This window comes from Hyperolius riggenbachi, chromosome 2, assembly GCF_040937935.1.
Source record: "Hyperolius riggenbachi isolate aHypRig1 chromosome 2, aHypRig1.pri, whole genome shotgun sequence".
NCBI lineage: Eukaryota > Metazoa > Chordata > Amphibia > Anura > Hyperoliidae > Hyperolius > Hyperolius riggenbachi.
In genome coordinates, this window is record NC_090647.1 from 38,074,762 (window position 1) to 38,146,850 (window position 72,089).

The following is a 72,089-nucleotide window of genomic DNA, read 5'->3' on the forward strand; positions in this document are numbered from 1 at the left end:
CCTGTCACATGTCAGTCCGGGTATCCTTTAAACCGGCATGCAATTATTCATGTTCCACTGACCATCTCTACTGATAACTTTAAGTTAAAGACTGATAGTGTATTAATATCATACTTTTTATGTGTATGAGATGATAAGCTCTCCCGGTGAGGGTCCAGTGGGAACGGTTGAGGAGCTGTGGAATGCCACAATCAAAGAGACACAGGAGAGCCCCCGACGCTGCAGGATTGATGGAGCCTTTTTAGATCAAATGCTTCCTCGGATGGTGGTTGTGTAACCAAATCATGAAAAGGGAATAATATTTATATTCGCAATAACCAGCCCGGAATGGATTGGAATGTTTATCCGCACTGAACTGTAACATCTGCTCCACAGTTTGTCTCTAATGGTCCTCCCTGAACTCAATCATGGTCCCTACTTATTCAATTCCTCCTGAGTCGGAGCCCAGTATGGCTTTCATTTCTCCACTTGTTTTCACAAAAGACAATTATTAGCCGCATTTATTTTATGAAAGGCGTGCTGGCAGCGTGGTCGGCCTTCGGCGTACGCGGGGGAGCGCTGTGACGCTGGAGGGGTGATGTACAGGCCCTTTCACGGAATTATTGTCCAAATTTACCGCAGGTTATGTCAGCAAACCACGGGCATACGGGAAACATCTGGGCGCCAAACACATCAACGCTGCCTACGCCGCTAAACCCTCTGAATTTCGGCTTCTTAAAGGAGTTCTGTTGACCTTTTAAAAAACAAAAACTGCCACTTACCTAGGGCTTCCATCGGCCCCCTGCAGCTGGAATGTCCCACGCCGTCCTCTTCCAATGTGCCGTTCCCCGCCGCTGGTCCCGGTGTAATTATTCGTAATTCTAACTAGACTAATAGTGCATGCGTGTTCGCTCCTGCGCGTCAGCGGGAGCTTGCTGCAGTACGTAGTTTTCCTGTACTGCGCAGTAAACTCCCGGTGACGCGCGTGGGAGCGAGCATGCACATGGCCGCGCAGCTGCACTTCTATTCATCCAGTTAGATGTATAATTACACCGGTGCCGGCGGCAGGGAATGGCACATCGGAAGAGGATGGCGCGGGACATTCCAGCTGCAGGGGGCCGATAGAAGCCCCAGGTAAGTGACAGTTTTTGTTTTTTAAAAGGTCAGCAAAACTCCTTTAAAGAGGCTCCATAATAACATATAATACAATGTAATACATTATTCAGGATGCCCAATTTTACATTAAAGAAGCACTGTACTGTAGATGCAGTACATTTTTCAGGATACTCACTTAAGGTAAATTTCCTGGTTTCAGTATCAGAAACACTTTCTAATGCTATATATTACTGAGTAGCCCCTCCCTCCCAGTGATGCTTAGAATAGGCTGATTAGCTATGCGGGATTCTCAAGGCCAGAGAACTCTCAGAGACTAGGTATATTTGTACTGGCTTTGGAACTCTCAGTAAATGAGCATCCTGAAGAGATGCACCTGACAGCAATTGTATTCATTAATACATAACTGTGTTAATGAATTGTGTTAAAAAAAGCAGTCCACTTGACATGTGCCATGATGACAGAAACATAGATTCATACGTATAGAATAGTTCCTATTTTGAACTGTGTTTTGTTTTGCTTTTTCATTGCAAGTGTTAAAAACCCTCACAGCTCTATGTATGTAAATGAGGCAGCTGAATTGCAGTAGGGTGCAGCCCTGGCTTACCTGAAAAGTAAACGAACAAAACACTTTTATCTGGCTGCACAGACACTCCTGATAGCAACAGAGCTCTCTCAAACACTGAAGCGTATCATTTATTTGTGTTGGGAGCTGAATGAACCAGATTTTATGTCACACTGACATGGCTCCTGTGCACATTCCACAGTCAAAATTTTGCATCCGCATTACGGAGTCGCCTGAGGCCTTTCAAGGGCATATGTATTGTGAGTTGGGCGCCAGGAGAGCTGAATGATAGCTCTCCCTGCTGCCGCAAAGCTCCCTGACGGTGCTAAATACTGTTCCCCCTCCGAGTTGTCGCAACTCGGAGGGAGGTGTAATTTGGGGTCTGGCAGCGGCCAGAGACCCGAATTACCCTTACACGACCCACGCAACATAACACTGCTAATATGGGTTGCCTAGCGATGAGTTTCGGCGCCCGGCAATGAGCTCTGTGCGCCCAAACCACCTGCTTTGTTTCGAGGACTCCTGGAGGTGGCAAATTTGAACAGTGGACAGCTGGAGAATGAGGAGACTGAGAGCGGATCAGGGAATCTCTATGGCACAGGTCTTGAACTCCAGGCCTGGAGGGCCAGATCCATGCCAGTGCTTAGGATGGACTGAGAAAGAGAGGAATGTGTTCTACCTCATGGACCACACCTTTCCTGATTCACACCCATCAATTCATTTGAGCTGTGTCAAAAATGTGTGAGGACCTCGGCCCTCGCAGGACATCCCTGCTTTATGGAATCCATAGTCTCCCCTCTCAATAGGAGAGTGTGGCCTGGATCCCACTACAAATCACAAATCGTTTTTAAGTAGTATATTGTAAGTGATTTCATGAACGTTTTCCGCCGATTTCGGTAGTGATTTTAAAAAGTGTAAGCTTTTTGCCAGCGATTGTGATAGCGATTTGTGGTTAGCGATTTTAATTCTGATTGGGCCTTTCAAATTATTTTAATTTTTTTTACAGTTTGCAGTAATTTAATATCGCACACAAATCTCTATGTGTAGCGATTCATGAGCGATTTGCCAGCGCATAATACGTTACATTGAAGTGCAAACACTCCCAAAATGCTGCATGTCCTGCGATTGCGATTTTGCTAATTCCAATCGCTGAGCTTTTGGCGTTAGTTACTTATGAGTCACACAGCTGCAACAAGCAATGGCGTAACTGAGGAGCTTGGGGGCCCAGTGCGAGTTTTACAAGCACTCTGATCTGGAGTCCCAAAACTTACTAAGAACACTTGCATTATCAGAGATAATTAGAGTAAGGGAACAGTTTGATAAGGATTGCCACTATGCAGGGCCGGATTTACCATAAGGCAATGTAGGCACGTGCCTATAGGCGCCTGATGATGGAAAGGCAGCTCACTCCCCTCCTTGAGCACCTCCCTCCTTCCCTATGCAGAGTCCTGATGAGAGTGTAACTGAGAGGTTACTCACCCAGCTCTCTGCATTCCACTGATGAGATCTCCCTTCAGTCAGGGTCACCTCTAGCTACTTAATACTGAGGTTCCTCTAGCTACCAAATACTTGGGGACACCTCTAGCTACTTAATACTGAGGTTCCTCTAGCTACCAAATACTTGGGGACACCTCTAGCTACTTAATATTGAGGGTACCTCGGGCTACCTAATACTAAGTGGCACCTTTAGCTACCTATGATGGGCAAGGGAAGTTACAGAGAAGTGACGACTGGGCCAGTGCGGTTCAGTGGGGGTTTTAGGCTCATGGAGGGCAAAGTCTAAGTTGCCAGGACACCTGTGCCTATAGGCTCCTGTAAGGTAAATCTGCCACTATGCAATGCACATACAGAGGCGTTCATTACCAGCACAGTACCAATGAAAAGATAATAAGATGGATAAAGAAAGGCCCTTAGAGGGCCCCTCTGGTCCAGGGGCCCCGATGTGGTCGCAACCTCTGCATCCCTTATTGCAACTCCGCTGGCAACAAGCATGCAGCCAGTGGAGTCACAGCATCTGATCTGTCATTCAGCAGTGATGCTTTGTGGGGACACCTCAGAGCTCACTCCAACTTGAATAATCCCAAACAGTGTTGATCGGATACCTCATTATCCTATTCCAGTTTGGTCAAATTCGGATAGTAAACTATCCGAATTCACTCGAAGTTCGATATTCGAGTTAATCGAATATCTGATTCGACCTCGGATATCCAACGTCACTATCCGAGTCTGTATTCGAGTAAAATATTCGAGCTGTCCTTAAATATCTTGTAAAACTTGTATTGGAGGTCAATGATGCATGAAACCACCTTTTTTATGAAGAAAAACATCAAATGATTATGTGGTGATGTAGTAGTTATAAAAAGGTATCAAAAATAGTAAATTAACTTCATTAAAAGTGTTTGCATGAGAATCTGTGTCCAAAATGGTTGTATGTTGGAAGTCTTCATTTACATCGTCTTCATCTTCTTCTTCTTCTTCTATATCTTCTTCTTTTTCTTCTTCTTCTATATCTTCTTCTACTCGAATCTTCTTCATCTTCTACTTCTTGTATCTTCTTCAATTATCTTTTTCTTCTTCTATATCTTCTTCTTCTGTATTTTCTTCTTCTTCTTCTATATCTTCTTCTTCGTCTTCTTCTTCTATATCTTCTTCTTCTTCTTCTATATCTTCTTCTTCTTCTTTTTCTTCTTCTTCTATTTCTTCTTCTTCTATTTCTTCTTCTATCTGGATGTCTGAGGGAAGGCTTCCTCCAAGCGCTCAACAAGGGACAGCTGCAAATCCCTCATTTGTTGCGCACGGTCTCCTCATGCAGGCAGGAACTGGCTGAGCTTCCCCTTCAGACCTGGGTCCAGCATCATGCAGATCCAGATGTCCTCCCTCTGCTTCATCAGGATGACACTTGGGTCCTTGCACAGGCACCTCAGCATATGCGCTGCCATTGGGAAGAGTCTGGCCACGTCTGCTGGCACATCATCGGCAGCCCCAGAGCCGACAGTGCTGTCCTCCTCATCCTCTGCCTCCTCCACCTCATCCTCTCTCCACCCCCACACCACTCCAGCTGCGCTCTGCTGCTCCCCCTCATCAGCAGCAAGGTCAGGGACCTCCACCAACTCCAAGCCCTCCTCCTCAGAGGTGGCCTGTGAAGCTGCCTGCAGCTCCTGCTGGTCCAAGGCTGCCGCTCCCTCTTCCAGCAGTGCATACAGGGCCCTGCCCAGCACACACACCAAGGGGACCCACTCGCACACCATTGCATGGTCCCTGCTTACCATGTTGGTGGCCTGCAGGAAGGGTGCCAGCACTGAGCACACCTGCTGCATGTGCCCCCAGTCCTTCGTGGAGATGATGGACGGGAGGTTGGTGGTGGCACGCCCAGTTGCAGTGATGGCGGCAACTGTTGCTCATGCAACGTACTGGCTGACAGCCTACCTCTGTTCAACCAGACGCTCCAACATCGCCAGGGTGGAGTTCCAGCGAGTTGGAACATCGATCATGAGCCGGTGCTGTGGCAGGTGCAGCTCCTTCTGCACCTCTTCCAGGCTCGCTACAGCTGCAGGCGAGTGCCGGAAATGACGCGCAACCTTCCTTGCCGCCTCAAGGAGTCGGTCCTTCCCCTGGTAGGTCCGCAGGAACTTTTGGACTACCAGGTTCAGGACGTGCGCCAGGCAGGGGATGTGGGTCAGGTCTCCCCTGCTGATTGCAGCAACCAGGTTGGCCCCATTGTCGGACACCACCTCTCCGACTCTGAGGCCTCTGGGGGTCAGCCAATTCCTCTCCTGCTCTTGAAGTTTGGCCCGGACATGGTTCGCCATCAGTTTGGTCTTCCCCAGGCTGACAAATTCCAGCAGCGCTTGGCAGTGGCGGGGCTTCACGCTGCTGCTGAGGCGGGGGGTTTGGGCTGGTGTGCCGGAGGATGGAAGCAGATCAGAGGAACCTGCTGCAATTCTGCTGACCCTGCATGGTGGCACCACCCACTGCGTTGTTGCTGCTGCTGCTCTGACAGTGTCCGATGCTGCTCCCCCCTCCTCACCCCCTTCCACCAAGCTGACCCAATGCGCGGTGAAGGACAGATAGCGGCCTGTCCCAAACCGGCTGCTTCACGAGTCCATGGTGACGTGGACCCGTTGACCCACCGCGTGATCCAGCCCTCTCTCGACATTGGCCATCACAGAGCGGTGAAGTGCAGGGATGGCCGTGCGTGCAAAATAATGTCGGCTGGGGATTGGCCAATCGGGGGCTGCACACATCAGGAGCGCACGCATGTTGCTCCTCTCCTGCACAAGGAAATAAGGCAGGAGTTGGGAGCACATGGCTCATGCCAGCAAGCCGTTCAGCTGACGCACGCGACGGCTGCTGGGAGGCAGAACCCTGACCACCCCCTGGAAGGTGTCGCTGAGCAGGGTCTGGCGACGCCTTTTGTTGGCACGGGAATCACTGGAGTGAGCAGAGGAGGCCACTGAGGACTGGCTGCCAGAACAGGCCTCAGTGTCGGCGGCAGGAGTTGCAGAGGGAGGAGGAGCAGTGCGCTTCTGACGCACTCCTGCTGGTGCTGCTGGAGGAGGTGGAGGAGGGTGGGTGGCTGCTGCCGACGGCTTCGCAGTGGTGGCGGCTCTGCCACTGCCAGCTTCTTTCAACTTCATGAACTCCTCATGCTCATGGAAGTGTTTCCCTGCCAGATGGTTCACCAGAGAGGTGGTGCCGTACGCAGAGGGCTCCTTCCCTCTGCTGAGCTGCTGGCGGCACTGGTTGCAGGTGGCATACTTGCACTCCACATATGGCAGGGTGAAAAAACTTCAAATTGGGGAGGTGAAGTTGCCCCTTCGGCTGGAAGGTGCTGCTGCCGCTGGTCTCCCTGTGGTGGTTGGGGGGGGGGATTCTTGGTGCGGCTGGTGGCACTGGCAGAACTCTCCGCCTCTGGATCAGCACCCTGTGTGGCCTGCATACCACGCCCACTTCTGATCCTGCCTATGCCTGCGATGCTGATCCTTCTAGCAAGGCCCGCAGACGCATCCTCCTCCTCCTCAGAGCTGATGACATCCCCAGGATCTGCCACCCAGTCTCTGTCCTTCACCCTGTCATCATCATCCTACCCCTCCGCAAACATGTCCTGCTGGGATAACCCCACAAACTCCCCTTCTGCATGCATGGGCTGAGGGACAGTCACCACTGTCTGACTGTCCAAAGCGTCATCTCCCAAAGTGCCCATCAGCATTTCTTCCTCCTCCATTGCCAATTCTGCCGCAACAGCACTCCATAGCCCCGCTTTGCTTGGGGATAAGAAGGTGCTGAGTGACAGGGTGCTGGTGTTGCCCGCTGGGGCTGGAGAACTGCACTCCTCCTCCTCCTCCCCAGGCAGTGCTGGGCGGCTGCTGCTGCTCTTGCGAACAGGAGTGGTGGCGGGGGTGGAGGACTCTGTTCCAGAGCTAATGGTGGCCTGCTCATCCACCATCAGTTCCACCACAGAGTCTGCATCCTTCTCCTCAATAGGACGGCTACGACCTGGCGGTGGGAGGAACATCTGCGCCACACGCTGCTGCTGCTGCTGTGTCTGTGCAGCGTGACTCCCAGCTGTTGGGCGGCCAAGGTGTCCACGGCCAGTGGCTAATGGCGTAATAGCCACTGGTGCAGATGCAGAACTGCGCATGGTGGTGGTGGTGGCGCGGCTGCCACGCCCACGACCTCCTCTCTTGCCGATGCCCTTGCTGCCCTTGCTGCCCCTGCCCAAACCGAGGCTGCCAGTGCCAGACATCGTATATTTCTAATATTATACAAATGAATAAAAAAAGTTATGTATAGGCGGGTGGGACAAGTGGGGTACTTTAATGGGGTCGGACTGGTGGTGGTGGTGGGTGTGTGAGGTGACGGACAGGTGTACTCTACAGCAGAGATCAGTGTAGCGCTAACGAGAGAGTGCATAGTGCGCACACAAAGACCCTAGCTGACGCTGACTGACGGTGTCCCTATACACAGACTACAGTACAGTACAATTCAGTGAATACACAATACAAGTAATATAAACAATAGGACGGGTGTAGCACTAACGAGAGGGTGCGGACAGCGCAGACGTGCACTGCGCACACAAAGACTCTAGGTAACGCGGTGACGGACGGTCCCTATACACAGACTAGAGTACACTACAGTACTAACTAAACAATAGAAGAATCTAGCTAAACAATAGAACAGGTGTGACTATATTACAGAGAGCAGATACAGGACAGGTATAGCAGTAAAGCTGGGCCTTGCTAACTACAAAATAGTACAATAATCTATCTAACACAGAGGTAGTACAGTAGAGTAGGACAGGTGAAAGCACAGGTAACTAGAGACTAGAGCACAGAGCAGGGCAGGCTGCCTTGCCCAGGTACAGGGCCTAGCTGCTGCAGCAGCACCAGTGACAGTCTCCCTCCCTAGTCCCTAATCACACAACCTAAACTGCCTAAAATACGATCTATCTACAATACAAAGCAATACAGTTGAAGATCAAGTGTTGGAGTGTAAAAACGCTTGGTTTAGAACAATAGCAATGCACTTGCACACAGACAAAAAGCACTGGAGCAGTCTCTCAGTACTATCAGTCAGTAAGTCGCAAGCAGGACGAGTGAGGCAACATGGCACCCACTATTTATAGAGGGGGGCTTGGCCAGGCTCCCCCTCTGTGATTGGCTGCAGTCAGAGGGCTGGGAGCCGGAAGCGGGAAAAAAGGGTGCATGCCGCTAGTGGACAAAAAGGGCGCCGCCATTCACTCTCATAATAAATAGCGTTTAATGGGCGCCGAGCAGGAAAAAAGGGCGCAGGACATAAATAACGTTTACAACTGGCGCCAGGAGATTTTTAATGATTTATAAGTGTGCTTGTGGTGATTTACGTTTATAAAATGCACCCGTGCCGAATAACGTTTATGAAAATAATAAACATATTTATCTTATTTAACTAATTAAAACATTATTTAAAGTTTTATCCCATACTGTTTGTAAAACATTATTATTCACAAAATAAAGCGATCAGTACGTAACGTAAATTGTAAAATATTTTTTGCATCCACAATTAGTAAAACATTATTATCCACATATTAAAGGGGGGTCTTAGGTTTAGGCACCACCAGGGGGGTCTTAGGTTTAGGCACCAACAGGGGGGTCTAGGGGTTAGGGGTAGGTACAGGGAGGGTTACTTAGGCACCAACAGGGGGGGTCTTAGGTTTAGGCACCAACAGGGGGGTCTTAGGTTTAGGCACCAACAGGGGGGTCTTAGGTTTAGGCACCAACAGGGGGGTCTTAGGTTTAGGCACCAACAGGGGGGTCTTAGGTTTAGGCACCAACAGGGGGGTCTTAGGTTTAGGCACCAACAGGGGGGTCTAGGGGCTAGGGATAGGTACAGGGAGGGTTCTGTGTAAGAGTAGGCTTAGGTAAAGTTTTCATAAAATTTTAGTAATAATTACTAATGTTTTACAACACTTATTACGAACGTAGTTATATTTATATCATCGTTATAAAGAATATTTTCAGATTTTATTATAAGAACAAACCGTAAATGAAGGTTATTCACAATAATATAGAATTATAACAATTAAACATATATTATTGTTTTTTTCATAAACGTAATTATAAGTTTAACTTTAGAAACAGGGAAGAATAACGTTTTCACAATTTCCGACTTCATAAACATTATTTAATGATTTATAATTTTGTTAAACCTTATTTGTAAACGAAATATAGCACACTATTTTTATAAACCCTATTAATGATTAATTATTATTTAGAGTTTACACCCCGCGCCCTTTTTGTCCGGGCGCCCTTTTTGTACGTACGCCTGGGAGCCCTCTGATTCGCTTGTGAGGACTCGATGTGACGTCTGACGTGACGCTATCCGAGCTCGTGACGCTCTCCGAGCTCGGATAGCTAGGATATCTCCGGATAGCTGCTTGCTATCCGAGTGCGCTCGGATAGCACAGCCCGGATAGCTAATACTATTCTAGCTCGGTATTCGAGCTCGAATAGGGAAAAAAGAGCTAGGATATCCGAGTATCTCGGATATTCTAGCTCGGATGAGCATTACTGATCACAAATACCTTCTGTTTCAAGAAGGCAAACTTTTTTTGGGGAGGGGGGTTTGTTGTTTTTTTTTGTTTTTGTATCTATTCTGCAGCCTCATTCTGGGCCAGTGGATATTAAGCCAGGTTTAGGAACTACAAAGCAAGGATTGTCTGGAAAAGCCGACAGCCTTCCTACAGGAAAACATGCTGACATCACATGCTGAAAATCTGTCAGGGCCAAGTTCACCAAGGGAAAATGTATTCAGATGTTCTAATAGTTATCCAGGCATCTTATGTGTTGTGTCCCAGGTGACGTATAAAGTGAATCCCTATCCTTGCAATGTACCTGTGGATGAACTCTGCCCCTCAGCTGCTCATATCTCAGCATTGACTGCCGCCGACCTTTAACCTGCCAGCAATGGAAACAGTAAGCTCGGCAGGTGAGGGGGGGTGGAGGCACTGACAGCTTCATGGACGATGAAAAGGATGGCGGGAGGGGGGGGGGGGGGTTACAGACCACCTTATAGGAAGGAATGTTCGCTCTCACTTTAGAGCATCATAGATCATAGTTACACTGGCATGGTGTAGAGAGGAGCACAGCGGTACGCCGGCTACTGTAACACGTACGTTACGCCATTAACCAGAGCATAGCCGGCAGGTTATCAGAGGTCCTAACATTCTAGACTGCAAGTATGACATATAGAAGTGTGTTTGTTTCACCGCTTTTACTGTAAGTATAAAGTAGTGCTGTATAGGCAGGCCCAGATTTACATCACAGGAGTCTATAGGCACAGATGTCCTGGCACCCAAACCCCACCGCAAGTGTGCTGGCTGGCCCAGCTTTCACCACCCCCCTACTTCCCCTGGCCAGTGTAGACAGCCACAGGTACCACTTGGCATTAGGTATCAAGAAATACCCTCAATATTAGGTAACTTTAGGTGCCCCCAAGTATTAGGCAGCTAGAGGTGCCCCCAACTGAAGGGAGATCTCGTCAGGAGGGGACTCCAGAGAGCCAAGTGAACAACCTGCCATTTACACTCTACTCGGGGCTCTGTACAGGGAAGGAGGGAGGGAGACACTGGGGAAGGGGAGTGAGACGCCTTTCCATCATCAAGCGCCTGTAGGCACGTGCCTAATGTGCCTTATGGTAAATCCGGCCCTGTGTATAGGTAAAGGTGGTGGACTGGCTGAGCATGTCTACAGGCCTAAACCCCATAGGTGTAACTATAGGGGAGCAGCACTTAAATCACAGAGGGGCCCAGAGCTGGGGGGCCCCGACCTCTAAACTTCCCTTCCTCTTCCTCTGATACAGGGGACTATATTTCATATTAGGTGTTTTTGCAGCTACTCTTATGGGTGTGAATTGAAGATCATGATGGCCACACTTGTTGTCTGACCCTTGTGAGATGGGCCCCCAGGCTGTGAGGGGAGGCAAGGGAAGAGTGTGAATATTGGGAGGGAACCATTAAAGTTTCGCTGGGGAGGGGGGCATGAATTGTAGTTACACCACTGCTAAAACCTATTGAGCATATGTGGGGCATCCTCAAACGGAAGGTTGAGGAACGCAAGTGGCTCGATTCCCTATGAGCTGTTCTGTAAAAATTTCATGTGAGGAAAATTGCCTCACGCCGAAAAACAAAAACATTTTGCAAATGCGCTAGCAGTTTGGTAATGTACCAAAAAACATGGCTTCAGCTCACGCAAGGTGGCCACTAACAGTCCAATTTCTAGTGAAAAATTGTTCGAGCGATCAGAAATTCTGATTGGATTGGTTGTAAATAATTTCCAGTGATGAGCACAAATCATTACGAACGATTATAAGAATAGTTGTCCATTTGGATTTTCGTCAAACCAAAATGTGGAATTTCTTGTCGGTTGTGATAGATAGGAAGCAAAGATTGGTTCGTTGATGGTGTAGTGAACGATTTCACTTCCGATCAGAATTTTCTATTCGCTCGAACAATATTTCGCTACAAATTGGATCATTAGTGGCCACCTTAAGACCTGTTGGGCAATAAGTAGAATCTGTGAAGTAGGTCTGTCAGCAAGCTCTGTTCTGCTACAGTGATGTTCTCCTGCTTCTGTGCTGTGACAGCAATACTTAAAGTGAACCTCCAGACTAAAAATCTAATCAGCAGCCCTGAAAAGGCTTGGTGTTTCTTTAACAGTTTCACAGCATGAAAACTTTATTTTTCTTACATAAGCCTTATTTTTAGCTTTACAAAAGCTAAGCTCCGCCCTATCAAAGAAACTGCCCAGGCTTTTTTCCCGATGCTGTGCAAAGCATGATGGGATTTCTTATGTTGTTGTTCACGTTGCCTAGCAACTGGGAGGGATGATCAGGACACAGGACAGTTGGAACTGTGTCTCATGCTCCCTGTCACCTCCTTTCAACCAAAAAGATGGCTGCCCTCATGAAAACATTTGCCTGTTCTTTTAAAACAGGGTGGGTAAGAGATTATATTACCTATCTATTTTAATGAACATAACTAATGTAACTTAATGACAGTATGTTTGTTTAGGCTGAAGTTCCTCTTTAAGGTGGTCACTAATGGTCCAATTTCTAGTGAAAAGTCATTCGAGCGATCAGAAATTCTGATCGAATTGGTTGAAAATAATTTCAGTTGATGGATTGTGAACAATTATAAAAAAAAATCGTCTGACTGGATTTTTGTCAAACCAAAATTTGGATTTTTTTGATTGGTTGAGACAGATAGGAAGCAAAGATTGGTTTGTTGATGGTGTAGTGAACGATTTTTTCTTCCGATCAGAATTTCTGATTGCTCAAACGATTTTTCTCAAAAAATTGGACCATTAGTGGCCACCTTAAGAGGAACCCTGGCATCTCTTTAGTCCTGCATGTCCTCTTCTAACATTTTTCTTATAGCCCGAGTTACCATTAACTATCAATAAACATAAGACCCATCATGCTTGGATGATTTCTCCAGTTGCTCCTTGGCATTTTGGAGCAGGAATCTGAAGAGTTATGATCTAAAGGGCTGCAAGGGAAACCTCTTCCTCCACTGGAGCTCTCTTCTTTGCTGCCTGAAGGAGAGAAACTTGACCCTCCCAACAGTATATCGGCACCAATGGAGAGAGTAGCAGGACAGAGTGAATCCTCCTATTGGCTGTCTCCTTTGTCTGTAACATTTTATAGATCGCTGAGCGTTGGATAACAGCTGTAGCCTGGAGATAAATACCTTACTTCTCACTTGGTTTTACCGAATGCTTTAATCTTTGTAAATTGACATTCCTTGACATTTATTGTGCGCACAAGTCTATAGCATCCACCAGCTTCGTCATGGAGAAACAAAAAGGGATTCCAGTGACAACCGGTGACACTCTAAGGAACTCCATGCTCAAAAGAGACAAGGCAGTGCTGCAAAATAATGGTGAGCACACACAATATTGGCACTTAGGGAAACATTTTGACATTTTGCTCACTTTTGTTGCCAGCGGTTTAAACTTTAATGACTGTGTGTTAAGATTACACTGTTATACAAGCTGAACACTAAGTACTGTACTTTGTATCAAAGTGTCATATCTTCAGTGTTGTACCATGAAAAGGTATAATTCAATATTTACAAAAAACTTGAGAGGTATATTTACCTTTGTGAGATACTGTGTAAAGTGACCCAGAGATGAAGAAACCCAAAGTTTTTTACTTACCCGGGGCTTCCTCCAGCCCCATACCTTTCGTGTCCCTACCTCTCTCTCTAGATTGTAAGCCCTTGGGCCTCCTCCTTTTGTGTCCTACCTGATCATGCACCTCCATTACTGTGCACCCATGCTATGCATCTGAGTGAACCTAACTTGCCTAATCTCCATGCTCCCCTCCAGTGACTGACTAAGCATTACCTAGTACTCATACTGTGCTGTGTGATCTGGTCTTTCTTGTATTCCTGTATTGTCATATTGCTGTATGTCTCCCCTAAATATTGTCTGTAACCTAAATTAATGTTCAGCGCTGCGTAATATGTTGGCGCTAAATACAATGAATAAATAATAATAATAAGCATGGACGAGTCCCTTGCTGTCCTCCCATTTCCCTCCGTTCAGCGGTAATCAGCCCCGGTAACTGGCTCAGTCGGCTCCAGTCTGAGTCAGCCGGGGTCTTCTGCGCATGCGCGGGCCTTCCGTGCATACGCAGAACACCCTGGCTGACGTCATTGAGCCTGTTACCGGAGCTGATTACCGCTAAACGGAAGACAGTGGGAGGACGGCAAGGGACTCGTCCATGCTTATGGGGCTGGAGGAAGCCCCAGGCAAGTAAAAAAAACTTCCGCCGTCTTTGGTAGACTTTAATTCCATACATAGGGAGCAAATGCTCACTTCAAGACAGCAACTTGCCATTTAAATTGGTCAGCAGACAACCTGTCAGCCAATAAAAAGATGCAAAAACTTGCACCTGTGTCTGCAATACCAAATCTCGCAAGAGCTTAAAAATACGGCCACAGACAGGAGAGAGAGCTCAGTCACACACAATCATGAATTATGTGGCCAGCAGGGGGCGCCGCATGCAGGTATCCGTCTCAAAAGCTCAATTTCTACCACTGACCTGTATACTAGGAGATAAAAAAAATCACAAAAACATTGGTGCACATGACAGGCAGGGCCCCAGGGCTCTGCCACCACCCGGCACTCACACTTTACATGCAGCACAAAGGGCAGTGCAGGTGAACCCCATTGCTCCCACCACCAGGGGACTCACTTACACCTGCCCCCGGTGGTGAGATCACTGGGGTTCACCTGCACTGTCCTTTGTGTTGCATGCAGACTGGGGGTCTCAGGTGGTGGAGTCCAGGGCCCCTGCCTCTCTTAAGTACCTACAAAGATTCACTGAGATTTGGTGGTCTACAGTGATTCACTGAAGCCAAGGTAGAAATATCTGTGACCCTGTTCATACACTTTACATAAGTAATTTTGTATTATAAGACACACTCGGCAAAGGGAGAGAAAGTCTCCATTTAGGGGTAAGGATGGAGTCATAAACCTCAGATACTGAGAGGTTTGTAGGTACTGAAGATACTGTGGGTATACATTTTCAGCAAAGGACAGCAGGACAATCCTTCTGACACTGCCGCTTTCATCTTCAGTAATGCTCTCCATATTAACCCATCTTCCCCAGATTTCTTCCATCTGCCTAGATCAATATTCCAAAGATCATCCCGAAATTTGAGGCCAAGCCTTTGGCTCAGCTCCTTTCACTCAGTAATGACAGGCAGATCCTCCTGGGTCAGAGGTCGTGGATTATTTTCAAAATTTACGAAGCCCTCAATTGGGTGTTTGGGCTGGAGGGCTTTGAAAACCGCCTCTCAGGACGTGCTTGGTAATAGCGCATACCAAAATAATAAAAAGAAGACCTCCGTTCTTCAGATGTCATTATGAACATCGAGGGGAACCGTCCTGTGGACACATATCAAAGCCTTCGGATTTGTCTTGCACAGTTTGAGGCTCGAGTGTCGGTGTCGCTGGCAAGAGGAGCAGAACATACTTTCTACAGATTGGATTTCAAATTTTTTCGGGGCTGCAAGGCTTTGTTGTGAACATAAAAGAAGCAAAGAAGCAATAAAAGTTCCTCCGTAAACAGTTACATGTAGGAAACTGCTGATTTCACCAGAGCTTGGGATGACTCTTCCATTATGGCCATCAGTTAAGAGACGGAAAATTGCTTTATACTGCTCCAGTTCTCTCTCTGAAGAAGGGCAGAGGACCAAAACACATGGTATGATTTTCTATAGCTACATTAGCCCAACACGACACAGAGGAGCAGAACAAACGTCGTGTTTTTAGCATGCTTGGTTTCACGGTCATTAGAAAGGGAAATACACGATCAAATAAAATTGTAATTTCATTACGGGACATCCTCAGGCAATGTTTAATGTGCGAGTCCAGGCCAAGAATTTATTCCATTTTGGACAGAGTGTAGAAGAAATAAAACATTTGCTGGGTCGCTACTGCCGCCTGCATTCCCGTTGAGGAAATTATTTTTCCAATTGAGGATATTATAGTAATTGCTGTAGCTACTTCCTGTGCTGCATAGTACAGGAAGCAGCACTTGCAATTTTCTTCACACACTAGCGGTAGTCCACATCGTTAGAACCACTTCCTAGTATTGCTGTAGCTAGACCACCAAGGGTTCCAGTTGAAATATTGCAGAGTGGGCCCTACACAATTCCATCAATTGTAACAAGTTTATGTGCCTTCTAGAAGTGTTGACATTTTCTCCCCTATATGTACAGACATGTCTTGCCTCCCCTCCTCCCCCCAGAGGTCAGTATAGTGAGCTTAGAGGTCCATGTACCACTCCTGTTCAGGCTTCTTCTCACATCCATCTTCCTTTGGGCATTAAGGGATGTCACATGACATGCAGTGAGGCCTGGAACCCACTGAAAACCGCAAACGCAAAACGCAACCGCTAGCGTTTTGTCTGAGCGGTTTGCAAGCGGATTCATGCGCGTTTTTGGTCGTGTTTTGCAACATTGTATTTTTTTGCCCAGCGGGTGCGTAGCGTTTTGCGTTTTGCGTTTTTATCCTGATTGGTCCTGTGAATTATTTTTCATTTTGTTACAGTGTGCTGAACCGCAAAACGCTAGCAAAACCGCTCAGTTTAGGTTTTGCTGAGCGTTTCCGCTAGCGGTTCAATACTTTACATTGAAGCGCTAACGCTCCCAAAATGCTGCACGTCCTGCGTTTGCGTTTCTGAGAAACGCAAACGCTCCTGTGGAAGTTGCCCCATCCATTAACATCAGCTGAGCGTTTTGGCAAACTGCTAGCGTATCGCAGTGCTGCCAAAACGCTGCCAAAACGCTCCTGTGGGTTCCAGCCCTTAGTGTGGAAAATAGCAACCTTAGAAAACAATAACTATGGCTCATTCTCAAGGTGCCCTGTGATGGCCTCTGTACTGGGAAAAGACAAAAAGGAAAGGTACTGGTGGGTGAAGATATGTCCTAACCACACCTTCTGAAGCTGATGCCAGGCTGCACTGGTGACCTCTTAGACCCCTGGTGCAACACCATTGAAAAGGATGTTTTTACCCATCTCTGCTCCACCGTTAATTCGGATTCCCCCAAACTTCCAGGATGGGTAGACTTCAGTGACGTAGCTAAGGAGCGGGTTTTCCATTGGGCCCCCCCTCCCCAACACTGTATACATAACAATTGATACGGTGCACCAAAACCTGCCAAGGACTGCCACAGTATCAGAGGTGCAAGAAGTGGATGGGGAACAGCTTGTTAATGATTATTTGAAGCATCCATAAAAGTGATTATTACCAGCACAGGACCAATAGAGAGCTAGTACTGCGGTTGAGGGAGGGCCCCTCTGGCAACCTCTGCACCCCCTATTGCTACGCCACTGGTAGACATCCCCAGTTGCAATGCAACTAGCCAGAAAGTGGAGAGGATGGGGGTGTGAGGAAAAAACTGTGCACAAGCTGCTCAACGGCGAACTGTGCAGGCGCGGGCCATACTCTGTGCCGGCGCAGGGTGGCTCAACTCGGCCACAAGCAATCTTCAACTTTAATGTAGAAGATTGTTCAGAGGGTCCCAGCACAGTGCAGGAGGGGTGAAGGGAGACTGGTGAAATCTCTTGACCATCCAGAGGCTTTCACTTATCGAGATACTGGTGTCTAACTCATACATGTCAAACTCTGGCCCACAGAGCCATCAAATTTGACCAGCAAGTGGTTTCCCTACTTTCCATTGTGCTTGGCCCACTCTAGACCACCAGGGATGCTATGTTGAAGGTGAAGCCCTGAATCATTAGGGTAGCCATATAGGGGAGGGAGGGGGAAAGCACTAAACTCCAGGAAACTGTATCGGGGAGGAGAGGGAGGGGCGGGAAAATAGGCACTAAGGAATTGCATAAGGGATGGAGGACCACTAGACACCAGGGAACTGTATAGAGGAGGGATAACCACTAGACACCAGGGGATTGTATAGGGGAGAGAGGGGGCCACTAAATATCAGGGAACTATATGGGGGGGCACTAGACACCAATGAACTTTATAAGGGAGGGAGGTGGCCAGTAGACGTTGAGGTTGGCCCTCAACCAGGTCCCAGTGTTCAATTTCGGTCCACTTTGTATTTGAGTTTGACACCCCTAAAACTTCTTTAAAAAATAATTTAGGAGCCAATTAACACAGGAAGAACATCAAAGTTCCATGCAGTTGCTTTGTTCAGGACTAGATATGAACCTGGCACTCCAGTGCGGCAAGGCGAGAGTGACAACCGCTTGCTGTGCTCATTGAGTCAGGGCGTGTCCAGCTTTCCGCGATGCATATTTTACTGTGATGTTTGAGGAACAGGTGGACTTCCAGGCTTTCGTGCCTCACTGTGAGAACTTACATGTTTGGCTTCTTTCTTTTTTCTTAAGAACTTTGCCAGCTTTGTTTCTTTTATTGTGCGAGCTCTTCTCACTACCCTGATGATACGGTCCAACTGCAATTCTTAAAGCATCCCCAGAGATGGAAGAGAAGCGTTGGTGGGATCTGGGCCAAAACACGCAACTTTCTCCTGAGATGTTTATGACAACGGGACACAACTGAGCAATAGAGACATCATGAAGCATGGAGACATGCGAGACTGTGGGGGAAAACATCCGCATCAACGGATAACACACGACGATTACTGCCTGGATAGGGCGGATCTCCACTATTATAACCGTGAAGGTCGATTTAGCATAGATATTACGCTTTAAAGAGAACCTGAATCTAACAGGAAACATTTACTAGCCTTGAACTGTGGTATTTAAAGGACAACTGAAGTCACAAGAATGTGGAGGCGGCCATATTTATTTCCTTTTAAACAATACCAGTTGCCTGGCAGCCCTGCTGCAGTAGTGTTTGAATAACGCCAGAAGCAAGTATGTGGCTAAAACTGGCCACACGCGATACTATAAAATTATCGAAATCGGATTTCCTGAAAAATCGACAGCATTTTTTTATCCAAGCAAATCCAATCGGCTAATACTGGGATCACATCCAACTATCATACTGAGGTGGAGGCCACCTAATGCAAGGGCACAACTGGCTATCTACTTTCAGGAAGGGGGTTGCCTTATACTTGGGGCGGGGGCGCATTTGCTACCTATACTGAGTCGGGGGAGGGGGGAAGTGCACATTGAAATCTCCGCTTTCTAGTGCTGAAGGACCTTGTCCCGCCCCTGACCTTACCACAATCAGTCTGGGCAGTTCCATCCCTGAAGGTAGTAAAATCTGCAGTATTTGCAGACATGTGACATGTGGCTTTCTACCTCTGTAACCTAATCCACCTTGTCACGAACCACAGATCCGAGACAATGCGCGTGCTTTGAATGTTATAGGAGAAAAATGAATTACAAATGCTGTTGTTAAATTTTGTTTGGGCTTCATGGAAGAGTCAATTAATAATAAATTGATGGGATCTTCCTGCAGAGCAGCAGCAGAGCACATTGTTATACTTTACTTGCTTGCGGCGGCGATGGTTCAGTTTTAAAGTGGCATGCAGCCAGCCAATCACTATGCGCCTTCTGTCCCTGTCACATGACATAGGACTGGACCTGCATGGTGATTGGCTGGCTGCACAGAGGAAGTGAAGAGAACCTGTATTACCAACAAGAGCAAGTAATGTATAACTCTCTGCTTTACTGCAGGTCTACTTTATGTTCAGCAAGGACCCCCTAGCTCCTGGCCCGACACCCTACCCCTGTAATAGAGGTTGGGGGAGGAGGCAACCAACAGATCTCTGCGGGTGGCCCAGCCCAATGTAGTTACGCCAGGGCCGCCATCAGGGTGCTACAGTCGGTACAGTTATATGGGGCCCGTGCTGGCTCTGGGGCCCATACATGCAGGATGATCAGATTTGCTTTATAATCTCAGCTGGGGCCCATGAGGCAGAGCCGCTGTTTGTACTGGTCTGAGGAAGAGGAGTAATAGGGTTTCTGGAGAAATTGTGGGGGACATGCTGGATATTTTATTTGGGGGGGGGGTCCTGACTAATTTTGTGATGGGGGCCCAATAGGTTTGCCAAATATGGGGCCCAGAGATTTCTGACGGCAGCCCTGAGTTACGCCCCTGTTTGAAAATATTATTTTCCTAATAAAAAATATTTTATAAAATATATTTTTTTAGTTCTAAACAACATTTATATGAAAAAAAACGAATGATATATGAATGTAAATAATAATGCAAATAAAGGCATTCCCTTTAGTAACCACTAGTTATTCGTAATAGATTTGGAATATTTTGACAGTAAGGAAAGCTGTCAGGGGACCTTGTATAGCTGAAGCCGTGTTATACATGACATGGTTATATCTCCCCTCATGTCACACTCGGAGAGGGCAGAGAGAGAGAGAAACATACGGGCTTTCATGTCATACTCATAGGTGACGCCTCCCCTGGGTGCCTCTCTGAGTGAGATTTCATGTCATACTCATAGGTGACGCCTCCCCTGGGGTGCCTCTCTGAGTGAGATTTCCTGTCATACTCATAGGTGACGCCTCCCCTGGGGTGCCTCTCTGAGTGAGATTTCATACTAACAGGCCCCATTCTGTTCAGGGTTCATTTTTAGACATTAGCTTCAAAGAGGACAGATAAGCACTGCTAGTTCTCTTCCAGCGTCACTCCTGTTTCCATACCTCATACATCACAGGCAAGTTACTCCTAGATATAGATCATAACTTCTATCCATGTGTGAGAGGCCTGAGCCATCATTCATGTCAGCTCAGCTGTAAGGCAGAGAGGCCAGAAGACATACAGGCAATGCTAGGAGGAACTGTAACCAAGGATTGAACTGCATTCCAATCAGTAGCTGAGACCCCCTTTCCCATGAGAAACATTTACCTTTACTCAGATAGATCATCAGGGGGGTATGTATGGCTGATATTGTGGTGAAACTCCTCCCACGGTGTGATGTCATGACCATGGTCCTGACAGTTTGCTGTCTGTGAACCTTGTTGCCTTGTGGTAAATATAAGCAATTTTATTAATCATGTTATTTCACTATAGTTCCTCTTTAGTGATACGAGAGATGAGCACTACCCCATCCCGCCCCCCAGGAGCGTTCTGCGACTGCACAGTAGTACTGCGCCTGGCCGCACTTGCGCAGTACGTCCCAATTTGTGGAGTTAACAGGGCATCTAGCAGATGATCAAAGCGGTGGAGGAGGACAGCGCTGTTGCAATGATTGCTGGCTTCAATGACAACCCGCAATCATTCTGAAAAAAAAAATTGCACATTCACGGCTCACATCCTGTATGAGTACACAGTACACTTACAGGACGCCTTGAAAAGAAATGACTGAGGACATTTTGTGGCCAAATATTAAAATTACACCTACATACAATTAATTTTTATAAAAGACCCGCAATTACATTTAAAATTGTACCCCCCAAAACATTTTTGCATAAAAAAATGACAATAAAAAACAAATACATAAATAGTTACATTGGGGACTGAACTTTTTTAATATGTATGTCAAGAGGGTATTTTTTAAATTATGGGCTTTTTTAAATTATGGGCTTGTAAATAGTGATGGATGCAAAACTGAAAAAAATGCACCTTTGTTTCCAAAGAAACTATTGGCTCCAGACATTGTGATAGGGGCATAATTTAAACGGTGTAATAACTGGGACAAATGGTCAAATAAAATACATGGATTTTAATTATGGTAGCATGTATTATTTAAAAACTATAAAGGTCAAAAGCTAAAAAAAAAAAATAATGCTTTTTTTTCTCCAATTTTTTTTTATTTTCCTGTTAAAAACATTTAGAATAAAATAATTCTTGGCATAATGTACCACCCAAAGAAAGCCTAATTGTTGGCAAAAAAAAAAAAAAAACAAGATATAAATAATTTTATTGTGCTAAGTAGTGATAAAGTTATTGGTGAATGAATGGAAGGTATGCTGCAAGGTGAACATTGCTCTGGTGCTCATGGGGTAAAACCCCCTCAGTTTTGAAGTGGTTTATCTTGTTCATGAAGCTACTGAAAAGGGCATGAGAGGGATAACCATATTATATAAAGAGCAGGAAGGAACTAGACAGGAATAAATGATAAGACTAGGGATGGTCAATGAGATGCAAATAACTTTGAGTTGATGCAGGATTATGCAAATTTTATATGCAAATGTATGTATCTTATGCTACGTACAGACATGCGATAACGATCGTTCGTAAGCAACGACGAACGATCAATTAAGGAGAGAAATGAAAAGGTCGTTAGTAAAGAGGTGTTGAAAGTGGCAAACGATCAGATCGTTTCCGAACGAACGATGCGGAAGTGACGAACGTATGATGCAGCGCATCTATTATGCTAAACGTTATTCAAATCAATGAACCCGGAACGAACGTCATTGTTAATGGCCAGTAGGAAAGAGGAAGTTGCGTACAGATCTATATATATATATATATATATATATATATATATATATATATATATATATATATATATACACACACACACAGAGAGAGAGAGATATAGATAGATATATCTCTATCTATGTCAACATATATCTATATATCTATATACATCTATCTACATCTATATATACATATATATATATCTATATACATATATCTATATACATCTCTCTGTCTCTCTCTCTCTGTCTGCGCATGTACGGTACTTAACGAACGATCGTTTTTGTAACGATCAGCATACACACGTACTTTTGCTAACGATCGTCGTTACAAAAAATCCGCCAGGACGGATTTCCAGTTTGCAACGACTTCAGTCGCTGATCGCTACCCTTAACGATCGTTAGCGGTTATTTTGTAACGATCGTCGTTATAAACGATCGTTAGTCGTTCGTTACCAACGACTTTAGTCGCATGTCTGTATGCCCCTTTAAAGTGAACCTTAAGTGAGGAAAAAAAATTGAGTTTTACTCACCTGGGGCTTACCTCAGCCCCCTGCAGCTGATCGGTGCCCACGACGAGTCGCTCTGATGCTCCGGGTCCCGCCGGCGGCCACTTCCGGTTTCGCCGTCAGGACCCGTCAGGCTGGGGAACGCGGCTCATGCTACGCGTTCCCAGCCAAAATAGCACCCCCTATGCGGCCATATGTCCGCATACGGGTGCCTATGCGGACATATGGCCGCATAGGGGGTGCTATTTTGGCTGGGAACGCGTAGCATGAGCCGCGTTCCCCAGCCTGACGGGTCCTGACGGCGAAACCGGAAGTGGCCGCCGGCGGGACCCGGAGCATCAGAGCGACTCGTCGTGGGCACCGATCAGCTGCAGGGGGCTGAGGTAAGCCCCAGGTGAGTAAAACTCAATTTTTTTTCCTCACTTAAGGTTCACTTTAAAGGGGCATACAGACATGCGACTAAAGTCGTTGGTAACGAACGACTAACGATCGTTTATAACGACGATCGTTACAAAATAACCGCTAACGATCGTTAAGGGTAGCGATCAGCGACTGAAGTCGTTGCAAACTGGAAATCCGTCCTGGCGGATTTTTTGTAACGACGATCGTTAGCAAAAGTACGTGTGTATGCTGATCGTTACAAAAACGATCGTTCGTTAAGTACCGTACATGCGCAGACAGAGAGAGAGAGACAGAGACAAGTGGCCGCCGGCGGGACCCGGAGCATCAGAGCGACTCGTCGTGGGCACCGATCAGCTGCAGGGGGCTGAGGTAAGCCCCAGGTGAGTAAAACTCAATTTTTTTTCCTCACTTAAGTGCCTCTTTAAGGCCTCCTTTCCACGGACTGTTGGTAGGCAGTGAAATGCCTCTCAAACTCTCACAACTGATCACTGCTGCTTGGTAACTGCTAGTTGCTGCCTGGTAACTGCTCGCTGCTGCCTGGTAACTGCTTGCTGAGCACACAGCTCAACAGTCCGTGGAAAGGAGGCCTAAAGCTGCTGTGTTGCAGTGCTGACCGCAAACCGTTAGGCGTCTTTTCTACTGAGTGTTGAGTTGTGTGCTTCTGACACAGATGCAGGAAGTCAGCTTTGCAAAATGAACAGGCCAGTTTAAAAAAAAATAGTGCAAAAAATGGCTTTGCAAATTATGACACATTCCACGCAGTATGCATTTAAAAAAAAAGTGAGCTTGAATGACGGCTTTAAAGTGTACCTGTAATCTGTAAAAACATTTTTTTAAAAAAAGATACCTCAGCAGAGGAAAGCCTCTGAATGAGGCCTCTTTTCCACGAACTGTTGAGCTGTGTGCTCAGCAAGCAGTTGCCAGGCAGCAGTGAGAAGTTACCAGGCAGCGACAAGCAGTTACCAGGCAGCAGTGAGCAGTTGTGAGAGTTTGAGAGCCATTTCACTGCCTAGAAACAGTTTGTGGAGAAGAGGCCTGAGTCAGAAGCTTCCTCGGGGCTCCTTTGTCCCCCCCTATGCTCTGCTGGGACCCTCTGAACAATCTTTGACATTGGCTTACGGCTGTGTACCCTTCCGTGTATGCGCGCATCCAACCTGCGCAGGTGCACGGGATCACTCGTGTATGGCTTTTTTCTCTGCGCACAGGCGGCTCTGTGAGACTGCACAGGGGTGCAAACACACTGGCACCTGCCTGGCGTGGCCACATTCATACACAGAGAGGAGTGCAGCTCCTAATAGCAAAGCCCCCTTGCATGCTAGAAACACCAAATTTGCATGATATGTTAAAGCCAATGGGTACCGCTGTAAGAATAAAAAAGTCAGATACTCACCTAAGGAGAGGGAAGGCTCGGTCCTAATGAGGGACTTCGGAGGTCTTCGGGAGCACTCGGGGTTCCGAAATCGGGCCGTTCCATACTAGTACGCACGCGCGATTGCGTCATAAAGGGCGCTCGCGCATGCGTAGTATGGTGCAACCCGTGTTTGGGAGCCCGAGTGCTCCCGTCGGCTTCCGAAACATCCCTTCGGCGGCGGAAGTGGCAGTATTTGACCGAACTGGTCGAATACTGCTACGGGGGATCCTGCGCGGGACCGGGCACCGGGAGAGGAGAGGGAAGGCTCATTAGGATATGCATATGCGCTACCTTAGGCCACTTCCCTTTGTACTAAGACCAAATTGCACTCCTACTAGGTGTCCTAAAACACAAAGCCTCTATATATTTGCTGCATACTACCCCTCCTCCTGCCCCCCCCCCCCCCCCCCCCCCACCCCCATTCTCTTTAGATTGTAAGGTCACAAGGGCAGGGCTCTCTCCCCCTTTTGTGTCTTGGTAACCATTATACATTTTATTCATCATGTTAATTTTATCACTGTCATTACCAATTCGATAATTTGTATTTTGTATCATTCTTTGTATTTTGTCACTAATTATGTATTTTGTATATTGGTGTACACCATTGTCTGTATTATGTACCCATGTTGGTTTGTTACTTTATACAGTGCCACGGAATATGTTGGCGCTTTATAAATCAATAATAATAAAATCAATAATAATAATAATTAGGGCCGAGCCTTCCCTCTCCTTAGGTGAGTATCTGACTTTTTTATTTTTAAAGCGGTACACATTCACTTTAAGTAGAACAGTGGGAACAAGGGAAAAAAGACCTTATAGTTTTTGAGAAAATAGATTTTAAAGTTTTAAAGTAAAATAGCATACATTTAAATGCAGTAAATTACAGTTAATGTATTTAACGCATTTACAGTACAGGTATACTTTTTCCTTTGAAACTTCATTTGAAACTTTAAAATCGATTTTCTCAAAAACTATAAGGTCTTTTTGAAAAATAAATGTGCTCCTTGTTCCCACTGTTCTACTTAACACATCCTGCAAATGTGGTGTTTATAGCATGTAAGGGGACTTTGCTATTAACCGCTAAAGTCAGCGGGTTTTTGTTGATTTTTAGGCCTCTTTCCTACCAGGACGTTGCGTTTTAGGGGACGTTATGGTCGCATAATGTGCCCCTAACGCAACGCCTGGTGGTGTTGGAGGTGGACCGCGTTGTGCGGCTGTTGGTACGCCTTTTTTGTCTCATACCTTGCGGGGACCACATGATCGGAACACTCCGCATCACGTGGTCCCGCCAGCCACTCAGCGGCCGCTCCAGGAAGTAAACACTGGAGAAGTGATGGGAAGCCTGGATCTTTTCAATGAATCGATTCATTAAAAAGAGCCGGACTTCCTATCTTTACTGTTCAGAATCGATTCAGAGCAGCAGGACTGAACCTAGTGATGGGAAGTCCGTCTCTTTTCAATGAATTGATTCTGAACAGTAGGGATAGGAAGTCCGGCTCTTTTCAATGAATCGATTCAATTAATCGAGCGGAACTTCCCATCACTACACGGCAGTGCAGTGAATATTAATTAGCCATGTGGCTAACAACAGCTGACTCCCCCCTCCTCCTCAAAAAAAAAAAAACACAATAATGAGCATGTGCAAACAGTCTAACGCGGCAAAAGAACATCCAGCAATGCTGCACTTTCAAATAACGTGCAGCGGTACACTGTAACGCAACATGGGCACTATGAACAGCCCATTAATTTTTCATTACTGTGAGTTGGGCTGCGTTACAGGCTGCTCTAACGTGCGCCTGTAACGTCCCACTGTGAGGGCTGGAACCCACAGGAGCGCTTTTGGCAGCATTTTGGCAGCGCTGCGATACGCTAGCAGTTTGCCAAAACGCTGGGCTAATGTTAATGGATGGGGCAACTTCCACAGGAGCGTTTGCGTTTCTCAGAAACGCAAACGCAGGACCTGCAGCATTTTGGGAGCGTTAGCGCTTCAATGTAAAGTATTGAACCGCTAGCGGAAACGCTCAGCAAAACCTAAACTGAGCGGTTTTGCTAGCGTTTTGCGGTTCAGCACACTGTAACAAAATGAAAAATAATTCACAGGACCAATCAGGATAAAAACGCAAAACGCAAAACGCTAGGCACCCGCTGGGGAAAAAAATACAATGTTGCAAAACACGACCAAAAACGCGCATGAATCCGCTTGCAAACCGCTCAGACAAAACACTAGCGGTTGCGTTTTACGTTTGCGGTTTTCAGTGGGTTCCAGGCATGAAAGCAGCCTTAATTCACAAATACTTTTTTCATTTGAAACTTGAAAATTGATTAAGTTGCAGCCAGTGATCACCTTTATAATCCATGCAATTTTGGTGATTGTAGCATTTATGGGGGCTTTGCTATTAACGTTAAAGTCAAATCTGTGATCATGTAATCACGGCTAAAATCCAAGTCAAATTCAGAGCTCCGATTCAAATCCGGATCACGATCACGGCGTATCCGGATTTCGATTCTGCCGGGGCCCAGATTTACTCGAATTCGTGATTGGTGGTATCCGAGCAACACTGATCTCCACCAGTTAGGGGTCCGCTTTACGGAGTGTATAATTACAAGAATAGCGTTTAATGAACAGAGCGCAGGACTGGCTGCCTGAGTCTCCAGCCACTCTGAGACATCTAATAGTCCCTCGTAGGGCTCTGCACGGTGTAGCCCCCTGACCTCTGCAGCGTCAGAGGAGCGATAAAGCTGCACAGCTGCGTTCCTGGATTCACACACACGTGTGCCGGAACCCCCCTGCACTCCATAATTAGGGACAGGTGAAAAGAGAGGTCACAGCAATATACAGACCTGGGGAGACGGGTGTGAAGACAGGGAGGGATTATAATGCTGCACAGAGCCCATACACACTGATCAGGTGTCACTGGCTGTGCAATCGCTCGCTGTTTATATGTGGCTGGATAGTGTCCTGGTGGAGGGCTCTGCCTCTGACACTGGAGACCAGGGTTTGAATCTTGGCTCTTCCTGCTCAGTAAGCCAGCACCTATTCAGTAGGAGTCCTTGGGCAAGTCTCCCTAACACCGCTACTGCCTATAGAGCGCGCCCTAGTGGCTGCAGCTCTGGCGCTTTGAGTCCACCTGGAGAAAAGCGTGATGTAAATGTTCTGCATCTTAAATATATTTTTTCCTTGTTCTTGTATTTCCAGTTCACAACACTAAGGCTTCATTTACACTATGCGCATTGGCGGCATTGCTAAACACAGGCCTTCTGGGATTACCGCAATAAAGGACAACTGAAGTAAGAAGAATATGAAAGCTGCCATATTTATTTCCTTTTAAGCACTTCAGGACCACAGGCTTTATCTCTCTCCCCAACCCCAAAAACCAGGCAATTTTTTTACAAAAAGGGCCACTGCAGCTTTAAGGCCTCGCTGCAGGGCCGCATAACTCAGCACACAACTGATTCCCCCCCCCCCCCCCCCTTTTTTTCCCCATCAACAGAGCTTTCTGTTGGTGGGGTCTGATCGCTCCCCCAATGTTTTTTTTTTTTAATATATCATTTATTTTTAAATAAATTTCCTTATACCCCCCCCCCCCCCTAATTCCCGCCCTCCACCCAGCCAGCCAATGACGGCGATCGGCTGTCATAGGCTTCAGCCTATGAGAGCCGATCCCTCACCTGTGTCCCAGGGGGACAACTGTGTCACACGGCTGTTCCCAGTACAGTGCTGCCGTAGATTGCAGTGCTGTACTATGCTAATAGATGACGGTTTCACCGTCTATCAGTCTCCGAGCGGCGATTGCCGCTGGGAGACTGAAGGCGGAGTGGAGCTCCGCCTATACGGTGACCATCCGTCCCGCATTACCCGGGACATGTCCCGCCTTCGGGGTCCGCTGTCCCAGGCTGCATGAGGTCCCGGGAAACGTCCCGCTATTAGCTGCGGGACGTCCCGGCCTCGGGACTCTGGCCACCGTATCTGTATGAACTGGATGCAGCGTCTAATAGACGCTTCGCCAGTTCATAGCCTGCAGCCCCGCTCCAGCCTGCATAGACAGTCCACAGGCAGGCAGAGCAGGGCTACAGGAAGAAGGCTGCCGAAGCCCTGTACTGGAGACTATTTGTGTCTCCAGTACAGGGCTTCGGGCGCCATCTTCCCGTAGCCCTGCTCTGCCTGTCAGCGCGGGAGACTGCAGGAGCAAGATCGTCTGGGGAGCTGCACACCAGAGGCCGCCCGGGAGCGAGAGAAGACTTCTGTTAGGTGAGTAAATGCTTTTTTGTCCAGGTGAAATATGCCCAAATTGCGTTATTTTCTGCTAAATGTTGCCCACATTGCGTTTATTTTGTGCTGACATGTTGCCCAAATTGCAGTATTTTCTGCTAAATGTTGCCCAAATATAGATAGTTGCTATCCGGATTTCATCCAGTTACCTGTGCGGGCTGGGCGGGGGGGGGGGGATGGGGTCAAGCTTACCTATCTGACGTCTTCTTCGGTCCGTCCCTCGACGTCTCCCACGATGTGGTGCACGCGCGTCACGTGAGTACACACACTTCAACCTGGAGGGAGGAAGTGTTTGTAATCACGTGACCGCCGCATGGACTGCATCGTGGGAGGTGCCAAGGAACGGACCGAAGAAGAAGTCAGATAGGTAAGCTTGCCCCCCCCCCCCCAACACCCAGGTAACTGGGTGAAATACATATAGCAATTATCCGGATTCACCCGAATTCAAATTTGAGCCCATCCCTGGCTGTGACTGTCTGAAGTGCCGAAGACTTTCTGGACTTCCAGACGATGCAGACAAGTGAGTAGTACCCTCGGTCCTTCTGTTGCAATGCCCATCGTAATGCATATGGGGGGGGGGAGGCAACTTCATCGTGGGGGACACATCTAGCTATCTATATTGGGGAAAGGGGGGCTACAATAATCATGTGGGGGCACATCTGGCTACCTCTACTGGAGAGGGGAGGCTACCTATTTATGGGGGCCACATCTAGCTATCTATACTGGGGTGGCTACATAATCACGGGGGCACATCTAGCTATCTATTCTGGGAGGGGGGCTACCTAATCCTGGGGGACACTCCTGGTCATCTATACTAGGGGGGAGACTATCTAAGACTGGGGAGCACAGCTGGCCATTCAGTCTGATGGAGGTGGGGGTCCATCAGTGGTCAGGAAGGGGGAAGTCAAGGGGCTCCCAAGTTATTTTTGCCCCGGGGCTCCATTGGAGCTAGAACCGGCCCTGCTTCTACCAGCCCCTTGTAGCCATGCTGTGCCCTCGATGGTCCTCAACAATCCTCTGTACCACCACCGTGGCTTAGTTACGGTTTTGATTACTCCTAGTCGGCAGACCACTGCGCCTGCATGGCCCTGGCCACGGGTATCTTTGCTTCCCGTCCGCAATAGCTCCCTGCGCAGGTACAGTAAGAGAAAGGATACACATGGCCAGGACCGTGCAGGCGCAGTGGCCCACCAACTCCCTGTAGGCGAAACTGAAACTAAGCCACGGCGGAGGAACGGAGGATCGTTGAGGACCATCGAGGACACAGGACGGCTACAGGGGGCTGGCAGAAGCCTCAGTTATGTGAAAATCATTTTTTTTACTTGGCTTTAGGTACACTTTAAGTTTCTTCTTCAGGCATGACACAGAACACGGCTCTGACCCCAGTGCTGCTCGGATACCCCTTTTCAAAATCCGGATCCAATTCAGATCCAGATACCCAGATATCCGATCCGGGATGGATATCCGATTTCAAAATTTTCCAATCCGAATCTGAATCGGATATCCGAACTTAGTATCCGGGTTATCCAGGCGGATTCAGATATCTGGATATAAAAAAACGGAAGTGGCCTTTAAATTGCTTTAAAAACGTAAAGGAGGCATGTAGCATCATTATTTGTAAAGGGGAACACTAATTGATGATGTGGGGACTTAAAATCCCCCCCCCCCAAAAAAAAAAATGGCTGTCAATTAACATTAGGCCTAGGTTCCAGACAGCAGTCGTGCAGCCCACATTGTGTCCAAAATCCAACCGCACAACTGGGACATGACAGTTTTCAGCCAGGGCATCTCCAAAAAATTATGCAGCAATTGTGTTTTGGGTTAAATATAGGTGGTATCAGTGGTCTGCAGCACCCTGGCCTGGCGGTGGGAGCTGCACAGGCAGCAGGAGCAGGGCAATGCAGCAGCAGCAGGTGTAATGTGTGCCAGTAGCATGCACGTGGCACATTGCAATTTGCACTTAGCACTAGGCACTTGGCACGTGTCAAGTGGCACTTGGCACGTGTCATGTGTCACTTGCCACGTGTCACTTGGCAAGTGCCACGTGACACGTGCCAAGTGCCACATGAGACGTGGCAAGTGACACATGCCAAGTGCCACGTGGAAAGTGCCACGTAATACGTGGCAAGTGCCACGTGATACGTACCGAGTGCCACGTGACATGTGCCAAGTGCTACGTGCCAAGTGACAGTCAGACAGCAGAGGAGTAGACACTAGTGCACACTAACTGTCACACTCCCACTGCTCACAGCACAGCAGTTCTGTAGAAAGCTAACACAGTAGTACTACTCAGAGGCGTAGCTAGGATTTTCAGCGCCCGGGGACAAAGACTATTAATGCGCCCCCCCAAAGTCAAGGTTGCGCCGCGCCAAAAAGGGGCGTGGTCACATAATAAATGTGGGCGTGGTTATGGGTGGAGCCAAATGTATATGGAGGTTAGCAGGCTCACGCTCACCCACCCTCCCTCAGTATGTACCTTCCAGCATGTTCCAAGACAAATTCAGCAATCATGAGCCCCCCCCCCATCAAGACAAATTCAGCAATCATGAGGCCCCCAACATAACCAACTCAGCAATCATGAGGCCCCCAACAAGACAAATTTAGCAATCATGAGGCCCCCAACAAGACAAATTCAGCGATCTTGAGGCCCCCAACAAATCATGAGGCCCCCAACAAGACAAATTCAGTAACCATGAGGCCCCCAAAAAGACAAATTCAGCAGTCATGAGTCACATAAATAGACAGCATTTCACATAAATAGGTAGAATGCCCCCTTAATATGGTAGACACCTCTCACCTGGCAGCAGTTCTCCAAAATACACTCAATCTGACGTGGTTCCCCAAAAATAGGTAGCCCCAGGTCTATAGTTGTCCCCAGAATAGGTGGCCAGCAGTATAGATGTCCCCAGAATAGGTGGCCAGCGGTATAGATGTCCCCAGAACAGGTAGCCAGGGGTAGAGATGTCCACAGAACAGGTAGCCAGGGGTATATGTGCCCAGTATATGTAGGCAGGGGTATGTGTGCCCAGTATATGTAGCCAGAGGTATATGTGCCCAGTATATGTAGCCAGAGGTATATGTGCCCAGTATATGTAGCCAGTGGTATATATGCCCAGTATATGTAGCCAGGGGGTATATATGCCCAGTCCACGTAGCCAGGGGGTATATATGCCCAGTCCACGTAGCCAGGGGGTATATATGCCCAGTCCACGTAGCCAGGGGTATATATGCCCAGTATATGTAGCCAGGGGTATATATGCCCAGTATAAGTAGCCAGGGGGTATATATGCCCAGTCCACGTAGCCAGGGGGTATATATGCCCAGTATATGTAGCCAGGGGTATATATGCCCAGTATATGTAGGCAGGGGTATATGTGCCCAGAGTAGGTAGCCAGGGGTATATGTGCCCAGAGTAGGTAGCCAGGGGTATAGGTGCCCAGAGTAGGTAGCCAGGGGTATAGGTGCCCAGGGTAGGTAGCCAGGGGTATATGCCCAGTATATGTAGTTAGGGGTATATGTGCCCAATATATGTAGCCAGGGGTATATGTGCCCAGAGTAGGTAGCCAGGGGTATATGTGCCCAGAGTAGGTAGCCAGGGGTATAGGTGCCCAGGGTAGGTAGCCAGGGGTATATGCCCAGTATATGTAGTTAGGGGTATATGTGCCCAATATATGTAGGCAGGGGTATATGTGCCCAGAGTAGGTAGCCAGGGGTATATGTGCCCAGAGTAGGTAGCCAGGGGTATATGCCCAGTATATGTAGTTAGGGGTATATGTGCCCAATATATGTAGCCAGGGGTATATGTGCCCAGAGTAGGTAGCCAGGGGTATATGCCCAGTATATGTAGGCAGGGGTATATGTGCCCAGAGTAGGTAGCCAGGGGTATATGTGCCCAGAGTAGGTAGCCAGGGGTATATGTGCCCAGAGTAGGTAGCCAGAGGTATAGGTGCCCAGAGTAGGTAGCCAGGTGTCCCCCTCCCCAGCAGGAGGGGAGCAGCGCAGAGAAGAGGAAGAGCTGCTCTCTCTCCCTCGCTGTCCCCTCCAATGTCTGTCCGGTGGCTGGCAGCGGCGGGCGGAACTTACCTCCGTCTCGTCGCAGCGCCGGATGGATCTGCCGCTACTCTGATATGGTCCCAGAGCAGCGGCTGCGCACCCGAACTTCCGGCCGGCGCTGGAGCGAGATGGAGGTGAGTTCCGCCCGCCGCTGCCAGCCACTGGACAGACATTGGAGGGGACAGCGAGGGAGAGAGAGAGCACCGAAGGTGAGGGAAGGAGGGGGGAGATGGCCCCCCTTCCCCACCGTCCGCACAGCTCTCTCTCTTGTCTGCGCTGCTCCCCTCAGCCCCGCAAAAAAAAAAAAAAAAACCCGAAGCTCAGCTGGGCGCCCTTGGGGACCCGGCGCCCCGGGGCACTTGTCCTACCCCGACCCCCCCCCCTAGCTCCACGCCTGGTACTACTACTCTAACAACTACTAGCAATGACTGCAGTACTACAGTACTAACTACACAATAACACAGTAATCCTATTCCCTAATACCTAACCTATACCTAAGGCTAATAGCTGGCCAGCAGGCAGCAGCTGGCCTGGTCTGTGCACAGCACACACCCAGACACATAGTAGCTGCCTGCAGCACACACTCTGACTGTCACACAAATGACATCAAGCTAATTAATGATTTAACAATAGTGTAGTGATAGTAGTGAAGGGGTTAATCACTGAACAGCTTATCACTGTGTACAGCCCTTGCTAGGCCCAGCAGCACTGGAGCACACACTCTGACTGTCACACTATGACATCAATCAAACTAATTAATAGTTTAACAATAGTGTGGTGATAGTAGAGAAGGGGTTAATCACTGAACAGCTTTAGGTTTATAACTGTGTACAGCTCTTGCTAGACCACCAGCACTAGAGCATGTCTCTCAGTGAGCATTCAGCACGCTAAGACGATATGTCTCATCATGGCAGCCTCCTTATTATACAAGGGGGCTGGCCAGTGTTCCTTTCTGTGATTGGGTGCCAGGGATTAAGCTGGGAGACCTGTGATTGGCTCAATGAGGTCAGGTGGGGCTGGCCACCGTTCCCCTCTGTGATTCGTTGCTAGGGCTTCTGCTGGGAGCCCTCTGGTTGGCTCCAGGACGTCATCTCCTTAGTTACAGTATTTCGGATCCGGATATTCGCAATATCCGCGTTATGCGCCCAAATATCCGCAGATGAATCGGATAGTGGAAAAAAGTTCGGATATCCGGGTAATCCGGATATCCGGATGAGCAGCCCTGTTGACCCCATTCTGTATCATGCCTGCAGAAGAAACTTAAAGTTTTGAAAGCTTGCAAATAACTCTTGTACAGTCAGTCATTAAAGGTATCACCTAAACAACTTTGTTATGTCTTTAGGTTCTGTTTGGTCAGTGTCAGCCATGATGGATTCCTAGAAGAAGCCCTCATATGAAGGTTGCAGGTGATTACAGCATATGAGGCAACGCAGCTGATGGAAGCCAGATTTCTCTTCTTCACGTGGCTTTGCAGCACCGAGTCCCCACAAGTGTAAAACCTCTGAAAACGGGTAACGCACACCGGGCCAATAAAAACCTGGGAATGGAGGTAGAATCTGAGCCTTGGAAAGCACATCCCCAGCCCCGGCTCATAAATCTTACGTTACTTCCTAACTATGTGCTATCGCGCATAAAACTGATTGTATTGCGCTCCTCTTTGAAGTCAGAGCATGTCTAGAGCCATGGACACAACGCGCATTAAAATACCAACAAGACGCGCCCGTCACAAGGATCCGCATTGTGCTCCCAAGACCGAAACGCATCCAGCTAAGCCTAACTGCCATCCTGCGTGACGTTCCAATCCGGGGCAAGACAAGCTCGCTAAGCCCCGTGGAGCAATCGCTGGTCATACGCCGGAGATAAAACGAAAACGAGCAAATCCCGTGCAATGTCTGCACAATGCACAAGAAGATATACGGCCTTTCTACACAGCTTCATGCAAAAGAATTGTCTACAAATGTCCTCCTCTTAAAGCAGCAGAGACAGCCATACTATTACAGGGGGAAAAATAACACATATATAAGTAGCTAAATACTTGTTCTACTTACATAACATATGGATTGTGCTGTACACATTTTGATTTCAGTGAATTTTATATAGTAAATAAAGAGAATTCTGTTTCAGGCATTTGCCATCTTAATTACCTCTGAATGAAGCCAATCCTGATGTCATTTCCTCCCTGGCTGTTTTTTTTTCTCCTGGAAACTTCACTGTCATAGCTAGCTTGCTTTGTAAACACATGCGAGCACAGCATAGATCATATTTCAGCAGCTCACTGAACTACCCTCAGCCAATCAGTGAGGAGCAGGAATGTGGGAGGGGTGATAGCAAGCTTCCTTCTCATTGGCAATGTACCAAATAGATCCAGGCTGAGTGAGATAAGATTTATTACAGCAGAAACATTTCTGATTAGATTGGGATGCTTTCAATGCAGGGTCAGGATGTAGATACTAGATAGCATAATTCACACAGAGCAGTGGGTAAATGGAGTTTGATTTTGTGGCTGACAATCACGCTTTAAAGGACCACAATCGGAAAAATTGTAACATTTAAAGAGACTCTGTAACAAAATTTTCATCCTTATTTCTTCTATCCTGTAAGTTCCTATACCTGTTCTAATGTGGTCTGGATTACTGCTGCCTTTCCTAGTGGCTCTGTCTCTGTAATATATCTAATCTTCTTTTCTTTGTTAAAGCTTTGTCAAGCCATGGAGGAATGCACTGCCTCTGCTGTGATAGGGAGAAGTTATGCACGCCCCCTGCAAACTCTGTGTGTGTGCTTTATTTCTCACAGGCAAGTCCCTGCTCACAGTCAACCTGTCTGTGACCTTGTGAACAGCTGTGAGTGCAGAAAGATCAGTTCAAAGCCCAGACAAGCAGCTAAGGCAACAAGTGGGAGAAACATTACAGCAGTCAAGTCATGTTTGAGAGGAGCCTCTGCAAACAGGCACCTGCTCTGATTATGTATTTCCTGTTTGGCGGCCATCTTTATTGTTTACAAAAACAATGAATAAAACAGTGATTTTATCACCAAGAAAGCAGCAGGGAGCGGCGAAAATGTCACAGAAGGGGCTAGGAGAAGACTACAAACAGGCTGGTACTTTTATTTATGTAAGATTTTCACAGTACAGATTCTCTTTAAAATACATCCATATACAATGTACATTTCTCCCACAGTAAAATGCACTATAAATTACTTATTTTTCTATGTTGCTGTCACTTACAGTCGGTAATAAAATCTGACTGATCTGACAGATTTTGGACTAGTCCAACTCCTCATGGGGAATTCTCACTATCAAATTTACAATAGCACTCCTTGGAAAGGATCTATATGAAGATAAGGCTGCTCAAATCCGGATCCGGGAGATACCCGCATAGTTGCTATCCGGATATCTCCCAGTAAACCTGTGTGGGGTGGGCGGGGTCAATCTTACCTGTCTGACGCCTTCTTCGGCCCGTCTCTCAGCGCCTCCCACGATGCATTCCACGCGGCGGTCACGTAACTACAAACACTTCCTCCTTCCGGGTTGAAGGAGGAAGTGTTTGTAGTCATGTGATGCGCGTGGGAGGCGCCAGGGACGGACGAATAAGACGTCAGACAGGTAAGCTTGACCCCCCGCCCACCCCGCACATGTTTACTGGGAGATATCCGGATAGCAACTATCCGGGTATCTCCTGGATCCGGATTCGAGCAGCCCTATATGAACATGTCTGCCAGCTTTTACGCACTCATTTGCACACAATATTAGCAGCTGGACTGAGGAACTGCGGTTAATGCTTTATGTGAATAAAAAAATAACTGAGAATTCCCTGTGGGGAGATGGACTAACTAATTCAAAATCTGACCGATCTGATCAGATTTTCACTGCCTTCTGTAAGTGACAGCAACATAAGAAAAAGTTGTTTATAGCACATTTTACTCTTGGAGAAATTAACATTTGTATGTATGTATCTAAACTGTTCTAATTTTTCACAATAGTTTTCCTTTAAAGGGAAGGTTCAGGGAGGGTGGTTAAAAAATAAAAATCAATTTCCACTTACCTGGGGCTTCCTCCAGCCCGTGGCAGGCAGGAGGTGCCCTCGCCGCCGCTCTGCAGGCTCCCGGTGGTGTCCGGTGGCCGACCCGACCTTGCCAGGCCGGCTGCCAGGTCGGGCTCTTCTGCGCTCCAAGGCCCGACACTTCTGCGCCCCACGCCGGAAACGCTGGAAATTAATTTTTATTTTTTAGCCACCCTCCCTGAACCTTCCCTTTAAACAGGGCAGGTTCTAGAATTTTTGCCGCCTGAGGCAAACTTGTGAAGAAATTTTGGGTTTCATACTATTCCTTATTTGAGCCAAATAGACCAGCAGGATAGCCAGGCAACTGGTAATGTTTAAAGGACTTACGAGCCCAAAATGTCTAAAAAAGCAAAGTACCTGTAAGCTGTTTAAATGCACGGAGGACGCCGTCCGCGCCCTCCGTGCAGTTCCGCCGGGTCCCCTTCCTGAGATCGCCCCCCGCGCCGACCCCGACCCCCCAGGCCGGGTCGGGCTCTCGTGCCGCTCTCAATATGGCCGCTTCCATTGGCCGCGGCTGCGCAGTCCGCCTGGCCGCGAGTGCGGCTGCGCAGCTCTACGGCCAACCCCCCGAACCACGCACTGTAGCGTGGATCGGAGGGGTTGGCCGTAGAGCTGCGCAGCCGCACTCGCGGCCAGGCGGACTGCGCAGCCGCGGCCAATGGAAGCGGCCATATTGAGAGCGGCACGAGAGCCCGACCCGGCCTGGGGGGTCGGGGTCGGCGCGGGGGGCGATCTCAGGAAGGGGACCCGGCGGAACTGCACGGAGGGCGCGGACGGCGTCCTCCGTGCATTTAAACAGCTTACAGGTACTTTGCTTTTTTAGACATTTTGGGCTCGTAAGTCCTTTAAAGAGAACCGGAGACAATAAAATAACGTTTATACATGCCTAGGGCTTTCTCCAGCCCCATCAGCCTGGATCGCTCCCACACCGCCTTTTTCCACTGCCTCTGTCCGCCGGTACCGGGTCCCGTCATTTCGGCCAGTCGACGGAAGCGCAGTTCGCTCCCTCCGTACTGCGCAGGCGCATGCGTACAGAGCCTGAGGGAGCCCCTGTGCATGCGTACAACTGGCCGCATCCGGTGGAAGTAACGGGACCCGGTACTGGCGGATAGAGGCAGCGGAGGATGTCAGCGTGGGAGCGATCCAGGCTTATGGGGCTGGAGGAAGCCCCAGGTATGTATAACATCTTTCTTTCATTTTTAAAATGTGTTCGTTTCTGGTTCCCTTTAAAAGGAACAAACATGGCAGCCTCCTCCACTCTCACCTCAGGTTCACTTAAATATCTGAAATGTTACATTTGGGGGCTATGACACACTGCTGTGGAATCTGTCCTAAACTTTTCACTTCTACAAATTAAAATTAAATTCCCCCCAAAAAATAATAATAATTCCATGATTCTATTATTACATTCCAAAATTCCATTAAAAACAGACACATCAGGAAATGTATAAAACAAAAGAGGGACAGCACACAACAAAGCAACCACATGACTGCAGCAGATGATTCTTCCAATGACCGCTCCAAAGCTGACCCTGAAGGCCTGCGGAGAACCATGTGATCCACAGCACAGACTACAGTTTGCACTGCTCAGCAAGTGTCTGCTGTGGCAAGCCTTCCATAGGGCAGCACGGTGGCGTAGTGATTAGCGCTCTTGCCTTGCAGGGCTGGGTTTCTGATTAGAATCCCAGCCAGGGCAACATCTTCAAGGAGTTTGTATGTTCTCCCTGCGTCTACGTGGGTTTCCTCTGGGCAATCTAGTTTCCTCCCACATCACAAATATATACAAATAAGTTAATTGGCTTCCCCCTAAATTGGCCCTAGACCAGGCATGGGAAAACTTGGCCCTCCAGCTGTTAAGGAACTACAAGTCCCACAATGCATTGCAGGAGTCTTACAGCCACAGCCATGACTCATAAAGGCAAATGCATTGTGGCACTTGTAGTTCCTTAGCAGCTGGAAGGCCAAGTTTGCCCATGCCTGGCCTAGACTGTGATACATACACTACACAATATAGACATATGACTATGGTAGGATTAGATTGTGAGCCCCTCTGAGGGACTGTTAAAGGGAACCTAAACTGAGGAGATGGATTTTTGCCTTTTAAAATAATACCAGTTGCCTGACTCTCCTGCTGATCCTGTATCTCTAATACTTTTAGCGACAGCCCCTCAACAAGCATGCAGATCAGGTGCTCTGACTGAAGTCAGACTGGATTAGCTGCATGCTTGTTTCAGGTGTGTGATTCAGCCACTACTGCAGCCAAAGAGATCAGCAGGACTGCCAGGCAACTGGTATTGTTTAAAAGGAAACATCCATATCCCTCTCAGTTAAGGTTCCCTTTAACCCTCCTGGCGGTTTATCAAAATCCGCCAGGGGGCAGCAAAACCATTTTTTAAAAAAAATAATTTTTATTTTTCATGTAGCAAGACAAGGTCTCGCTACATGATAGCCGCTGCTCAGCGGCATCCCCCCAGCGGGATCTCCTGGAGGGCTTTCCCCGTCGCCATGGCGACGGGCGGGATGACGTCATCGACGTCGTGACGTCAAAGGGGACTCCGATCCAGCCCACAGCGCTGCCTGGCACTGATTGGCCAGGCAGCGCACTGGGTCGGGGGGGGGCGCGGCGCAACGAATAGCGGCGGATCGGCGAGTAGCGGCGGCGATCGCTTTGCACATGCAGCTAGCAAAGTGCTAGTTGCGTGTAGCAAAAAAAAATTATGCAAATCGGCCCAGCGGGGCCTGAGCGGTGCCTTCCAGCGGCATAGCCCGAGCTCAGCTCGGGCTTACCGCTAGGAAGGTTAAGTGACAAGACCATATACTCTGTACAGCGATTCAGAAGTTGTTGGTGCTATGTAAATACAAAATAATAATAGTAGCATGGCCAACTAAGGACCAATTCAGCAGAGGCAGGGCAGGATCATCCACATGACAACCTAAGCAGGTGCCTGGGGGCTAGTGGATGTCAAGGGGCTTAGCTACCACTTTTTTTTTTACCCCTTTCCCACTTCAGCTGACTAGTGATGGTCATGTTTAGGAGAACTCATAGAGAAGCATGTGATTTGGAAAGAAGGGGTTTATGTTAGTGGGGCAGGTTGGGGTTAGGCATTAGGGAGGGGTTTATGTTAGTGGTGTAGGTTGGGGTTAGGCATTGGGGAGGGGTTTATGTTAGTGGGGAAGGTTGGGGTGAGGCATCAGGAAGGGGTTTATGTTAGTGGGGGAGGTTGGGGTTAGGCATTAGGGAGGGGTTTATGTTAGTGTGGGAGGTTGGGGATAGGCATTAGGGAGGGGTTTATGTTAGTGCGGGAGGTTGGAGTTAGGCATTAGGGAGGGGTTTATGTTAGTGTGGGAGGTTGGGGATAGGCATTAGGGAGGGGTTTATGTTAGTGGGGAGGTTGGGGTTAGGCATTAGGAAGAGATTTATGTTAGTGGGGGAGGTTGGGGTTAGGCATTAGGGAGAGGTTTATGTTAGTGGGGGAGGATGGGGTTGGGCATTAGGAAAGGGCTTATGTTAGTGGGGGAGGTTGGGGTTAGGCATTAGGGAGGGGTTTATGTTAGTGCGGGAGGTTGGGGTTAGGCATTAGGGAGAGGTTTATGTTAGTGGGGGAGGTTGGGGTTAGGCATTAGGAAGAGATTTATGTTAGTGGGGGAGGTTGGGTTAGGCATTAGGGAGAGGTTTATGTTAGTGGGGGAGGTTGGGTTAGGCATTAGGAAAGGGCTTATGTTAGTGGGGGAGGTTGGGGTTAGGCATTAGGGAGGGGTTTATGTTAGTGCGGGAGGTTGGGGTTAGGCATTAGGGAGGGGTTTATGTTAGTGGGGGAGGTTGGGGTTAGGCATTAGGAAGAGATTTATGTTAGTGGGGGAGGTTGGGTTAGGCATTAGGGAGAGGTTTATGTTAGTGGGGGAGGATAGGTTGGGCATTAGGAAAGGGCTTATGTTAGTGGGAAAGGTTAGGTCTATTTATCAGAAAGGGGTTTATGTTAAAGGGAAAGGTTCTGGTTAGGTATTGGGGAGGGGTTTATGTTAGTGGTTCAGGTTGGAGTTAGGCATTAGGGAGGGGTTTATGTTAGTGGGGGAGGTTGGGGTTAGGCATTAGGGAGGGGTTTATGTTAGTGGTGGAGGTTGGGGTTCGGCATTAGGGAGGGGTTTATGTTAGTGGTGGAGGTTGGGGTTTGGCATTAGGGGGGGGGGGTTATGTTGGAGGGAGGTTGGAGTTAGGCATTAAGAAGAGGTTTATGCTAGTGGGGGAGGTTGGGGTTAGGCATTAGGGAGGGGTTTATGTTAGTGGTGGAGGTTGGGGTTAGGAATTAGGGAGGAGTTTATGTTAGTGTGGGAGGATGGGGTTAGGAATTAGGCAGGGGTTTATGTTGGGGTTAGGCATTAGGGAGGGGTTTATGTTAGTGGGGGAGGTTAGGGTTAGGAATTAAGGAAAGGGTTTCTGTTAGTGTGGGAGGTTGGGGTTAGTAATTAGGGAGGGGTTTATGTTGGGGTTAGGCATTAGGGAGGGGTTTATGTTAGTGGGGGAGGTTGGGGTTAGGAATTAGGGAGGGGTTTATGTTAGTGGTGGAGGTTGGGGTTAGGAATTAGGGAGGGGTTTATGTTAGTGGTGGAGGTTGGGGTTAGGAATTAGGGAGGGGTTTATGTTAGTGTGGGAGGTTGGAGTTAGGAATTAGGGAGGGGTTTATGTTGGGGTTGGGCATTAGGGAGGGGTTTATGTTAGTGGGGGAGGTTGGGTTAAGAAGAGGTTTATGCTAGTGAGGGAGGTTGGGGTCAGGCATTAGGAAGGGGTATAGGTTAGTGGGGAGGTTGGAGTTACGTATTAAGAATAGGTTTACGTAAGTTGGCGAGGTTGGAGTTTGACATCAGGAGGGGGAAGGAGATTGATAGGGGATAACTGATAAACAATAGAAAATCAGAAAAATGTTGATGAAAAAATATTGGTAACTGCAATATACCAAGTTCCAGTGCCCACATTTATTGTCCCTGTAATTACACATGCCCCTATACCAGGAACAGCTGCAGCTATAGCACAGGCTAGGAGTGATGCATGGCAGATGCCATATATGCTTTCCTCCATATTTACATTACATTGCTGTAGCCACCTCCTAAACGTAGATGTTCTGTCTCTGTCCACCTCCCCCATGAGGCTGAATGGGAACAGTGGAGGTTTTTGAGGCCCAACATGCCACAACCTTTCTGGGGTCTCCGACTCATGGTGATCCAGTGTCCTCAAAGAACGGAACTCTCAACCACAACATATGTGACAGGTTATAGAAAGGACTGGCAATCCAGTTCGTTGTGTGAGCCAGCACCACAGAATGTAGAGCGCAAGAGACTTCATCAGCAGACCACATGGCATGGAGGGTAATGGAAGACATGGGAAAGTACTGCTCCGCTTATATGTGGTTCTCTCACCATCAAAGACTGTGGTCAGCGTGGTTATTACAAAGCAAACTGGAAAACCGCAACAAGCCTCACACCCGTTAAGTATTATCGCCATGCTCGGGGACGCAGTGCAGAGATCTCACACAAACCAGTCAGTCACAGTGCAGTGAGGAGCAGAACGTGAGGCTTCAGTAATCGACAACTAGGTGCTTCTTATGTTATGTATTTCAGGGGAGTGGCCCTGCCCACACACACCTGTATTAGCTAGAGCAGAAGAAGTCAGGTCACAGTCCTTGAAGCAGCATTGGAGTTATTAAATAAGTGCAACTTTAACGTAAGTCTAAAGGTTTCTATATATCTAGCGATTTTGCTGTACGATCAACCATTCGGTTCAATCATCTTATTAAATCGATGCTTGGTGTGATTTGCCTTCTTAAAACAGAAGGTACTTGCGATAATTCAGCTTTAAGTGAGCATCTGTGGTTACCCACAATGCACAGCTCCTAAATATGCAAATTATCACTTTATGCCACTGAAGCCAGGCTTGTATCCAGAACCGCTGGTGTATAGCACGCCTGTAGCTTTACATTTTAGTTAGTCCCCTATACTTTTGGGTCACCCCGAGCTGCTTGGTTACTTTGTTTATCAAATCAAGAGAGAATCGAGTGTGTCCCAGTATGCTCCATTGATAAAACTGGCCAGGATGGAAGATATTGGTTGTTCGACTAGTGTTCTGTTCACGTGATTTTGATCAACACAGAATCGATTTTTGATTTCAGAGCATTGAGGCACCACATTGTTCATTATTTTTCTTATTTATTATATGTATAAAGAGCCAACATTATTATGCAGCATTGGACAATAAATAGGGATACATACAATGTAAACATGGGGTGACAGACAGAGAGGTAGCAAACGGTTATACAACATAGCACAAGGTTATACATGCAAACACGGTATAAGATGCATGATCATGTGAACTTACAGAGACCAGCAATTCAAGCCAGAGTTAGTCCATGGGAACGGTTTCACTGCTGGGGTGGGGGGATTTCCCTGGGGGGGGGGGGAGAGATAGGTGGAGACCCTGCCAAAGGATCAAATATGAAGGAGAATTTCCTAGGATCTTGCTTGTAGTGCGTGGGCCACTAGTCGATTGACATTTGATCACCCACATTGTAGTTCACTTAGTTGATCTAAACAAAATCGATAGATATATGGTCACCTTCAAAGTACAAAGATTTTTTTTTGTATATCAAAATAGTTACCAAGAGGAAGAAAAAGGATTATCAAGAATTATTTTTATCACTGTATTATTGATTTATAAAGCGCTAACATATTCCGTGGTGCTGTACTTCAACAGGAATAACTTTAACTGGGCCTGAATTAAATTACTAGTTAAAGTAACAAATGTATAAACAGTAAAATATACGGAAACAGTAAATTCGGGCGCCTGAGGCTAGTGGACAAATCGGGCGCCGCCATTCACTCCTATAATAAATATCGTTTAATGGGCGCCCGATAGGAAAAAAGGGCGCCGGAGAAAACTAACGTTTTAAAAGCGGCGCCCGGAGACTTAATGTTTTATTACTGTTTCTCATGATTACACATTATTTAATGATTTATACATTTTTAAATATTATTTTTAAACGAAAAACAGTACAATATTTTTTCCAAACATTATTTTTAAACGAAAAACAGTACTTTTTAAAAAAAATTTTTTTTTTTCATTATTTTTAAACGAAAAAACCAACAGGGGGGTCTTAGGTTTAGGCACCAACAGGGGGGTCTTAGGTTTAGGCACCAACAGGGGGGTCTTAGGTTTAGGCACCAACAGGGGGTCTTAGGTTTAGGCACCAAAAGGGGGGTCTTAGGTTTAGGCACCAACAGGGGGGTCTTAGGTTTAGGCACCAACAGGGGGTCTTAGGTTTAGGCACCAACAGGGGGGTCTTAGGTTTAGGCACCAACAGGGGGGTCTTAGGTTTAGGCACCAACAGGGGGTCTTAGGTTTAGGCACCAAAAGGGGGGTCTTAGGTTTAGGCACCAACAGGGGGGTCTTAGGTTTAGGCACCAACAGGGGGTCTTAGGTTTAGGCACCAACAGGGGGGTCTTAGGTTTAGGCACCAACAGGGGGGTCTTAGGTTTAGGCACTAACAGGGGGGTCTTAGGTTTAGGCACCAACAGGGGGGTCTTAGGTTTAGGCACTAACAGGGGGGTCTAGGGGTTAGGGGTAGGTACAGGGAGGGTTACTTAGGCACCAACAGGGGGGGGTCTTAGGTTTAGGCATCAACAGGGGGGTCTAGGGGTTAGGGGTAGGTACAGGGAGGGTTACTTAGTAATTTTTTTTTAAACGTTATTATACGTTTCACTATTTAAACGAAAGATTAACGTTTTTACAATTGCCGATTTAATGCACATTATTTAATGATTTATAACTTTAAAAACCATTAATTTTAAACGAAATACAGCACAATACATTTTTAAACGTTATCCATGCTTATCGTTAAAAACCCGGCGCCCTTTTTTCCCAGCGCCCCTTTTTAACGTACGCAAATAAATAGAACTGCAGCCTAAGCGCTAAGGAGAGACATGTACAAATGCCTGCTTGGGAGATATCTTAACATGTTGTCAGATTTGATAAAGTGTGATGTAACTTCTTTCCTATGTCAACTATGTTGACCACGTCTTTCAACAACATTTCTCTGTCATCGCTTCATAACTCCTGAAAGGTATAAAAACCTCGGTAAACAAACATACAAGCACATAACATAGAAAGATCAAAAGAGCCGGCCTCCATTCATCTCGGGGATTTCACAATCTGAAAATAAAAGGCGTACAAAGTAAACTTTACACAATAACAGCGCGGGACTAAAGACAGCATTACGCTCTACATTCTTGTTGAGTTGCATGCGTACTGTAATGAATGAATGCAAGGTGACATTTTTTTCCAGTCTTAAAATTAATTGCAAGAAATAACCAGTACCAATGACTAGAGCACCACCTGCTGGTGAAAATTGCTTTTGTTTTTGAGTCTTGTGATGTTAAATGCAAAGAAAGTTCTTGAGAAATACACTAGAAAACAAATTTAAAAAATGTAAAAAACAACGTTTAAGAGGTGGCAAAAAAAAAAATCTATAGTCCACACTTTCTGAGATTTAAACCTTTTTAGGCATATTTACATACTAATGCTGAAAATACTTTCATTCCTTAAGCTAACGAACTTTCAAAGCAGAAAGTGTCAAGAGGAACAATTTTAAAAAACATAAAAAATAAATAAATAACTTTAACGTTCGCATGTAACTATCAACTTTTTGTTCACTAAATCCCACCATTTGTACATCTATAATTTTAACAATAACTTGTTTAGTACGTGTCACAGAGTACAACATTTATCAGTGTTTCAGCTGTGTGAACTTGTGCCAACTTGGAGTGGTGCACAGAAAATTAGCGACAGGGATCAGCAAGTCATTGGTCCATATGCAATTAACTTTTTCTCTTGAGTTTTCTCCTGATATTTTCAAAATTGTCTATAAAATGCCCCTTAAAGGGAACCAGAGATGAACGTTACACACACAAGAAACATATCATTCAATTGCTTTTGTTTAGAAAATCCTCTTACCGCTATTTTCGCCGCTCTGGTGTGCCTTGGAACGTTTATTTTTACATTTTTCCCCCGGGATAAATCAAAGATGGCCGCCGGCTCATACCCTACTTCCGAGTCATGAGCAGCTCTAATCGTTATTATCTAGGCTTGCTGCGCTTCCGTGCTGCTCAGCGCACAAGCCTAGTTCAGGGACGCATGCACAGTGCTGTGAGTCCTACGCGCAGCCACGCTGAGGAGCGCCTGTGACATCATCATCCCGCTGTGGCCAAGTCCGACCTGGATTTCCCCCGATCTGGGCTGGAATGAGCGGCAGCAGCGGCAGCAGCACGGAGAAATAAAGCAATACCTCAGGTAATAATTGTAGAGCGTACTACAATCTCCTAGCAGCAGCAACCTCTCCCTTCTCATCACAGCAGAGCTGGGACAAGGTCCTCCAGCACCCAAGGCTGAGACATCAAAGTGCGCCCCTCCATCCCTCCCACCTCAGCCATCACACACTGATTGCTATTAGACCAAGAGGCGCCACAGGGCCCCCAACACCTTAATCTCTAGTTATCTGGCTTGTAGTCACTTCCATGTATCTCCTTTTCTTATTTCTTTCTGTTTCAAAAACAATTAGGAATGACAGCTCAATGAATTGTGTGCCCCCTCCTACACTGCGCCCTGAGGCTGGAGCCTCTCCAGCCTATGCCTCGGCCCGGCCTTGCATCACAGCCCTCCGTAATGCTGAGTATGCAAAGCAGGAAGGCAGAGCCAGGAGGGGGAGGGCTTGAAATGACTTCACAGAAGAGTGACTCAGCTAATCTGAATCCAGCTCAAACCTAGACTGAAGGCTCAGTCGGGGATTCTTATCACAGCTGATAACAAATTAAGCAGAGAAGAATGAAACTAAAAGCAGGGTAGGTGTTTACTGTCATGTTCCCACTGATATTATGATAAAATACATGAGGGTGCTTCGTCTCTGGTTCTCTTTAAGCCACCAGCAAACACGGAAATACTTTTTGGTACTTTTTCAGTTGCAAACCGCTAAAAAGTTATTTTAAACACAAGGTGAAAAATGATCTCCTAGGAGAAAACTCAGGAGAAAAAGTTAATTGCATATGGGCCATTATTTTTCCTGTAGGAAGAAGGCAAAGTTCACACTACGATGCAATTCAATTTTTGTCCAAGGTGTTGTTTTCACACTTTATCATAAAATGCCTCTCAAAACACCAGCAAACAGGAAAATACTCAAAATTGTTTTCATAATACTTTTTCATCAAATTTTGGGTACTTTTTCAATGGTAAAATGCTGAAAAGTTAAAGTGAACAAAAAATTATCTCCTAGGAGATAACTCAGAAGAAACAGTTACTTGCTTGTGGGTCATTTTCCCCTATTTTATTTAACTTTTTCTCCTGAGTTTTCTCCCAGGAGATAATTTTTCATCTTATCAAAAATAAATTTCAGCTCTTAGCAATGAAAAAAGTAGTCAAAAGTAGGTTAAAAAGTAATACAAAACTTATTTTAACTATTTTCTTGCATGGTGGGAGCTTCAAAGTTCTCTTATTGGAAAGGTTTGAAAATATCTCCTTGGAGAAAACTCAAGAGAAAAGTTTATAGGCTATGGGACTACAACCCATATGCAACTCACTTTTTACTCCTTAGTTTTCTCCTAGGAGATAGTTTTTCATCTATCTTCTGTTTAGAATAACTTTTCTGCACTCTGCAACTGAAAAAGTACCTAAAAGTAGGTGGAAAAGCACTGCCAAAATGATAAAGGTTATAAAGTATTTTCTTACTAGGTTGTGGCTTAAAATGTATTTTTTCAAAAAGATAAAATGAAAATATCTCCTAGGAGAAAACGTAGAAAAAAAAGTGAATTGAATATTGCCTATGTGTTTTGCATAACAACGTTCACATTTCAACACGCATTATCCAGAGACACAGTGGAAACAATGAGAAAGGCTATCGTAATCCGTCACAAAGCAGAGATGTGCACGACTTTAAACAGTTGTATGAACAGTGTGCGTCAACACAGCACAATTCAACGTGCATAGTGTGAATCCACCAAAATTGTATTACAGCAGAAGGTAGAACTGTCATCAAATGCAGCTGTCTGTGAAATTACTCATCTATTCCCACCTATTTATTTCTAAACTTACCACCTAGGTTGCAAAATATCACTTTAGAAATATGGCTCTAACCAATGTGTGCTTTACTTACATACCAGATATTAACCGCTTAAAGACAAGCAGGTGTATTAAAACGTCCTGCTAGAGCCTCTTAACGGCTCCAGGACGTTTTTATAAGTCAAGGAGCACTGCTGCCGCTGTGCACGTGCACGCTCCCACACGCTTGTGCGCTCCCGTGCACGTGAGATCAGTAAAATAAAACGCGACAGAAAAAATACACCTTTATTTCCAAATACTATATTGTCACCATACTTTGTACTAGGGACATAATTCAAATCTTGTGATAACCAGGACAAATAGGCAGATAAAATATGTGGGTTTTATGTACAGTAGCAGTGTTTATATTAAAACTATAGGAGATGAAATTGGAGAAATAGTGTATTTTTTCCTTGTTATTCCCTTTTAAAATGCATAGAAAATAAAGTCATTACAGAAAACAAATATCAACTCCAAAAAGCTTAATTGGTGGTGAAAAAAAACAAGATATAGATCATTTCATTGTGATTAGTAGTGATTAAGCTATTGACAAATGAAAGGGATGAGCACTGAAAGGTGAAAATCGCTCTTGTCCATTAGGATAAAAACCCCTTTGGGGTGAAGTGGTTAAGAGACTAATTATCTTCGGTCCTCAGATTTCAAAGTCTCTGATTGGTTAGTCCCACTCGTCTTTTAAAATGGAAATAGAGAAATAAAGGGGAGGAGTTGTTTTAAAAGTAACAAGCAGACTAATGATTATAATGAGAACAGTTAACAATCACTAATAAAATGCTTCATGCGAAAGCATAATGTTATTATTTAGTATTTATATAGCGCCAACATCTTCTGCAGCGTTGTACAGAGTATATATAGTCATGTCACTGACTGTCTCTCAGAAGAGCTCACAATCTAATCCTTACCATAGACATATGTCCATTATAATCTAAGGCCAATTTTTTCAATAGAAATTAAAAAAGTTACCTTTTCCATTTTTTTAAACATAGAAATGTACTTGCAACATATTTTATATTCTTAGGTGAATTGGTATGTAAAAAAAAAAAAAATAATAATATATTTTTAAAAAATAGACTATTTGTACAGAATATTTTACGAGAAGGTACATGTAACAGAGAACATAAATGGACATATACCAATCCTATGGGTAGCTCAAAAAGTAGAAGCCGGATAGCCATCCAGCTGTTCCATATACACCTTCCAACAGGATAAAACATACAAAAAATAAATTGCCGTAAAGTCTAAAGGCAACATTTGCGAAGGATCGTACTATAGCAGTTAAAACAAGTAGCTTCAAAACACAAATAAGGCATATAAAGGAGTTGAAATGGAAAAAGTATTCCTAAATAAATGGGCCGTCCAGCACCCATTAGGGTGGAAAATAAAAAATGTTTTTAATAATAAAAAATATTTTGCATAGTAAATAAAAAATGTAGGGATGAGACATATTTTTTTTTGTCATAAAAATAAATGGATGCACATGTGCTCTTCTTTTCTACGTTGATCTTACTACAAAAAGAAAATACTAGCAAAGTAAGCAAGTAAGCAAATGTCTGACCCCTTTATGAATAGGTTTGTGCACATGTTTATTAAAGTGGTCTAACACCCAGCATTTCAACTTTGCTTTAAAAGATTGCTTACAGCTTATAAACTATTATGCCAGATTTTTTTTTTTAGCAGAAATTCACTGAATGGATTAAACATGACATTTTAGTGCTGCATTTAGCTAGAAATGCTCCTGGTGCTTGCTTGTTTAGTTACAAATGTATCTATCTACAATGTAACAAACAAACACTGCTCTGAGAGAACAAAGAGGGCTTTCCCCAGCAGGCTTTTCAAAGGTCTATTTGTATTACAAATAAAGATACATTTTGTAACTACAGATAAGAACAGATGCGGATTCCTAGTTAAATCCAACACTAAAATGTCATGTTTAACCCATTCAGTGAATTTCTGCTTAAAAAAAAAATCTGGCATAATAGTTTGTAAGCTGTAAGCAATCTTTTAAAGCAAAGTTGTAATGCTGGGTGTTAAACCGCTTTAAGTAGAAAATTGGACTTTTAAAAACATTTTCTCAAGGCTTAGGATACGTGATACAAAACAAATCAATGATGCGGGGGGGGGGAGGGGGGGGGGGAGAGAGGGGGCATAACAAGAGGTGGGGTAGTAAACAATAGTCATACCTAGAGGCAGTGTGTTTTTAGGATATCTAGTAGCAGGGCCGGAGCTACCATAGGAAAAAATAGGCAATTGCCCCAGGGCCCCAGAGCCTGTAGGGGCCCCCAAGATGTCCCTCTGCCATCTTAACTGTTGCTCCCTGGGGCCTCTGCAGAGTATTTGGCAAAATAGCGTCTCATCTGTGCTGGCGGGCAGGTGAAACACTACACTGACATAGACACTGCAGGGGCCCCAGGGAGCACAGTTAAGTTGGCAGGTGATTGGCGGAGGATCAAACCAGTTCAGGGGCCCAGGAGGGAAATTTGGCTGCAATAAAAAGCCCCTAATGATGCTTTTTGGTCAGGGGGGTGTCTGTTGGGGGGCCCCCAGGCTAATTTTGCCCTAGGCCCCAATTTGTTACTTGAACCGACCCTGGCTAGTAGGAGCACAAGCACAATATGGAATGGTTTATTTAAAAAAAAATACTAATAATAATTTGCAAATAGTAATTGTTTCTGAAAAGAAAAAGGTTAAAATACAAACACATTTTACACAGTAAATTGCATTCATCATAAATGATTAATTACAGCTTAAAATAGTTTCAAAAATATTTAAGAAAATAAAGTCTCTTTAATAATTTATGTACTACATAATAGCACTATTTTATACATAAAATGTAAATATTATTAACACAATGAAAAGCAGATTAAAAAAAAAAGAAATCACATTATTTCATAGTACATTGGTATCGTAGTAGGTGGTACATGCTTACAGCTGAAGAACTGCCCATAGGGTTGCTCATAAATAGCTTAGTTTCAAATAATAATGGTTTCTGAAAAGTGAATATATTTATTTAAAAAAACATACATTAAACATGTTGTTCTGAAGAGTAAATGGCATTTATAATGAAAATGTTTTTTGTTTTTTTAAATCATTAAAAATGATGTAAAAGGATGGGTAATTTTAACAAGGAAATTACTATAACACAAAGATGGCTTTAAGGGAAATCCACTTTTGCTGTAAAAGAGCCATAAATTGGAGCTGCTCAAGTCTTTTTCTTATTCAGTGTTATGAAAATAATAATCTGCAGTCAAAGTAAAAATCTCCAAAACTGATTGAAAGCTCACTTTGCACTTTTGGCTCCATTCACAATGGGGAGTTGCGTTGCATTCCCTATTTACACAGGAACGCAAGTCGTATCGCACATTGTGCATGTGGTGCGACGCATACAGTAAAGCATGCAGTACGGGTAGACACACTCCCCCCCCCCCCCCCCGACACACACACACACACACACACACACGCACGCACGCACACACACACACACACACACACACACGCACGCACGCACACACACACACACACACTCCCCCTTCCCCCCCGACACACACGCACACGCACACACACACATACACATACACACACATACACACGCACACACACACACACACATACACACGCACACACACACACACACTCCCCCCCCCCCCGACACACACGCACACGCACACACACACACACACACATACACATACACACACACACACACGCACACACACACACACACTCACACACTCACACTCCCCCCCCCCCGACACACACACACACACACTCACACTCACACTCTCCCGACACACACACACACACACGCACACACACACACACGCACGCACACACGCACACTTTGTCACCTTTGTCCCCCTGTTCCCTTAGTGTAACAAAGCAAAATGTCATTCTACTGGTTTAATAAAACATTAGAATTGAATTTTTTTAACACATTTTTAAAAATAGATTTTCTCCAAAACTACAAGTACTTTTTGAATTTGTTTTTTACTTGTCCCCACAGAATCAAACTTCACATTTGCGGTTTTTGGTATGTAACCCCACCTCCCAGCCTTCTGCCCCAGGGAATTTTGGTAGATCAACTGATGTTACGGCTCACTACACAGATGGTAAGGAAAACATTTTGCAGTGATTCATCTTGCCAGCAGTAAAGATACTGACATCACTGATAAATGTAAGAATTGATTAAAAAAATGTAGATACCTGTCTCAGCAGTGGGAAGGCACCACAAATGCTGCAATCACAGCTACACAAAGGCTTTGGTCATGTAAAAAAGTTAATTTCCAAAAGTAATACAAATAATTTACACTTATCAACAAGGTTGCTTTCAGAATTTTCCTTGTTCAGTTTAGCTGAGCTCGTCACTACCGCCAAGGAGGTTAAAGGGCAAGTTGATTAAAAAAAAAAAACCAGGCATTTTTATTCCTTGACAGCCCCACCCCCCCCCTCCCGAAGTGCAGAAGTGCAGCTTTAAAGGACACCTGTAATCAGGTTACAATAAAAGTTACATACTTGCCGTACCTTAAGCTCCATACTCACCTCGCGATGTAGGAAGATGGATCCAGCGACGTCTCCCTGGCGACGATCGCTCCCTGATCCATCCTCTGGTTGGTGGGTATGTGTGCCGCGCAAACGAGACTTCAAGCGATCATAGTACTTTGCGCGGGAGTCAACGGGGATCTTAAAGATCTGATCCGCTGTGACGGCAATTACGGCCACAGGAGTCTAAGTGATGTTCGCGTGATTGCAGAAATGAACGATCATCGCTCAAAACATCACCGATCATCGGGAAAATCATCGGAAAAATTGCGAGGTGGGTACAGGCCTTTAGTATGTGGAAGTCTCTGGACGATCCATTGTCTTCCCCAATATTCCTAGATTGAAAATTGAATATATTTATTTGAAAAAAAACATACATTAAAAATGTGGTTAAGTAAAGTAAATTATATTTATAATGAAAATACTTAATACCGTATATACTTGCATATAAGCCGCCCCCCCAACTTTTCCCTCAGAAACCAGGAAAAAGCGATTAACCTGCATACAAGCCCCCCCCCCCACAAGTGTAGCCCCCTTTACAGTATAAATGCCAGATGTTCCCCCAGTATTAGGCAGCTCCCCTCTCTATGGGGAAACAACCCTCCCTATAGCAACCTGTGTTAATGCTAAATCGTGAGTAGGGTGATAGGATAACTGCCGACCTGCTTGCTGCCTGGTTATGGTGACTTAGGTGAAGGAGAGAGCAGCGGCATCATGTGCAATTTACCTCTCCATCCGCATAGTTTGTCAGCTCAGCAGCACCTGGGATCCTCTTGCCTCTGTCTGCATCATTTGTACACTCAGTGCCTCAGATCCCCTTGCCGCTCTCTCCGCATGGCTGTGTCCGTGTCATTTGCCGGGGATCCCCTCGCCGCTCTGTCCGCATGGCTGTGTCCCCATCATTTGCCGGGGATCCCCTCGCCGCTCTGTCCGCATGGCTGTGTCCCCATCATTTGCCGGGGATCCCCTTGCCGCTCTGTCCGCATGGCTGTGTCCCCATCATTTGCCGGGGATCCCCTCGCCGCTTTCTCCGCACGGCTGTGTCTGCGTCATGTGTCAGGATTCCCTTGCCGCTCTCTCCGCATGGCTGTGTCCCCATCATTTGCCGGGGATCCCCTTGCCGCTCTGTCCGCATGGTTGTGTTCGCTTCATGTGACGGAGATCCCCTCGCCGCTCTCTCCGCATGGCTGTGTCCGCGTCATTTGCCGGGGATCCCCTCGCCGCTTTCTCCGCACGGCTGTGTCTGCGTCATGTGTCAGGATTCCCTTGCCGGTCCGTCCCGCTTACTATGTTTTAAGGCGCAACTAGATGTCGTCATAGATTTGAGACACAAGTATGCGGACAAAGAGGCAAGTGGATTCCCGACACGTGACGCGTACAAAGCCTTGCAGTTAGAGAGGTGAGGGAATCCCCACAACTGATTGGACTAAGTGCGCACAGAGAGGCAAGGGGATCCCCGGAACCGAGCTGATGTGCAAAAAGAGGAAAACGGATCCCTGGCACTGAGTGGACTAATGGATGCACATGATGCTGCTGCTCTCTCCTCCACTGAAGCCAGCATAGCAGGTCAGCAGTCATCCTATCGCCCTACTTACGATGTTGTAAAGGAGGGGGGGGGGCACAGCCACATTGGGGAGATGAGCACATACTACACAAGATGACTCGCATACAAGCCAAGACCCCCACTTTTGGGGTACTTTTTTGCGGTCAAAATTTCGGCTTGTAAGCGAGTATATATGGTAATTGCTTCAAATGAAAGTTTCAAGAATGTAAAAAGTTAGGTCATTTTAACAATGAAATTACTATGATAGCACAAACATGGCATGGCTTTAACCTCCCTGGCGGTGCATTTCTGTCTGGAATTATCAGTCAAAAGCGGTATGGTACATTATTTTTCAAGAATTTTAGGCCTCCAATTCTCTCTCTATAAGTCCTAACTCACCAAAATATGTCAGAATAAAAGCCTGGTAGACATTCTGCATATAAATAAAAGACTAGAACACAATTTTTTTTGAATTAATTAAAGTTATGAATAAACTGAAAAAATTGTGAAACTGTACAAATAAGCAGGCAGAGAGTAGTCAAAATCCAGGCAGATGTCTGTGCAGGCGGCAGGCAGAGAGTAGTCAAAATCCAGGCAGAGGTTGGTTCAGGCAGCAGGCAGAGAGTAGTCAAAATCCAGGCTGAGGTCGGTGCAGGCGGCAGGCAGAGAGTAGTCAAAATCCAGGCAGAGGTTGGTTCAGGCAGCAAGCAGAGAGTAGTCAAAATCCAGGCAGAGGTCGGTGCAGGCGGCAGGCAGAGAGTAGTCAAAATCCAAGCAAAATTCTGCAACAGTAAGGCAGAAGCACTTAGCTCAGAAGCAGCTGGGAACCAATTGCCTACATACACACACAATCTGTTTTCCTTCTTTTCTGCACCTTCCCCCGATGATGTCACGCCGCACTGCCGCAAAGCGCCGCTCAGCTGTCCTGATTGGCCGCCGGGGAATGGAAGAATGGAGGTGAGGGGATCCCAGCAGCCGTGGGGAAGAGGCCTGGGTCCTGCTGAGCAGTGCCAATCGTGCGCGGGACAGAGGAAATGAATGCCAAATTCATCATGCCAAATGTGTCATCGCAGCCCATGTGCGTCTGCACCCAATTACTAATTACTGCAAAACACCTGTGAATCTGCTGCTCAAGCTCGATTTTTGCAGGTTTGATTAAACTTTTAGTGATGCATATTAATGTTCTGAGGCAGGCTTTTTCAACCAGGGTTCCTTGAGTTCTCTGGCATTTTTCCCCATCGTGGGGGTTGGGGAAGTATGGAGCACACTATAATAGGGGGTACTGTAAAAAGAAGCACTAAATTGGGGGCCAGAATAAAAATGAGCACATTAATAAAAAGCACTAGAATAAGGAGACATAATTAGGGGTAGTGACAAACAGGGGAGAAGCCTCCGGATCCTATTGAGGCTTCCCCCGTCCTCCTGTGTCCCACGGTGGTCTCTCTCTGGCCCTCCGAACAGCGGGGGATGTAAATATTTTTCTTCCCGGCTCCAGCGCAGGCGCAGTATCGGCTCTCCGCTCGGAGATAGGCATAAATAGCCGATCGCTGTCAGGCCGCTCTACTGCGCAGGCGCAAGTCTCCTGTGCCTGCGTAGTAGAGCGGACTCGACGGAGATCGGCTATTTCCACCTATCTTCGTGCAGAGAGCCGCAACAGCGCCCCCGCTGGAGCCAGGGAAGGTAAATAAATCAGCGCTTGTCAGGCTTGTCGAGGGAGGATTGCGGGACACTTCGGGGGAGCCAGCGCTGGATTGCCTGCAGCTACAGCGGAGGGGGATGCCTCATTGGGACCCTGAGGCTTCTCCCTACCAAGTAGTGTTGGGCGAACACCTAGATGTTCGGGTTCGCGAACGTTCGCCGAACATCGCCGCGATGTTCGGGTGTTCGCGCCGAACTCCGAACATAATGGAAGTCAATGGGGACCCGAACTTTCGTGCTTTGTAAAGCTTCCTTACATGCTACATACCCCAAATTTGCAGGGTATGTGCACCTTGGGAGTGGGTACAAGAGGAAAAAAAATATTTGAAAAAGAGCTTATAGTTTTTGAGAAAATTGATTGTAAAGTTTCAAAGGAAAAACTGTCTTTTAAATGTGGAAAATGTCATGTTTCTTTGCACAGGTAACATGCTTTTTGTCGCCATGCAGTCATAAATGTAATACAGAGAAGAGGTTCCAGGAAAAGGGACCGGTAATGCTAACCCAGCACCAGCAGCAGCACACGTGATGGAACAGGAGGAGGCGCAGGAGGAGAAGGCCACGCTTTTTGAGACACAACAACCCAGGCCTTGCATGAGGACAAGAAGCGTGCGGATAGCATGCTTTTTATCGCCATGCAGTCATAAATGTAATAAAGATAAGAGGTTCCATAAACAGGGACCGGAAACGCTAACCCAGCAGCAGCACACGTGATGTAACAGGAGGAGGCGCAGGAGGAGAAGGCCACGCTTTGAGACACAACAACCCAGGCCTTGCATGAGGACAAGAAGCGTGCGGATAGCATGCTTTTTACTGCCATGCAGTCATAAATGTAATAAAGATGAGAGGTTCCATAAACAGGGACCGGCAACGCTAGCCCAGCAGCAGCAGACGTGATGGAACAGGAGGAGGCGCAGGAGGAGAAGGCCACGATTTCAGACACAACAACCCAGGCCTTGCATGAGGACAAAAAGCGTGCGGATAGCATGCTTTTTGCCGCCATGCAGTCATAAATGTAATACAGATAAGAGGTTCAATAAACAGGGATCGGAAACGCTAACCCAGCAGCAGCACAGGGTGAGCGGTGTACTACTGTTCCCAGCAGACACACAGAGTGGCAGTAAACACAATGCTATATAGTGTGGGTGAGCGGTGTACTACTATTCCCAGCAGCGACACAGAGCACAATGCTATACAGGGTGAGCGGTGTACTACTGTTCCCAGCAGAGAGACACAGAGTGGCAGTAAAAACACAATGCTATATAGTGTGGGTGAGCGGTGTACTACTATTCCCAGCAGCGACACAGAGCACAATGCTATACAGGGTGAGCGGTGTACTACTGTTCCCAGCAGAGAGACACAGAGTGGCAGTAAACACAATGCTATATAGTGTGGGTGAGCGGTGTACTACTATTCCCAGCAGCGACACAATGACCGGGGGACCCTGGCTAGCCTGGCTGGAGAGAGAACTACCCTGCCTGCCTACCCAAAGCTAAACCCACAGACAAATGGCGGAGAAATGACGTGGATCGGGTATTTATTTACCCGAACCACGTGACCCGTTCGGCCAATCAGAGCGCGTTCGGGTCCGAACCACGTGACCCGTTCGGCCAATCACAGCGCTAGCCGAACGTTCGGGGAACGTTCGGCCATGCGCTCTTAGTTCGGCCATGTGGCCGAACGGTTTGGCCGAACACCATCAGGTGTTCGGCCGAACTCGAACATCACCCAAACAGGGTGATGTTCTGCAGAACCCGAACAGTGGCGAACACTGTTCGCCCAACACTACTACCAAGATGAGTGACTTTTTTTGTTACAGGTTCTCTTTAAAGACCATGCCACCTGCAAAACAAATTCAGGGGTTCCTTGACATTCAAAAATTACTTGCAGGGGTTCCTTGAGATCCAAAAAGTATTTGCAGGGTTCCTCCAGGGTAAAAAGGTTGAGAAAGGCTGTTCTGAGGCCAGGGCAATCATTACATGTCTCCCTGGAAGCCGAGTTGCCCTTTAAGCCAGCGCATGTTCTGGGCTCTGTTCTGGTTTCCACAGACATTCCTGAAATATTTGGGAAAGTAGCTGTGTTTTTCAGAGATTTGCGATTATGTGATGTCTGTGAAGCTGTCCTGTAGCTCCGCGTCCCGCCACTGCTCTGTACAGATAATCGGATCTTTCCATAGCGCTGCATTCCCATATGCTAATCAGTTACTCCTGACAATCAACTCTGCTAACAAAACAAACACTACACTTTCCTTTACAGAGAAAACTACAAATACCAATGAATTAACCCCGGCTGAAAAAAATGACTTTAGCAATTCAACATCAAAGGTGTATATAGGGAAAACACACCTATGGCCAGGGCCGGATTTCCGATTTACCATAAGGCACTGTAGGCATGTGCCTACAGGCGCCTGATGATGGAAAGGCAGCTCACTCCTCTCCCTGAGCACCTCCCTCCCTCATTCCCTATGCAGATGTAATGATCTGTGCCCGTGTCATCCTGCTGGTGGCAGCACTAGGAACTTGAGGTGGACTTCAGCTGTCTACCAGCAGGTGGCGCTCATATTGCTGGGAGCAGTGCAATTCCTCGGCTCACCAGCAGATGGAACTGTGAAAGACTCTGGTCAGTCACCTGAGCAATGTGCTGCATATTTAAGGCCGGACTTCCTAGCAGCACATTGCTAGGTCATTGTGTCTTGTTCCTGCAGTGTTGTGACTCTGGCCATCTGTCCTGTATCCTGAGCTCCTGGTATTTTGACTCCTGCTTGTTCGACTAATCTCTTGTCTTCTGATTCTGTACTTCTGATCCATTCTGATTTCCTGGTATTTGATCCTTGCTAGTCTGACGATTCTTCTGTGTGCTGATTGTGTTGAGACGTGTCTGTATATATTGTATTATTGTATATATTCTCATTGTGTGGGTTGCTGTATATATTTGTATAGATAGATAGATAGATAGATAGATAGTCAGGGTTCTGGTATTTGTGGTGCACCACGCGTTGTTTGATTGTATATTGTATGTGTATGGTGATCTGCATTTGTACACTTGCATTATTGTAATAAAACACATTCATTATTCTACTCTGTTGTGCAGACGTCAGTATTTCTATTGTGATCTTCCAGTTTGTTAAACCAAAACGATTGCCATGCAGAGATCGTGGATCTGCCAGTCTGGTTCCAGTCACGTCCATGATCTGCATGACCAATCGTTACAGAATGACCTAGCCCAACCATATATTGATCACAGAAATACTGCAGATTCATCTATCTGTACAAAGAGTTGGAATTTTGATGGTGTACTACTATGTCTTGCTCGCTGAGGATAGCAAAAGTTATTCCTTCATGTATTTTGCAGCTTACTCCAGAAAGCAGCTTCAGCAGTTATTGGAGTTAGTGCAAAACTATGTTAATCAGAAAATCTTGTCTGCAGAAGAGGTGCAGGACCTGCTGCAAGTCCTTCAATCGTTGCTGAAAAGTAAATTATCCAAGGATAATTTTCTTGATCCTCCATTTAGCCCATCTGATATTACTGTTTTGATTTCTATTTTGAAAAATGACAGGGAATCTTTCTTTAAGTTCTACTCCAACAAAGACAAAAATATTATGCAAGCTTGTGTTCAATCCCTTCAATCATTAATTGATTTAAGAGTATGCAAATTTGAAAGAACCTCATTATTAATGTCTGCCTGGAAAGATATGTTAATTTCCCAATGCAAACCTTGTTCTGTGACAGCAAAGAATAATATACAGATTGGTTCTTTGTCTGTTACACTCCAGTCCAGTCTTGATTCTGTTTCTGATGTAGTTCAGTCAAGTTCTATTAATAGACAAATACATTCTCTGCCGGTTAGGAACCAATCTCGTTTAGAACCTGTCTTTTGTGCAGCAGATATTAACTATCTAGCTGATCATTTAAAGAAGGATAGGAAAAGTTTTTTAAACCACTATTCTAAAATGGAAAATTCTTGTCTGCTGAAATATGTGCATGCTGTGAAAAGGATGAGTGGTTACAAATTGTGTCCGCAGAAAGCCGCCTCTGCCCTGATCCAAGTTTGGGAGGAAATCTTGTCATTTGATGCAGATGCAGGCATGCATGTGATTGAGGAGTCAAATGAGTGGAGAGATTGCAGCAATCGAGTCAGTTTTGATTTTACTGCAGAAGAGATCAATGCTTATTATGGCTATTTGAAGAATGATAGGGAAGAGTTTATGTCATTCTATTTGCAACAAGATGAGGAGTTTATTAGGAATTGTATACAGGGCCGGGCCGAGGCAGAGGCTGGAGAGGCTCCAGCCTCAGGGCGCAGTGTAGGAGGGGGCGCACAATTCATTCAGCTGTCATTCCCAATTGTGTTTGAAGCAGAAAGAAATAAGAAAAAGGGATACATGACAGTGACTGCAAGCCAGATAACTAGAGATTAAGGTGTTGGGGAGGTTGGGGGCCCTGGGGCACCTATTAGTCTAATAGCAATCAGTGTGTGAAGGCTGGGGTGGGAGGGATGGAGGGGCGCACTTTGCTGTCTCAGCCTTGGGTGCTGAAGGACCTTGTCCCGCCTCTGATTGTATATGTGGAGTAAGATCTCTGATGGTTAATGCCTTGTGTGAGAATGAATCTGCCTCTGCTTTGATTGCCATCTGGCAAGAAATTCTTTCCTCTAAATTTCAATCTCATCCTCTCTCTGATAACCCTTATGTCCAGAGTTCACAACCTGCATGTCGGTTATCTGTACAAACTCCATTGCAAACTGCAGTCAGAACCACACCTTGGTCCTGGCAAAAATCATTAGAAAACAAGTCCTCATCCAAAAAGAGAGACATTCTTTCCTACCAACTCCATTCAGCATGTGCAGCCTCCAGCCGATTCCAGTCGTGTGCAGCCTCCAGCCGATTCCAGTCGTGTGCAGCCTCCAGCCGATTCCAGTCGTGTGCAGACTCCTTGCAGCTCCATACAAACTCCATCCAGCTCCATACAAACTCCATCCAGCTCCATACAGACTTCACCCCGATCCGTGCAGACTTCACCCCGATCCGTGCAGACTTCAACCATGTCCATGCAGACTCCAGGTGATTTGTGTCCTCAGCAATCTCCAGTCTGTCCTGAGCAGTCCTTCGCCTTTCTTTGTGGACTCTTTCATGGACTAGGTTTGCTGACAGTGGGTCAGCCTGCCAGGCCTGCAGAGCTCCAGAATGTTTATCCTGCAGTATCCAGTCCTGCAATCCAGCCCGCAGAGTGTTGCATCCAGCCCGCAGAGTGTTGCATCCAGCCCGCGGAACTTTGCTCCTTGCCTGCGGAACTTTGCTCCCAGTCCGCACAGGCTCAATTCACACAGTTTCAGTGCCAGTCCGCACAGACTGTATTGGGATCTCAGCCAACGGTCCAGCCAAGCGCTCAGCCAACGGTCCAGCCAAGCGCTCAGCCAACGGTCCAGCCAAGCGCTCAGCCAACGGTCCAGCCAAGCGCTCAGCCAACGGTCCAGCCAAGCGCTCAGCCAACGGCCCAGCCAAGCGCTCAGCCAACGGCCCAGCCAAGCGCTCAGCCAACGGCCCAGCCAAGCGCTCAGCCAACGGCCCAGCCAAGCGCTCAGCCAACGGCCCAGCCAAGTGCTCAACCAAAGGTCCAGATCCATGAGGTTACACAGTCTGCTGTCCTGTCTGAAACTACTGAGCCTGCTGTCCTGTCTGAAGCCTCCCAACCTGTTAACTTGCCTAAAGTTATCCCGTCTTCTGTTTTGCCTGAGGTTATGCAAGCTGCTGCCCAGCCTTCACAGACTTTTGTTGCTGCTGTTCCTGTAGGTGCCAAGTCTGTTGATGTTCCTGCTCCTAATGGTGCTCAGACTGATGTTCCTGATGGTGCCTGGCCTGCTACGGTTCTTGCTTCACCTGGTGGTGCCTGGTCTGCTGGACTATTTGAGGGCACCCAGTTTACCATCCAGCCTGTTGCTGCCCTGTCCGAGACAATCCAGCCTGTTGCTGCCCTGCCCGAGACTATTCAGTCTGTTGCTAATCTGCCTGCAGCACTACCTGAAGCTTTCCAGTTAACTGCTCAAATGTCACAGGACTCTGCTGTTGCTTCCAAGTCTGGCGACTCTGCTGTTGCTTCCAAGTCTGGCGACTCTGCTGTTGCTTCCAAGTCTGGCGACTCTGCTGTTGCTTCCAAGTCTGGCGACTCTGCTGTTGCTTCCAAGTCTGGCGACTCTGCTGTTGCTTCCAAGTCTGGCGACTCTGCTGTTGCTTCCAAGTCTGGCGACTCTGCTGTTGCTTCCAAGTCTGGCGACTCTGCTGTTGCTTCCAAGTCTGGCGATTCTGCTGCTGCTTCCAAGGTTGGTGAGTCTGCTGCCGCTTCTGAGGATATCCAGTCTGTGGTTCCAGTTGTTGCTTCCAAGTCTGTGGTTCCAGTTGTTGCTTCCAAGTCTGTGGTTCCAGTTGTTGCTTCCAAGTCTGTGGTTCCAGTTGTTGCTTCCAAGTCTTCGGTTCCAGGTGTTGCTTCCAAGTACGGTGTTCCTGCGGATCTCAAGTCTGCTCCGGCTCTTCTTGATCCTGATGGGTTCCAGTCTGTTCCTGCTCCTTCGGATCCTGATGATCTCCACGCTGCTGATGTCTCTGTTTCCCAATTTGTGTTTCTGCGTGACTCTTGCCAGTCACATCATGTCCAGGCTGTCCAGCCTCTAAAGACTTCGGTGGTCCATCCATATTTTATGTTTTTTGATTTCTCTCCCTCCCTGCCCACCCAGCCTCGGTTTTTCTATTGAGACCCAGGTGGGGCTAACTCTGGAGATCGTGTGGAGCGTTCGGAGTTTGCTCCTAAAAGAGGGGGGTACTGTAATGATCTGTGCCCGTGTCATCCTGCTGGTGGCAGCACTAGGAACTTGAGGTGGACTTCAGCTGTCTACCAGCAGGTGGCGCTCATATTTGTGGAAGCAGTGCAATTCCTCGGCTCACCAGCAGATGGAACTGTGAAAGACTCTGGTCAGTCACCTGAGCAATGTGCTGCATATTTAAGGCCGGACTTCCTAGCAGCACATTGCTAGGTCATTGTGTCTTGTTCCTGCAGTGTTGTGACTCTGGCCATCTGTCCTGTATCCTGAGCTCCTGGTATTTTGACTCCTGCTTGTTCGACTAATCTCTTGTCTTCTGATTCTGTACTTCTGATCCATTCTGATTTCCTGGTATTTGATCCTTGCTAGTCTGACGATTCTTCTGTGTGCTGATTGTGTTGAGACGTGTCTGTATATATTGTATTATTGTATATATTCTCATTGTGTGGGTTGAAGTATATATATGTGTAGCTAGATAGATAGATAGTCAGGGTTCTGGTATTTGTGGTGCACCACGCGTTGTTTGATTGTATATTGTATGTGTATGGTGATCTGCATTTGTACACTTGCATTATTGTAATAAAACACATTTATTATTCTACTCTGTTGTGCAGACGTCAGTATTTCTATTGTGATCTTCCAGTTTGTTAAACCAAAACGATTGCCATGCAGAGATCGTGGATCTGCCAGTCTGGTTCCAGTCACGTCCATGATCTGCATGACCAATCGTTACAGCAGAGCCCTGAGCAGAGTGTAAATGAGAGGTTACTCACCCTGCTCTAGCTACTTAATCCTGAGGTTCCTCTTGCTACCTAATACTTGGGGACACCTCTAGCTACTTAATATTGAGGTTCCTCTACCTACCTAATACTTGGGGCCACCTCTAGCTACTTAACATTGAGGGTACTTCTGGCTACCTAATACTAAGGGGCACCTGTAGCAACCTATGACGGGAAGTGACAGCTGGGCCAGCCAGCACACTTGCGTGGGGGTTTGTAGGTTTATGGAGGGTGACGTCTAAGGTGCCAGGACAACTGTGCCTATAGGCTCCTGTGAGGTGAATCCAGGCCTGCCGATGGAAAACTCTGAAATCAACCCTCGGGGGAACAGGATGCACCATCCAAATATATAGAGTCTGTTGAATTGGTTGTGTCCAAGTTGAGGTGGAGCATGGCCTGTAAGAATGGAGTATCACAATAGATCAGCCTATGCATATCCCCCCAAAAGATGTAACCAGGCACCAGAATGTCCCCCAGATAAAAACTGGAATTTGTATGGAGAACACCAGGGAAACTATGATGAAGTGCCCCCAGTAAGTGGCGCCCCTGGCCCATGCTATACCTGCACCCCTGGAGATACTCCTCTTTTCAACATCTACATCTAAGAACTGACTGTGATATTATGCAAAAGGTTAATGGATAGGTTACTTACATATTATCTCGTCTACCAAATCTGATTGCCCCCTGCTTAAAAGATATTTGCATCCCTTTGGAAATATTCATACTGTTGGGAAGCCGAGAATCTTGGCTTTCATGTGCACTATGTCCCATGTCAGTGTAATGCAACGTTCCTGAGTTATGGAGTGTTGAACAAGGGGTGTTCTGTTTATTATAGGCAGCAGCTGTATATTTCTCTATAGCGGTTAAGAAGCGCCGTGGTTGGCGAAAACTACCAAAACCATGAATACCACTACCCTAATTAACTACTTAAAGGACTTATGAGGCGAAATAAAAAAAAAAAGTTCAGTACCTGCTGCAAATTTGAATGCACGGAGGACGCCATCCGCGCCCTCCGTGTAGTTCCGCCTGGTCCCCGCTGCTCAATCTCCCCCCGGGCCGGCTCACGACCCCACAGCCCAGGTTGGGCTCTCCTGCCTCCTGAAAAATGGCCGCCTGAGCTTGCAGCAGCTGCGCAGTCCGAATAGACGCGAGTGTGGCTGTGCAGCTCTAGGGCCTCCCCGCCCCTAAAACACGCACAGGAGACAGCCTGTAGCGTGGATTGGGGGGAGGCCCTAGAGCTGCGCAGCCACACTCGCGTCTATTCGGACTGCGCAGCTGCTGCAAGCTCAGGCGGCCATTTTTCAGGAGGCAGGAGAGCCCGACCTGGGCTGTGGGGTCGTGAGCTGGCCCGGGGGGAGATTGAGCAGCGGGGACCCGGTGGAACTACACGGAGGGCGCGGATGGCGTCCTCCGTGCATTCAAATTTGCAGCAGGTACTGAACTATTTTTTTAATTTCGCCTCGTAAGTCCTTTAAGGACCAGGGTGATTGAAATCTACGCCCTGTTTTGGTGGTTACCTGGCTGGCAGGGCGTAGATTTCAATCACCGCTGCAGCGTGCATCCACCGGTTTTGTCCCTCCTGCCGATCTCGCCGCTTAATCCCCGCCATGTCCCATTGCAGCTCACTTGCTCTGCCTGTCTCTATGACGGCAGAGCCCTGTGAGCCGGTCAGGAGCCACTTTCATTGGCTCCTGACCATGTCTATCAATGTAAGCAACTTCCATAGGCTTACATTTATAGTCAGGAGCCAATGAAAGCAGCTCCAGACCGGCTCACATGACTCTGACGTCATAGAGAGGGCAGAGTGGTTGTAATGAGGATCGCAGCCGTGACGGCGGTTGCGGCGGGTATATGCGGCGATTTGGCGGGATTCCGTCGTTATTGTACCAGCGGTCTCTGATCCTTAAGGGGGCAGAGACCACTGGTACTTAAGTGGTTAAGGAGTGGTTAGCACCTGGGACGGGAGCACCTGGTAAGCAGTTTGATTTGGGGGTGGCACGGTGAAGACTGCACCTGGCACATCACGAAATCCCTGTTTGCAGTGTCTATGGTGCTGGGCATTGCTTTAGAGACAATACTACACAATACCGAGTAGTACCTTATGCAGGAATCACAGTGACGGCCAAAATTGGTGAAAGTGCAGAAATCACTAAGATTTAAAGGGAACCTGATAAGAGAAGCATCTCAGGTTCCATACTTACCTGGGGCTTCCTTAAGCTCCGTAAGGGCTGCTTGCCCCCTGCCGTCTCCCCGGGTGGCTCAGGTCCCCAGCAATTCAGCCCGAAAGCCTGGCTGAGTCGCGCTTTGTCGCACATGCGCAGCCTGGCCAGGCGCTTTCCCGTCCCTGGGAGCGTTCTGCGCCTGCGCTGGATTGCGCTAGGTAAGTACTTACCTCGCCATCGTTTGGGGGCTTCCAGCGATGGATCGCAGAGGCTTAGGAGGACGGGAAAGCCTCATTAGGATACAAATGCTTCCCCCTCCCGAGTTAAGTATCCCCCAGGGGGTGGTTTTTTTCCCCCTACAGATTTGCCTTAACCTCCTGAACGTTACGTCGTTCAGGAGGTTTTGCATTGTCCATGCCCCCCCGCACTAACTTATTAGTTAAAATGTGTCCTTTAGATACTAGCTAGCACTAGGCTAGCTAGAATTGTCTTGCGACACCTCCGGAACCCCCCCTCCCCCCCCGATTGCCCGCTGGATACATTACCACGCCTCCCCATAGTGAGGACCGGAGCTGAGTGGGAGGCTGCTTGATCGCTGGATCCTGGCGTAGTAATGTATCCAGCGGGCAATCGGGGGGGATTGCGGACAATCGGGGGGGTGCCGGCAGACAATACTAGGTAGCGTAGTGCTAGCTAGTATCTAAAGGACACATTTTAACTACTAAATTAATTCCGGGGGGTCCCGATCGGCAGCAAAACCTCTGCAGCGGCATGCCTGACACAGTGTCGGGCATACTGCTAAGGATGTTAAAGATTGTATTTCGATGGCATTGCTCTTAAAAAATAAAAAACACACGGAGAGCTCTTTTGCACAAATGGCTGACAGCAGTGCACTTTACCGCTTGTCAGCCGCTTCTGTTTCTGTGCAGGGTCCAGCACTTGTGGTGACCACTGCATGTGCATCCGAGTCACACAATCTGTTCATAGTATTCTAAATCTATTATAAATCTGTTGGCCTTCATGCTACATGGATATGGTAAAATTGGCCAGTCATTGGACGCTACATGCTGCTTTTTTTTTTTTTTTTTTTTTTTTTTTTTTTTTTTTGCTGGACGGTAACCGCACCACTTGTCAACCACTGACACGCTTGTGGTAACTAACACTCCCTTTAGATTGCATTATTTTGCAACCAATGGACGCTTGACCCCAGCAATTGGTGGCTAAATGCCACATTTAAAGAGGAACTTTAGCGGGGAAAAAAAGTAAATCAATACATTACAAAGTGAGAAACTAAAAAAATAGACGAGAGATCAAGAAATGATTAATATTCCATTTGTTCCAGTTGTTTGATCCGCAATCAGCCTGCAGATAATCATATTGGTGGACATAAAAAAACAGACAGCACCAACTGCCATTATCTACAAACACACCCCCTAACAATGCGATAGGCTAAAAGTTTTTTTATATAGCTATACATATGCACAGAGGGAGATACTGGTTGCTTGGCAGCTAAAAAACAGCCATTATTTCCCACAATGCAACAAGGCTCACAGACAGGAAACTGACAGGACCATGCTCATGACATCACACTGTGGGAGGGGTTTTACAACAGTATCAGCCATATAGACCCCCAGTATTAGATAGTCCCCCAGTATAACTAGCCAGAAGTGCTCCCCACTAAATGTAGCCAGATGTACACCCAGTATTAGGTAGCCTCCCAGTATGGGAAGTCAGAGGAGCCTCCAGCAATAGATACCTCACCCCCAGTATAGGTAGCCAGAAGGGATCTCAGTATTAGATAGCCACCTCCCAGTATGGGTAGTCAGAGGGACATCCAGTACTAGATAGCTCCCCCCAGTATAGGTAACCAGAGGGGATCTCAGTATTAGATAGCTTCCTAGTATAGGTAGTCAGAGGGACGTCCAGTAATAGATTGCTCCCCCAGTATAGGTAGCCAGAGGAGCCCCCAATATTAGGTAGCCCCAAATATAGATAACTTCTATCCTTTGCTCTGCTTGCATTACTCTGCACCTCAGGGGGCCTACTTAGGACCCCATTATTGCCACAGTCCATTGCCACTGGGCCCCCTTGGCTACGAGTCCCATAGCAGCTTCTATGGTGCTTCCTATGCCACTGCCACCTGATGATCTTATGGAAAAAAAAGGTGAAGATTTCTCGTGGGAAAGAGGGTGCCAGGCTGCCGGCTACTGATTGTGAATGAAGTTAAATCCTTGGTTACAGTTGCACTTTAAAGCAAGGTTTAGCCTTTGGTCTGAAAGAGCCCCCTCCCCCTCTCCATGTACTGACAGCGAGAGTTTCCTTTTAGCCCCCAGGTGAGACAACATTATATTATATTACAGGTATATAATAATATAAATCATGCAATAAAACCGCCAGACACGCACAGATTAGCTTTCATTACGGAAGTGCGGCCGGCCTGTCTTCTATTATTTCCAGGCCATGGAGTAGGAAATTATTAAAGATAATTGTGATTGATCAGAGCAGCACATGTCACAGGCGCGGCGTGCCCGGCGGACAGATGGAAAAGATATATCGCCGGCTCTAACAAAGCGCTATCAATCAACTCCAAGCCAAATGACATCTCCAAGGCTTCATATCCAGCGCCGCCAAATCAAATCCAGATCTGGCCGGGGGTGGATATAAAAGCCCGCCGGATCCATTGCAAATATCCAGAGTCAATATTGTCACAATGGGGAGCCTCGTGAAACGATTCGCCTTAAAGGGGCGCCTTTCATTACAGGAATCGCTGTTTCTTCTGTAAGCCGAGTTACGAGGCGGCTAATTGCTTGGAAATAAAAGATGCTAATAAAATAAAAAAATAACCAGATGCTAAAGCTAAACAAAATAATAAATACATAAAAAACCAGAGCTTCCAATAGACCAACTTTGGTGCCGAGGTAAATAATCCCCCACTCTACCTCAAATACTGGCAAACATATAGTAGGCTTGCAAGGGTGCCACAGTCTTAAAGGACAACCGAGGTGAAAATAAACTAATGAAATAAACAATTGTATCTATGCTCCTTCTCCTAAAAATGACTTTTTAAGATAGTCCACAGTTTTATTTTACATTTAAATCTACTTTTTAAGTTTTTACTGCTTTATTGTTTTTGCTCAATGACACATTCATTGAAGTATGTCAAAGCTAAAATCTATGAACTATTGACCCTTTTTATCTATTTCCTGCTCTCAGAAGCCATTTTCTGCTAGGAAAGTGTTTTATAGTTGTAATCTCTTATCAGTGAGGGTCACACTGCAGTATGACCTAGTCCTGACTCAGACAGGAACTGCCACTTACATACCTGATGTTTAACTCTTTCAGGCAGAGAAAGAAAAAGGGAACACAGCATAGTTATTTGTGTGCTTGGTACTGTACATACACATGTCTATCTCATCATGTCACATGTCACCTCGGGCATCCTTTGAAGCGAGTCTGAACTGAAAATTAAAAGTCAAAATAAACATACACACATCAGGGTTGGAAAACTCCATTCACTAGGTTCCAAGATTACAATTCCCTTTAAATAAAACAAATATAATCCAGTCTGTCCATCATTTCAGGTTATTTTGTGTTCTCTCTGTCAGATCAGCAGCTTAAAATGCATCCTCTGTAGATAGTCTATCAGCTGCAGCTGCAGGGGAACTGCGATTGTGCCTATCCAACCCGTATGTCATGTCCAAAACATTTCCTAGCTACGCTCTCCTGAGTCCCTCATGTCATCACGCCTCCTCAGCCCGAAGTAAAACAAAGGCAGCCTTACGTGAGATTGGACGGCAACAGTGAGATCGTTTCATCACAGGGAAAGTAATGGGAAAGTCCTTCGTATAATGGGAACACATTTTCTTTGGTCTCAGTGTATTAAGGCTTGTGCCTGGAGTGGTGAGATGAGGGATGAAGAGGAGAAATTGGGTTTAGCGGATGACTTAAGAGTGGAAAACTTTTGATCAGTTCTAACAATAAAACGTTGTCCTCACAAATAAGGGTTGTGTAGAACGTCTGGTGGACTTACTCCTCAGGGGAACAAAGCTCAACATGTTCCAAGTTTACTTTATTAAGGAGGACATTCCTATGAAAGAGAGACTATGGACAACAAATACAATCAGTAAAAGGTCCCTATTAATGCTGTCTAGAAAACACTAGTGTAGGTTTAGTGGAAAATTTGTAGTGATAGGGATATATCGGCAGCCATGTTTATTGTATTTTGAAAAATGTTTAAGTCATGCTTATTCTCTGCCTTAAAGTGTACCCAAGGTGGTGCAGGTGGGAGGGGGCAGATAGGACTCAGGGGCCGGATCCCTGGTCCATGACATGCCTCTGTGTCCCCTATGCGCCGCTGTCTGCCCCCCCCCCCCCCCTGGATGTTACCCCCCGAAATTGCAGACATGTAGCTCGTCGGCAAACTCAAGGGGAAGGGGCGTCCCTTGCAGTAGAGGCCCTCCTGCAAAACGCCCACTGGGGGTGTTCCCACCACCCCTCCCACCAGCTCTCATTTGGCAGCTCTGCCTCTCCTCCGGTGCTCCCTTGCCTCCCTGCCCTGTGATGAGATGCACAGAGCTGCAGCATCGTGACCCTAGAAGGACGCTGAAGCCGAAAGCACAAGATTTCTGGCCACAGGAGTGGCAGAGAACGGCTGTAATTGAGGCTACCTGATCCGCCTAGCCCCCTGGATCAGGTAGCGTGTTTTTGTGTTGATTTGTTTTTTTCAAAAATACCCACGTTTGCGGTTCATCATTTTTTAAAGCAAAAAGATTTTTAATAGGTCTAAACCATAAATGCTATTCTTGAATGATGCCCAATCCCCGTTTCTTCAAAGTTTTTGACCTCTGCTATCCTTAAACGAGGAACAGTCTTAGCGAGATTTGGACTTGGGACCCCTTAAGATATTCAGTGGTACCTAGTTGTGACCATTTAAACTTTAGAGTTGTCTCATGGGAATCTGCTCCGCCCCCAGGCTTAAAAGTTCAACCTACCTTATTGCATGAAACGGTATCACTGTGTCCATAAACCAAAAACCAGAAGCTTAGTGCTTCCAACTGCTTCAACGAAAATCTGATTTTGATAGTATTTTTGTTTGTTGGGGGGGCTCACTTATAAGACTATTAGAAAAGGCAATTCACCAGACTTTATCTAAAATGGGGGCGATGGCTCAAAAAAAACCTAGAGCTCAAAACAAAACCAAGCACCTTCAGATCCATCACGCAATCAATGGTTTGCCTCATAGCTGCATACATACAAAAACGGCTAACCCCGCTATTGCAAAAGTCCTGGCGGCGTTGACTACCATTTCCCTTCCGGACCTTCTATGCTGGCTGGCCCTCTATGTCATGAGAGGGTTACAAAGACAAAAAAGCGTGGTCAAAATAATGGCCATAATAGTTGAGTAGGATGGATGTCATATATCGTAAGGAGGAGAAAGCTATATGTGGCATAGGTAGGAAAGGGAAGAGGCAAGGGTTGCACTGATGGCAGCATGTAGCTAGACTTGGGTGAGGGAGGCCCTCTCTAAAAGTGACAGTTCTAGGGAAGAGCCTCCAGTGACACTCCTACTCTACCTAATGGGAAACTTGGTCCTAATGAGGGCTCCGCTAGCACTGAGCACACTATCCACTCTCTTGCAGCAGAGAACTTGGTTAACCTCAAGGAAACCTCCAATCGCTGTCAGCTGTACATAATAAAAGGCCCAAGAGCCAATTTTCCCATGACAATAGTACATAAATCCATCAAAGTTCTTCTCAAGCAGAAAGACTCTGAGTGCTCCTGACAGGTCCACTTAAGTTCACATGCCACCAATAAGCCACTGCAGGGGAACTGAAGCAGAAACACGCTAGCAGACAGACTGACACAAATCAGATAACGGCGATACACGAAAACAATGCTTATCGAGAAATCTATCTGGCTGCTCAGCAGTTGACATCATGTTTTTCTTATAAGGTAGACGAGGTCAGGAGCTTGAGAAGGACGGGTGTTTTACGTTAACTGATGTAGGACCAGAAACCTCAGTGGTTAAACGGAATAATGGAACGGCAACGTGCTGATTAGAGATTTGGCAATGTCGTGTAACCCAAGTGCCGCTCGGTGCTGTAAACCCCACCGCTGTCATCACACATGGGCTACTGCGTCAAAGCAGGACTACCGTCAAATATAGATACTGTTTAACATACTGCAGAATCACAGTAGTATCGATGTTTAAAGAGGAACTGTAACCAAGGATTGAACTTGACCCCAATCAGTAGCTGATACCCCCTTTCCTAAGAGAAATCTTTCCTTTTTTTCTAATAGCTCATTGGCGGATGTCCCGCAGTTTTATGTTATTTTGAAATCTACTTTGTACGTTTTTACTGTTTTATTGCATTGAAGTATGCCAGAACTAAAATCCATGAATTATTGACCTTTTTATCACTTTCCTGCTCTCAGAAGCCATTTACTCCCAGGAAAGTGTTTTATGTTTTAAATTCCTTATTAGTGAGGATGTTGCTATAGTCCAACCCAGTCTTGACCCGGATAGAAACTGCCACTTGCATACCTGATTTTTAACTCTATCAGGCAGAGAAAGAAAAAAAGCAACACTTTTTTTGTGTGCTAGGCACTGTACATACACATGTCTATCTCATCATGTCACACGTCACCTCGGGTATCCTTTAAGCAAGCACCAGTACATACCTTTGAA